The 72,089-nt window shown below is 37.9% G+C and overlaps 3 protein-coding genes across 3 annotated transcripts; 2 read left to right on the top strand and 1 right to left on the bottom strand.

Annotated features, from left to right (window-relative positions):
* The first annotated feature begins 12,327 nt into the window (after positions 1-12,327).
* On the top strand, positions 12,328-59,507 carry LOC107783273 (pentatricopeptide repeat-containing protein At3g26782, mitochondrial-like). The gene is made up of 4 exons (XM_075218483.1): positions 12,328-12,399; positions 12,726-13,111; positions 55,925-57,757; positions 57,881-59,507. Exons 1-4 carry the CDS (start codon positions 12,328-12,330, stop codon positions 59,019-59,021), a joined length of 3,432 nt encoding a protein of 1,143 aa, XP_075074584.1. The 3' UTR covers positions 59,022-59,507.
* Positions 59,508-62,487: 2,980 nt separating this feature from the next.
* Positions 62,488-62,898, bottom strand: LOC107783271 (uncharacterized). The gene is made up of 2 exons (XM_075218482.1): positions 62,863-62,898; positions 62,488-62,799 (listed from the first exon to the last, which is right to left on the bottom strand). The coding sequence occupies exons 1-2, from the start codon at positions 62,896-62,898 to the stop codon at positions 62,488-62,490; spliced, it is 348 nt and encodes a 115-aa protein (XP_075074583.1).
* Positions 62,899-63,441: 543 nt separating this feature from the next.
* Positions 63,442-68,234, top strand: LOC107783272 (putative Peroxidase 48). The gene is made up of 4 exons (XM_016604248.2): positions 63,442-63,918; positions 65,005-65,196; positions 67,316-67,481; positions 67,585-68,234. Exons 1-4 carry the CDS (start codon positions 63,670-63,672, stop codon positions 68,025-68,027), a joined length of 1,050 nt encoding a protein of 349 aa, XP_016459734.1. The 5' UTR covers positions 63,442-63,669; the 3' UTR covers positions 68,028-68,234.
* The last annotated feature ends 3,855 nt before the right edge of the window (positions 68,235-72,089 follow it).

Here is a 72,089-nt window from a genome sequence, read left to right as displayed (position 1 = left end):
GGGATACGTCTCATGTACTGGATTTTAGCACGGTGCAGTTAGATGGTGATTTGACTTATGATGTGGAGCCAATAGCTATTTTGGAGCGTCAGGTTCGAAAGTTGAGATCAAAGGATATACTTTCAGTGAAAGTGCAGTGGAGAGGTCGGCTCGTAGAGGAGGCAACATAGGAGACCAAGTGGGAGATGCGGAGCAGATATCCTCACCTTTTGAGGCTTCAGGTATGTCTCTTAACTCGTTCGAGGACGAACATTTGTTTAAGAGGGGGAGGATGTAACACCCGGCCGATCATTTCATGAGTTACCGCTCTTTTTACCCTATTTTTGCTTCTTATTGCTTTATTTATCGGTACTATATGTGATCGGGTTGGTTGTCTTGGGTTCAGAGAGGTTTTGAGAAGGTTTGAGACACTTAGTCTCTTTTGAGGAAGCTTAAGTTGGAAAAGTCAACTGGATGCTGACTTATGTATTAAAGGGCTCGGATGTGAGTTCCAATGGTTCGGATATCTTCGGGAGGTGATTTGGGACTTAGGAACGTGATCAGAATGTGTTTTGGAGGTCCGGAGTAGATTTAGGCTTGAATTGGCAAAATTGGAATTTTGGCGTTTTCCGATTGATAGGTGAAATTTTGATATATGGGTCGGAATGGAATTCCTGAAGTTGCAGTAGGTCCATTGTATCATTTGGGATGTGTGTGCAAAATTTCAGGTCATTCGGATGTGGTTTGATAGACTTTTTGATCGAAAGCGGAATTTAGAAGATTTTGGAATTCTTAGGCTTGAATCCAATGCGAATTTGGTGTTTTGATGTTGTTTTGAGTGTTCGAAAGGTTGGAACAAGTTTGAATGATGTTATGGGATATGTTGGCATGTTTTGTTGCGGTCCCGGGAGCCACGGGTGAGTTTTGGGTGGTTAAACGGACCATTTCAAGTTATTAGAAGTTGCAGAATAATCTGCTAAAGTGTTGCAGATAGCAGTGCTCCGCGTTCGCGAGTGGACCCTCATGTTCGCGAAGGGTTAGCAGATGAGGCTGAAGATTTGGCCTTCACATTCATGAGGGAGGTCCCATGTTCGCGAAAGGCTGGCCATTGAGCTACGCGTTCACGAGAAGGGGAGTCACGTTCGCGAAGGGTTGGAGTCAGGAAGCATCGCGTTCGCGAGAGGCCAAACGCGTTCGCGAAGAAGGAAAATGTGGTCAAACTTTTGCGAACGCGAGGCTTTGACCGCGTTCGCGAAGAAGGTTTTGAATGCCTGGGCAGAATGTTTAAATAACCATTGTCCGCAATTTTGGGGCTAACGTTTACCATTTGTGGGCGATTTTGAAGCTTTTTGAAAAGGATTGAAGAGGGATTTAAGGGGGAACACTTGGAGGTAAGATTTATGGACTTAATACTCGATCCTAATGTGAATTCTACCTAATTAATCACGGAATTTAAGCCTAATATTGAAAAACTAGGGCTTGTAATTGGAGACCTAAAATTAGGGATTTGAGGGATTTTGGTGATTTTGATATGAATGAACTCGGGGAGTGATAAGGAGTCTATTGATGTAATTTTTATCGGAATTCGAGATGTGGGCCCGAGGGTCGGGTTTGGCCAATTTCGAGATTTTATTGTAATTTGATTTCTTTCAAGTGGGCTTTGTTCCCTTAGCATATTTTGATGGTTTTGCACTGATTTTGGTTAGATTTGGAGCATTCGGAGGTTGATTCGAGAGGAAAAGGCATCACGGGCTAGAGATTTGGACCGGATAGAGGTGAGTAATGATTGTAAATGTTGTCCTGAGGGTATGAAACCCCGGATTACACATTGTTGTGCTATATTGAGGTACGCACACGCTAGATGATGAGCGTGGGGTCGTGCACCATTGGGGATTGTGACTTAGTCCATCCCAAATGATTGTTTTACTGCGTATTTGATTGAAAACTATTTGCTATCATCATATTTTGGGCTGAATGCCATATTTGGGCCTCGTGCCAACTATTTGGACCCTTAGGGGATATTTACTGATATTTCCTCACTGTTTTGACTTTATACTTGTACACAGTCATGCTATATTCTATTATTTTCATAACCCAGCCATGTTTACTCTGTTTTAACACATTAAATGATAATTTGGGTTGAGCATCATGTTTTACTGTTGCCCGAGTGGCTTATGAGATTCTGACTGAGTAAGGTCGAAGGCCTGTGTTGTGAGGATACACTTATTTATGATTAAGAGGCCGAGGGCCTGAGATTGTATGCCATGAGGTGGCTTATTGATATGGGGTGGAGAGCCTACTAATTATGCCACGAGATGGATTGATATTACGCTTCGGCCGTAAGGGTCCCCTCCTGGAGTCTGTACACCCCTAGTGAGCGCGAGTACCCATTGTGATATGAGATATAGCCCAAGGGGCTGGTGTTGTTCCATGATATTGCCCGAGGGACGGATTCTGTTGACATTGTGCCCGAGGGGCGGATTTTATGTGTTTATTTATTCTAGCTGCTTTTCACTTAATTGTTTAACTATTAAAAAGGTGTTTTAAAGAAGTTTCTCCTGAACTAAGGTGTCTTTATATGTTTTCAACGTTTCATTGCTTTTACTGGTATTATACTACTTCTTTATAGCATATTGATGTGCTTTTACGTGATTTCTTATCGCTCGGTCTTCAGTTATTATTATTACTCACTGAGTTGGAGAACTCACTTTACTCCCTGCACCCTGTGTGCAGATTCAAGCATTTCAGATCCCGCTAGCGAGTATTGATTCTTCTAGATTAGGCGGATTCGGAGATTCACTAGGTAGCTGCTCGGCATTCGCAGCCCAGTGCTTCTCCCTCTATCTTATTTTCTCTTGTTTTAGTTCTATAGTAGACTATGTAGACTCTTCCTGTTTTTAATCGGTTAGTTGATGCTCATGACTGGTAACACCCCGATGTCAGGCTATGTCTATTCCGCAAATTGTCTTATTCACCTTTACTTTGGGGTTATTATTATGTTAAAGACTTAATTTATATTATTTTAACTACTTAAAATGAATTGGGTGTGTGTCTGCTGGACTTGTCTTCATGAGAGGCATCATCACGACCGGGTCCGGGTTTAGGGTCATGACACTATAGAGGTAGATCCATCGGAGATCATAGGTTCTATTGAGGAGGATCCATCCGAGGATCCATATGAGTCATCCATTTGAGCTGTTTCGACCACTCCGGTAGCAGATGGGGTGACAAGATTTCCGACCTCACCAAGGCCCTTAGTTTCATTGTCACAACCTGTTGATCAGGGTATGAGGGGAGTAGTGCATGGATTGGCACAGCCGGTTTTCCCTCAGGCTCAAAACTATGTCAAGGTATTTGCGGACACCAACTCTTCTGAGGTTCCAGATAGTCCACAGTCTTGGGAGTCCATCAATTAAGGTTCGTCAATGTATGTTATGGGATGTGCAGAGGAAGAAGATAGTAGTCGGGCCAAGAGGAGGAATGTAACCGATAGGGACATAAAGATTCCGCTTCGAAGTGTGTTCGATCGAGGCTCTCATATAGGACAAGGCAAGGACCTTCTACTCTAGACTTCCTCCAGATATCAGGTTTTGGTTGGTGAGCTCCACTTCTTCTAGGAATATTACTGATTCACGATTCCGCATATGTTAGGTTGTTTTATAAGGACGTAGGGAGCTCTGTCCCGACTTGTATATATATACTGTGGTTATGTTTACTTAGAAGTTTTGCTGGCAATATCCTGTATATAGTTTTGGGTATGACATGTCTACGGCCTGATCGACCCCTATGTATATAAACCTTTTTCTAAATAAGTTATGCAAGTTATGATACAATTCGTTACTATATATATATATATATATATATATATATATATATATATATATATATATATATATATATATATATATATATGGATGTGGACAGGAGTAGCGGACCTAATCGAGTTAGTTATGGTAGAATCTGATGTTATAATAGGTATGGATTGGTTGGCCTTTTGTTATGCTAACATCAAGTGCAGATCAAAGATGGTTTGATTTCAGTTCCAGGAGAGCCTGTTTTAGAATGGAAAGGTAATATGGCATCGCCAAGAGGTAAATTTATTTCCTATCACAAGGCAAGGAAAATTATCATAAAGGACTATATTTATCACTTAGTTTGGGTTTGGGATGTGGAAGTAGAGTTACCAACCATTTAGTCCCTCCCTGTGGTTAATGAGTTTCCCGACATTTTTCCCGATGAACTTTAGGGTCTTCCGCCAGAGCGAGAAATTGAGTTGCTATTGACCTACTACCAGATACGCATCTAATATCCATTCCTACCTATAGATTGGCCCCCGCAGAGCTAAAAGAGTTGAAGGAACAACTAAAGGATTTGCTTGAAAAAGGCTTTATCAGACCTAGTATATCACCATAGGGAGCTTCTATGTTATTTGTGAGGAAGAAAGATGGTTCCTTACGGATGTGTATTGATTATAGACAACTGAATAAGGTGACGATCAAGAATAATTAACCGCTCCCGAGGATTGATGATTTATTTGATCAGTTGCAAGGTGCCAAGTGTTTTTCAAAGATAGACTTGAGGTCCGGGTACCATCAGGTAAGGGTTAAGGAGGAAGATATCCCAAAGACAACATTCAAGACCTGATACGGGCATTTTGAGTTTCGTGTCATGTTGTTCGGCTTGACCAATGCCCCAACAGTATTCATGGATTTGATGAACTGTGTGTTCAAGCCTTTTTTAGATCTGTTCGTAATTGTATTTATCGATGATATATATTGGTATATTCTCGTTCAGAGGCTGAGCATGCAGATCACTCTCGTACTGTGCTTAGAGTTTTACAAAAAGGGAAGTTGTATGCAAAAGTCTCTAAATGTGAATTCTGGTTGAACGCTGTAGCTTTCCTTGGGCATATCATTTTGGGTGAAGTCATCCAGGTGGATACACAAAAGATTGAGGCAATGAAGACTTGGCCTAGACCCACAACACTAACGGAGGTTCGTAGCTTCTCCGTTTGGCATGTTATTACACGAAACTTGTAACGGAATCTTCTTCTCTTTTAGCACCTTTGACCAAAGTGGTATGTGGTGTCTTGCTTGATGTTCCAGAATAACATAAGAAAATCTGTGGTGCATTCAAGTTGAAGAAAGGTTGTGAATAAGTACAAGTAGATATGTCTAGGTCGCAAGCTAAAGTATGGTAGAGCGACAAGGTTTTAGGAAGACAAGATGAAGGATAAGAAAAGATGAGTGAAAAGGTGACGAGAATGGATAAGTCCTTGGGGTTAAGCTCATAAGAGAGCTAATGGTTTCTATAAGTTATAGAAGGCTCAGTATAGCCTGAATGAACTCATATGAGTCTAAGACTAGTAGTGTTTAAAATAGATGAATGTTGCCCTAGTAGTGGAATAAGGGTGTAATTGTGATGGATAAAGGATGAAGTTCGGGCCTTCGAAGAGGGGAATTTCATGAATTGTAAAATATTAGAATACCCATGTAAGTTAACACAGAAGGGATCTAAGTTTCAATGGATCGATGCTTGCGAACGGAGTTTCCAGGCATTGAAGGACATATTAACTTCCGCACTGGTTCTATTGCTCCCAAAAGGGACCGATGGTTATGTTATCTATTGTGACGCTTCAGGGGTTAGATTGGGTTGTGTGCTGATGCAGCATGGTAAGGTTGTAGCTTATGCTACTAGAAAACTAAAAAAGCACGAGAAGAATTACCTGACCCACGATTTAGAGTTAGCCGTAGTGATTCATGTACTAAAGATGTGAAGGCACTACTTGTATGTCATTTATGTTGATATATATATGGATCATCAGAGCCTCCAATATATCTTCAAGCAAAAGGGATTGAATTTACGTCCAAGGAGATGGTTAGAGCTACTTAAAGACTATGACGTTGATTTTTTATACCATCCGGGGAAGGCGAACGTAGTAGCTGATGCCCTCAGTCATAGATCGATGGGTAGCCTGTCATAATTACAGCCAGAAAAGAGGGAAATAGCCCATAAGATTCATCAGCTAGCTAGTCTTGGAATTCGGTCACGGGACTCAAGTGATATTGGAATTACTATTCAGGATACGACAACATCCTCTTTAGTAACTGAAGTAAAGGAACGCCAGTATGAGGATCCTGTGCTAGTTCATTATAGGGATACCATCCCTTAGAAGGAGAAGACACGGATTGAAATTACAGAAGATGAAGCCCTCAGATATCGAGGACGATTATGTGTCCCTAATGTTGTAGGGCTGCGTCGGCAGGTTATGGGAGAAACTCACTGTTCTCGTTATTCTATCCATCCAAGAGCGACAAAGATGTATCATGATATCCGGGAAGTATATTGGTGGGGAAAAATGAAAAAGGATATAGCGTAGTTTGTTTCCCAGTGTCCTAACTGTCAGTAGGTTAAGATTGAGCACAAAAAAAAACCAATGGATTATTGCAGGCTATGGAGATTCTGACATGGAAATGGGAAGTAATCAATATGGACTTCATCGTAGGTTTACCTCGTACCCAGCATAAGTTCGATTCGATATGGGTAATTGTTGATAGGCTTACAAAGTCAGCCCATTTTCTACCCGTTAGGACTACATATTCCGCAGGTATTATGCAAGGCTTTATATTAAGGAGATAATACGATTGCGTGGTGTCCCTGTATCTATTAGCTCGAATAGAGGAGCTCAATTTATAGCTAACTTCTGGAAGACCTTCCAAAAAAAGGATAGGGGACTCAGGTAAGTCTTAGTACGGCATTCCATCCCAAGACAGACGAACATGCTGAGCATACTATTCAGACACTTGAGGATATGTTATGAGCTTGTGTGATAGACTTTAAGGGTAGCTGGGATGATCATCTATCGCTTATTGAGTTCGCATATAATAATAGCTACCATTTCAGTATTTAGATGGCCCCATACGAAGCTTTTTACGGACAGAAGTGTAGATCGCCTATATGGTGGTTCGATATTGGGAAAACTACGTTAGTAAGACCAGAATTGGTACAACAGGCAATCAATAAAATTAAGCATATACAGTAAAGGCCATTAGCAGCTCAAAGCCGTCAGAAGTCTTATGCGGATAATCGACGGCGAGACTTGGAATTTCAGGTTGACGACTGGGTATTCCTAAAGGTATCACCGATGAAAGGTGTCATGAGGTTTGGAAAGAAAAGAAAAATTAGTCCTCGGTACATTGGACCATATAGGATCATATGCAAGGTAGGCTAGGTAGCATATGAGTTAGACTTGCCTTCGGACTTGGAGTCTGTACATCCAGTCTTTCATGTGTCTATGCTCTATAAATGTATCGGAGATCCTTCCAAAATCATGTCAGTTGACGACAAGTCACAGAGCATCTATCATATGAAGAAACTCCCATTGCTATATTAGACAGAAAGATTCGGAGATTGAGAACTAAAGACGTAGCTTCAGTGAAAGTACTTTAGAGAAACAAAAATGTGGAAGAAATGACTTGGAAGCCCGATGAGGACATGAAGTCTAGATATCCCTACTTATTTCCTTCTCCGGAGAAGGGTCCGACTGAGACGTCACAACCTGAAGGTACGTGTATGGATTCTTGTGTTAGTTATTGCCATTGGTCGTTATTGATGATTGTGGTCCTATGTGGCATTGAATTATTGAGTTTATACATGAAACGTTGGTAGTAGTATTGTTACAAAGGCGACTCTGCTAAGGTTATATAGATCTCGGAGAATTAAAGTTTTGTCATCAGTTAATCGACGTAGACTCGAAGATGAGATTATCTTGAGATTAACGTATTTATGCTATTTATAACAAGCGATAAGTAAGTGTCATGAAAGATAAAGGGTGCACGAAGTAAAGAAAACGAGTTTCGTTGAAGGTGGCCGATTTGGGATAAAATACGGGTCGAGCGATAATACCTGATAATTATGAACTAGTACCATGCAAGGTACCATATGACCACGGTAGTAAGATGTATAAAGTATATTAAAAATAAATATAATTTTAAGTAATTTGAGATAATTTTTAATTATGCGGGTAATTGGTTAATTACCGGGTAACGGGACATTACCTAAATAAGTAGTAAATTATCAGATAAGACCAAATCTCCCCCAAAAACGTGGCAGTAACCTACTCTTGATACAAAATGACTAAGTAGTTATATGATATTAGGTGGCAATCTAACAAAATTCATTACATAAGTTGATTTAGAGTCATATATATCCATAACTACTTTTCTATCCATTGTAGACTTTTCATTTGATCAGCATCCAATTGATATATAATTGAGCAGGATAGTGATTATGCATAAAGAGATTGTTTTATAAGAATTAATAATACAACAAGGAGAAGAACGTATAGACGTAGGCTATAGTACTGTCAAGAGGATACAATAATCTGGAAATCATAACCTCAAATTGCACTTCTCAGTAGACATTTTTGTTGGCAACGAAAGATCAAAACGTTCCCAAACCCGACGCTAAGGCTCAATCCAACCAAGAATATTATACGGATTTTTTCCTACTCCAGGTATGTTAAGGTCATCCCTACTTTCTTTTGTTATGATCCAAATTATACAAAAGAAAAGAGCAAACACACAGTTTTCATTAACGACTCTATTCATAGAAATACTAGGGGTCTCTTTGTTCTTGATTCCTCATGTGACATATTATTATATCTTCTGTTAATGGGTCTCAAAATAATACGCAATTGACAAAGTTTATCCGAAAAGAATATTGAGATTTTTAACATATTTTTCATGCATTTTATTCATTTATGCATGTACATTGACTCATGACCAGACGACGTTATATACGCGTAATTATATGTATAAATTTATGTATATGGGATATGGGGAAAAGGTTACAGCGTTATATACGCATCACAACCTGATCAGTTGGTATATGTTGATGATGTTGCCCATAGTGGCCGAGACGATATGATGGGATGCCCTTAGAGGCTTGATGATATTATGTACACCTATACATATGAATGACACAACATTTATATGAACGTGCATGACATTATAAATGTTTCAGAATTTACGAAGTTATTCAGATTGACAGATGGATTTCTTTGTTCTATATTTCATCTATGTCTTTTATGTACTGATTTTCATGCCTTACATACTCAGTATATTTTTCGTACTGACGCCCTATTTCACAGGGCATGAGTTCATACCCACAGGTGCAGGTAGGCAAGTTGGCGGTCCCCCTTCTTAGGATCCTTGATCAGCGAGAGTTAGCGTGCTCCACTTGATCCAGAGCTGCTTTTGATTTTGGTACGAAATGCTTGTATACATACATGGGTATGATGTGGCTCAATCTCGTCTTTGTACATTTGTATTTCGATTAGAGGTCTACAGACAGTTATGTATAATTGGATAGTATGTGGCCTTGTCGGCTTTCAGTTATAGGTATATAGTTGTCTATAGCGGCCTTGCCGGCTCGCCCACTATATTCCGCATATATATGTACATATGCCTTTTGGGCAGGTTTCCTTCATGTATGTTATCCTCGTAATTCATCAAATGTTAATCAGGTTTATAGCTTAGACGCATGCTTAGGGGTTTTGATAGGTAGGACTCGGACACCTGCCGCGACCTATCGGTTTAGGTCGTGACATTTCCGAGTTGATCATTGTTGAGGGCCATTATTGTACCTACAATTTATTCACAAAAATCAGTAACACGGAAGGAAAAGAAGACAATTCATGCACAAAATCAAATATATAGCCAAATCTGCTTTAGCTCCCCGGCAACAACGCCAAAAATTGATCTCATCCTAGTTCACACCTCAATTCAAGGTTATGAAATGGTCGATTGCAATAGTAATACCCAACAAATATTCAGGGTCGAATTCCACATAGAGCTATACATGGATTTAGGAGTATAGATTGCAGTGTATGAGTATGAACTATCTCAATTTTCACTTCCACAAATTGGTCTTTATTCTATGACTATTCTAATCTAAGATTACAAAATTAAGAAATGAAACTAAGAAATTGTTTTTTTGTTATTTTTCAAATGATATAAAAGGCCTAGGGCTATGACCTTCACCTAGGTGTTTGCCTAACGGGTTGTAAACTTAAAAGCTTGTTTTATTGGTCGGGGTGTATTATAGCTATCAACACTTGCGTATCCACTCAATACCTCTCGGTCAGAGAGTGATTTTGCTCAATTTGGATTTTTTAAGTCCAAATAGGTATTGAACAAAGCGGATGATACAAAGCTCAAGTCGGCTTTTACTATCTCTAGGTTCAACCATTTAATTGGAACTATCAATCTCTTGATTTACCCAATTTCTTATTAGTCAAATTTCCTAGACTAAGTCTCTCTTTCTCAAGTAGAGACCAAGTCAAATAGGCACGAACTAATATTTGCAACCATTAATTCTGCAACTAAAATCAAGAACATGGCTAAATAATAAACACCCAACCATAAATAAGTAATAAATCAAACACCTATTAAGATTACACTCTAGGGTTGGGTCACAACCCTAGTAAAAATCTAGCTACTCATACTTAAGATAGAAGAAATAGAAGAGGGTAAAGAAAACCGTCTGTTGTAGTTGTTGATGTCAAAACTTGACCTAAAAAAGTGAACTCTTCTATTTATACAGGGCTAGAATTTTCGGACAAAAATACCCTTTCGGAGGTTCTGCGGCCGCAGAATTCCATGTGCGGTCCACACTTTGCTTCAGCCTGACAAGAGTGGAAACTTGCGGACACATAATTCTGAACTGCGGCTGCACTTCTCTCTTTCTGTTGTTCGCACATTTCTGAGTGCGGCCGCACATTACTCTTCTATGAACCGCAAAAATGTGATAGCGGTTGCATAGCTAATTTTCTGCGTCCACACAATAATTGTACGGTCCGCACTTCTGTTGAACTTAAGAGGAAGGTTCTCTGAACCTTTGCTCTTTCCCAGTTTCTGCGGCCACACATGTCATGTGCGGACCGCACTTTGCACTTGTCTCTGATAGAAATTTCTTCACACTCTACGGTCCGCACTTCTAAGCTTCTATGCCTATTTTTGTCCTTGATTTCAGATCACTCCTTCTTGAGTTGTTCATCTCGGGGGCTCATTTTCCAATATTCCTGCAATTAAGCATATTTCATCAGTTTTCGGAAAACAAAATTTAACACTTTTGGACTAAAACAAAGGATAAAAGGCACTAATAAGTAGTCAAAATCCCCACTTATCAGTAGGTACAGGAAGGTACGTGTCGCGGAAGGTAGGAACTGAGGTGTCTAAAAGGCCCTTTTTTGCATGTATCCATGTGCGACCCCGCGCCTAGGTGGCACTTCACGCATATGGTCGCACAAAAGGCTATGTTAAACGATGCAGAACGTGTGAGGCCATGCACCTAACCGCGTGTATTCAGCAGTACACTACCAAACATACGCGGTCGCGCACGACCCGACCCCACCACGCAAGTGGCCACACACAAGTAAGTTTTCTTTTTCCCTTTTAATTTCGGTCCCCCCTTTCAAAACCCTTATTTATAATTTTTCCCTTTTCCTTTCTCCTACACTAACGAACCTTAAATCACCCTCCCCCTTCTCTCATCTCTTCTCTGTAAGAAAAACAATACCACACCACCACCCTACTCTCCTCCCTTAGGTATGTGAGATGCTTTCTCTCTCTTTTTTAGTTTTTATTTTGTTTTATTTTGTGTGTTTGTAGCAGATTCTTATTTTTTCCTTTATTTTTATGCTCCTTTTCTTGTGGGGTGGAAGTCGAGTTTCACTAGAGAGACTGACCTTATAGTGGCCAGGTGTGACATTGGTACATGCTTAGTCTAATTAGGGCTAAAATTATTTTGTGGGAGGTTAGGACCTGTTGTGCATCCTAAGGGTGAAAATGCCAGAATGAGATTAAGTATGTAATTTTATGACCAAGTGTGTAGGTAAAGTCTGAGTAGCCTCTCTTGGTTTGCCAAGTGATTCATTAGCTAATAGTTGGTGGTTTGTTACAAGTACTATGGCACTATCCAAGAAAATAAAAACTGCAGGTACATCCATAAGTAGCCATGCAGGAACATCCCTGTCATGGGCTTTGGCATTTGCTTGCCCGTATGATCAGAACAATTTCGTCTTTAGAGAGGGGAATTAATATTGGGTCCCTCCAAAATGATTGCCCCAGAGTGTATGATGAATTGGTCCGGCGAGGCTTGGGGGTATTCTTTGAAGAACCCAACGAAGCAAATTTAATGGTCGTTTAGGAATTTTGTGCAAACTGCCTGGAACATGACAACCATGTTTGCACAGTCCAAAAAAAAGAGTGGACTTCTCTATAGAGGCCATCCGAAGGGCCTACCATTTGCCTGAATATGTGGAGGACCCTGATATAGGTGACTACTATGCCAACGTACTGCGGAGAACCACCCATGTGGAACCTGTTCTTTGCAACCATTTGTGTACCTGGAAAAAAGGTAGTCTAGATAAAGGAGGGGTGCAAATTTCACTCGGGTTTGCTTACCTTTGAAGGAAAGTGTTGGCTCTATATCATTAATATTCATCTACTGCCTTCTGGAAACACCACTAAGGTGAATGGTCCCCGGGCTGCTCTGATTTGGTGTTTTGTCAATGACCACGATTTTGATGTGGCTCATATCATGTAGGATGAGATGTTCATTCGTTGTCTTGTGTAGAGGTATGTGTTCTTCTTTCCCTCATTAGTCACTCGGTTATGCCGTGAGGCACGGGTACTGGAAAATAGGGCCACGGATGGAAGGTCAAGCGCGAACAAAAATTCCAGGTTGATAAAGTTGTAACTAGGAAGGACCTTGTTGGACCTGCTGAGGCGGATAGTGAGGAATCTGATGTGCCTGATGAGGACGATGAAGTGCACGGTGAGGATATTTCTGCTTCTCCACCACACGAGCAGAGTGTTGGGGAACCTTCAGGCGGTGGATGGGATACAAGAATGAGCATTTTAGAGCAAGAGATGGCAGGGATGCATACTTTCGTCGCTGATTTGGGAGCTCGAGTGGATGCCCTTGCTACACAGAATGCCAAATCAGAGAAGAAAATCATGGCATGGCTGCGTGCACTTGGTCGGGCTTGTCATCTGGACCCTGACACTGTCTCCGACACGGACTGCCTTGTTCAGGGGAGTTTCTCTTCACCTTTGCATTTTTCTTTGTGTGTCATGGGGAGATATCACCATTTAAAGTGTGGGGTAGGAGATATATTTGTTTGTTGCATGTATGATAGTGTATTAGTTTTAGTTTTACTTTTGTTAGTTTAGTTTCTTTTGTTCATGTTAGTACTTAGATAGAGAAAAAATAATTGGAAAGAAAAAACCACAAATTTTTCTTAAAATTTTTCGATTTTTCCCGACGATGGATATCATTCGACGGATTTTTTAGAGGGATGAAAGTCGAAAGAAAAAGATAAAAAAAATTCTTTTGTTAGGTACTGTATTAATTTTCCCTTGGTTTTTCTTTGTACTGTGGTTCTTTTCCAAGGGTTTTGATTAAATCGGGTGTAGTTAGTTTTTATTTTTATTAGGAGTAGGAACCTCGAGTTATTATTTGAATGGTAGGCAATATCTCTTGACTCTATTATGCCTTGAGAATAGGGAATGCTTTAGTTGTAACGCTTAGGCTCAGTCTTTGACTCTTTTATAAGTGTCTTAATTTATATGATCTTAATTTTGGTAACTGCTTTGACTAGAGTATCTTGATGAGTCCGATCTTGAGTGAGTTAGGTACCATGTGTGTGTGAGGTTTTGTGTTATTCTGTGCATTGCATTTGATGTCTAGAACTTACCCCGTGTGTTTGCAAAATGAAATAGTAGTTTTATTCAGTCTTGGAAGTGATAAGCGTTTCTTTGTTGAGCCAGTTATATGCTTTTACCCACCTAATTTTTATGTATCTTAGTTAACCCTTTTGAGCCTGTAATCCTTTTTTTGGCAACCACAGTACAAGCCTTACCCATTTTTGAATTGACCATCTATTTGAACCTTTTCACCTCTTTGAGCACTTGATAATAAATTTGTAAAAGTTGAAGTGCGGGGTGTTTGGTTTGGCTTTTGGGTGAAACTAATGAAATAAGGAGAAAGGTGCATGGTTTTGAAAAAGTGAGAGCCACTTGAATTGAAAAATATATATAGTTGTAATGTGTGCAAATATTCAATAATAAGTGGTAACTCTTGATGTAATTGTGCTTAAAGAAGTGGGGGTTAATGTATATTGATGTGAAGGTGGATAAATGGTTTGACATAAGTGTGGGGTTTTGAAAGGTAAATTGTATGTATTAAAGTGCTTAGTGAGGTGTAGTCACTCTTATATCTAAATGTATCCTATCGGTCTCGCAACTTACATTACAACCAATTAAAGTCCTACTTGATCCTTGACTAAATGAACTTAATTAGTAGAGTAGTACACTAAGGACAAGCCTATGGTTCATCTTTTGTGGCATATGAATGTTGTTTCTGAGAGTGAGTGAATTATTTGTATCTTGAGTTCCTAATTTTTCTTAATGTTTGTTTTGTGTGGAACTACTCTCTATTTTTATGTGATGGCACCGTATTCAATTAAGGAAAGGTAATGCTTGACCTCTGTGTTAGAGTAAGTGAGCGGGTTATAAATATTGTGTGGTGCTTTTGAGTTAATTCTTGAGGTTAAGATGTTACAATATTATGCTTAATCCGTTTTAAAGAGTCTTGGTGTGATGAGTCATGAGAATTGTTGAAAAAGGTCGTATTTTAGGTGAAGTGTAGTTTGATTGCTCGAGGACGAGCAATGGTTTAAGTGTGGGGTGTTGATGGTAGGCTATAATTGTGTATTTTTTTCATTAATTGCACTCTAATTCACTGCACTTTACTAATGTTTGAGCTTTAAATGGTATTATTTTGCACTGAGTGTGTGTTTATGCCTTGTAGGAGCTATTCCGAGTTATGATGAGATTTTGGAGCTTATTCGAGCTAGTTTGGAGCTTTGAAGTCTGAGTAAAAGCCCAAAGCTTAAGTTGGGATAATGTTCGGGGATCAACAGACAATAGTGCACTCAACGGGAGAAAAAAGAGTTGAGTAGGTAGGCTCACCTAGGTGCGCGACCTCGCACAAGACCCATCCAGTGTGCATGTAAAGTAGAACCTGCCAGATGCGCGTGGCCATATGCGCGGTCATAGGCCCAAGTGCGCGGCCGCACACGTCCAGTTCCAAAAACTTTTCCCAAGTACATTTTTGTAATTTCGGAGGCGACTTCTTTTGACCTATATGAAGCCTAGCTCGTCTAAAAACTGGGTATCTCGGATTTTTGAGGAACTTTTGGAGAGAAGAAGGAAGAAAAACAACAAAGACGAAAATACTTGATCTAATTCATACAAAACGAAAGTTTGTTGGATTTTCGAGAATTGTAATGTCTTCTTGTTCTTCTAATACTCTTGTGATGAATAATTTTTCCACTATGGAGTAATCCCTTTTAGTGTTATTGACGGATGTTGTGAATTGACTATTATTTTGGGTTTTACTCTTTGTTAATTTCCGAAATTCATTGAATGAGTTATTAATTGAATTGCAAGGCTAATTGTGATTTTACTTTAATCAAAAGAGGAGTGTTGCTGCAGTTTACATTGTGCCATATTGTTTGGGTTTATTTCTCATAGGTAATCTAAAGAGCTTAGAGAGTTATCAATTAACCCAGTTTAGAACAATAGTCGAGAGGCATTCTTCAAAAGATCATTCATTCACTGTATTTGTGCCTATGTTCATAGGACCTGTTATTAGGTTGATTAAGGAACTCTTATCCATTCAAAAGAAGAATTTGAAACTCTAAGGTAGTCTAATCATCTGTTGAAATCGAATGAGTCAATAGAAGTTAAGAGTGAACTTAACACAGAGTTACCCGGAATAATAGTTGATCACCTATCCTATCATAGCCCTTACTTCTCACCTTGATATTCAATTGTTGCAATTTAGTCATTAAATTGTCATTAGTTTCTTATGATCAATGATCTTAGTTTTATTAGTAGTCGATAATAATACAAATCAAAGGGTTTATCATCCTGGATAATGTTGAGCTGAAGATTTATTAGAACATTATTTAAACCATTCCCCATGGAGACGATTTAATACTATACTATCTTTGACTAGCAAGCCTAAATTTTATACATCGGTTTTGCACTCGTCAGCACCTCTAGTAGTGTACTGCTTCACTTGCGCGCTCAAGTGCGCGATGGAAGGGTCTCATGCGCGATCGCGCACCTGGGTGAGCCTCCTCCTCAACTCTTCTTTTCACTCGTTAAGTGAATTATTGTCCATTAGTCCTCGAATAATCCCAACTTAATCCTTGGGATTTTACTCAGACTTCGAAGCTCCAAAATAGCTCGAATTAGCTCCACAACCTCATCATAATTTGGAATCATTCCTACAAGGCATGAAACACACACTCAATAATAGTACCATTTAAAGCTCAAACACTAATAAAGTACAGCAAATTAGAGTTCAATTAATTGCCAAAATACGCAATTATAGCCTACCATCAAAGTCATAACATATTTCTCAAATATGTCTCTAGATACTGCTTTTTATAAGAGGATCAACTATCATTTTTTGGTAGGTTTGCATAGTAATGTTATTTCTTTACTTTCCATGATGTCTCTCACATCTATATACTCTCTGAAGATTAAATTAATTTCACTATAACATAGTGAATAATCTTAGTTCCCTTCACGTATCTAAAAATTCTCTTCACAGCTTTTTAATGATCTCTTCCAGGATTGGATTGATATCTGTAAACTAGACTTATGGCATAACAGATATCCGAAAGAGTACACATCATTGTGTACGCGAAGCTCCGGACATAACTTGCATACAGAAACCGAGATATGTCTTCCATTTTATTTTCAATCTTTAGACACATTTTATGATTTAAAGTTTCACCTCTCTCTATTGAAGTATCCACGGATTTGGAACTATTTATGTGAAAACGCTCCAAATTCTCTTTATATAAGTTTCTTAAGATAAATTCAATAACTTTTTGGAACAGTCTCTTTGGATTTTAACTCCAAGGATATAATCTGTCTCACCCACATCTTTTATGTCAAACGACTTTGAAAGCCATGACTTGATAGTTTTCAAATACTTCAATTATTTTTGGCCAGTAAAATATCGTCCACGTAAAGAGAAATATTTACAAACACCCCATTGGACTTCTCACACAAATACAACGGTCTTCACTGATCATGGTGAAATCATATGAGATCACCTCCTTGTAAAATCTCAAATATCATTGCCTTGAAGACTGCTTTAGGCCGTAAATAGATCTTTTCAATTTACATGCATTCTTTTCTTGTCCTTTAACGATGAAACCTGCAGGTTATTCCATTTATATTTTCTTGTTTAATTCTCCATTGAGAAAAGTTGTCTTCACGTCCAATTGGTGTAATTTCAATGCAAACATGCTATAATAGCTAAAAGTAAGCAAATCGAGGTAAACTTTACAACTGGTGAAAGGTTTCCTTATAATCTATCACAGCTTCTTTAGTAAAACCTTTTACCACTAATCATGCCTTGTACTTTCTATTGACCCATCTGTTTTGCATTTTACTTTGAGAGCTCATTTATTTCCAATATTTTTACACTAGGCGGAAGGTCAACTAGATCATAGACTTGGTCGGTTTTCATGGACTATAATTATTCTTTCATTACTTTCATCCACTCATCTTTTTCAGAACTCGATAAATCCTCAATCACAGAATTTGGCTCATCCATTTCAGTGGAAGATACCAAGAAAACCTAATGTTCAATCTCATAAGTACGTTTAGGTAAAAAAAATTTATTTTTTTGGTACTCTTTCATAGTTGAAATTCAAATTCGTCAGAAGATTTTTTTTGGAATAAGAACTCTCACTCCCACTCGGATCAAGAACAAGATCTTGATCAATCTGATTAACAATCCTGTCAGAAGACATTTGCTGACTATCTGAGTTTAATATTTCATAAAAAGACTCTTCATTTTATATCTCACCTTTCTTTGAAAAATTATTTTCCAAAAATATGACATCTCATGATTCAATCTTAGTAATACTTCCATTCTCTAATTCACCAATGCACAAATAACCGTACGAGTTTCCAAATATCTTATAAAGATACATTCTTGCCATTTGGACCTAATTTACCAAACTTGCCAAAAGAATCTTTTACATATGCAGCACAACCCCAAGGTTGTAAATCATTTAAATTTGGTAAATGACCAGTCCAAAGCTCATAAGGAGTGGAAGAAACTGATTTAGAAGGTACTTTGTTCAATATATAGGTTGTAATCAATAATGCATCTTCCCAAAAGGAGATAGGTAAATCTGCATGCGCCATCATGTACATTATCATGTCCCATATCGTTCTATTCCTCCTTTACACTACACCATTTTGTTGAGGTGTATAAGCAATATTTAACTATCTCGTGATGCCCTTTTCATTACACGATTCTTCAAATTATTTTGATAGATATTCGTGTCCTCTATCTGTAACGACTCGACCGGTCATTTTGATATTTTGCACTTCACTCGCTAGTTATCGGGCATGACTAGCCCCGTGTGATGTATTATGACTTATATAAATTATCGGTTTTGGTTTTTCGGGTAATCGGAATGAATTTGGAAGAACAGTTCTCAGTTTGAAGCTTAAAATTTGAAAGGTTTGACCAAGTTTTATCCGTTAGGTGATTTAGGACTTAGGAGCGTTATCGGAATGTATTTCGGAGGTCCGTGAAAGGTTTAGGCTTGAATCGCGAAATTAGAATTTTGGCGTTTTCCGGTTGATAGGTGAGATTTTGATATAGGGGTCGGAATGGAATTCCGGAAGTTGGAGTAGGTCTGTTGTGTCATTTGTTATGTGTGTACAAAATTTCAGGTCATTCGGATGAGGTTTGATAGATGTTTTGATCAAAAGCAAAATTTGGAAGTTTTTGGAATTCTTAGGCTTGAATTTGATGATGATTTGGTGTTTTGATGTTGTTTTGAGCATTCCGAAGGTTGGAACAAGTTTGAATGATGTTATGGGATATGTTGGCATGTTTGGTTGAGGTACCGAGGTCCTCGAATGAGTTTCGGGTGGTTAAACGGACCAATTGCATGTTTGAAAAATTAGAGATTTGGCTTCAGTTCTGTTGCAGACTTTTGTACTCTGCGATCGCGTAGTAAGGTTCGCGATCGCATAGGTCTATTAAGGGAAGCTAGGAAATTTTTCTTATGCGATCACCAATTTGGGTTTGCGATCGTGAAGGTCTGTGGATTTGGCTATCGCGACCGCGTGGCTAAGGTCGCGATCTCGAAGAAGGATTTGGAGCGGTCGTGAGGTGAAGGATTTTCTCTACGCGATCGCGTAGTGAGGGCCGCATTCGCGATGATTGATGAGTTTGTTGTTCGTGATCGCGTGTGTTGTTCCGCGATCGCGTAAGGTAAGTTGAGGGGCAGTCCATTTTTGTGCTTCGCGATCGCGAGGCAATTTCCGCGATCGCGATGAAGGAAATAACTAGGCAGAATGTTTAAGTTCAAAAATCGAGGGTTTAAGTCCAATATCACAAAAACAATTGGAGGGCTCGAGAGAAAGTGAAATTTGAGGAGATTTTCAATGGAGCAATTGGGGTAAGTATTCTTCATTCATATTTGGTTTAATTCAATAATTTTGTCTTAAATTTCATCATTTAATTTGAGAAATTAGAGTGAAAATTGGGGAAAAATGGAAGAAAAGTTTGAGAATTCTTTTGGGGATTTGAATGGTCAATTGATATCGTAGTTTGATGAATTTGAGATGGGTAGACTCGTGAGAGGATGAGTATTCTATTGATGTGATTTTTATCTGATTCCGAGACATGGGCCCGGGGGCCGGGTTTGAGCAATTTCGGGATTTTTGATGTAAATTAGATATTTTCGAGTTGGCTTTGTTCCCTTAACATATTTTAATGGTTATGTACTGATTTTGGTTAGATTTGGATCATCCGGAGGTTGATTCTAGAGGGCAAAGGTATCATGGGCTAGAGTTTGGATTGGATAGAAGTAAGTAATAATTGTAAATGTTGTCTTGAGGGTATGAAACCCCGGATTTCACATCGTTGTGCTACTTTGAGATGACGCACACACTAGATGGCGAGCGTGGGGTCATGCACCGTTGGGGATTGTGACTTAGTCCATCCTGAATGACTGTTTTACTGCTTATTTGATTGAAAACTGTTTGCTATCATCATATTTTGGGTTGAATGCCATATTTGGGCCTCGTGCCAACTGTTTTGGACCCTTAGGGGATTTTTACTGCTATTTCCTCACTGTTTTGATTTTTATATCTGTACTCAGTCATGCTATATTCTACTGTTTTCATAACTCAACCATGTTTACTCTGTTTTAATACTTTAAATGATATTTTGGGTTGAGCATCATTTTTACAGTACCGAGTGGCTTTTAGAGATTTCTGACTGAGTAAGGCCAAGAGCCTGTGTTGTGAGGATACTTTTGTGTCGGGCTAGATGTCACAACAGTGATACACTGATTTATGATTATGAGGTTGAGGGTCTGAGTTGTACGCCACAAGGTGACTTGATATGAGGTCGAGAGTCTATTGATTATGCCACGAGGTGGCTTGATATTGCGCTTAGGCTGTAAAGGGCCCCTCTCGGAGTCTGTACACCCCTAGTGAGTGCGGGTACCTTGAGTGAGTGATATATTTATTATGACACGAGATGGCTTGTTATTGTGTTTGGGCCGTAAGGGGCCCCTCCCGGAGTCTGTACACCCCCAGTGAGCACGGGTACCCAGTATGAGATGTGATATAGCCCGAGGGGTTGATGTTGTTCCATGTTATTGCCCGAGGGGCGGTGCTTGATTTATGTTATGCTCGAGGGGCTAATTATGAGTGATTGTGAGGTAGCCCGAGGGGCTGGTTCTATTGATATTATGCCCGAGAGACGGTTTATGGTACATGTTTTGTCCGAGGGGCTGTTTACGTTTCTATCATGTTTATCCATGGTTTCGTCACTCGTTTGAAAACTATTGAAAATTGTTTTAAAAATGGTTTTTACCGAAACTGAGCATGATTTACAGAGTAATTGATTTATGTACTGTGTTGGAAATATCCTGCTTTTGTTGTAGCGTTTTGACGTGGTTTAGGTGTTTTCTTACTGCTCAGCTTTCATTTACCTTTATTACTTACTGAGTTGGAGTACTCATATTACTCCCTGCACCTTGTGTGCAGATTCAGGTATTTTTTGAACCCAGTAGCGGGTGTCGACTGCTCAGAGGCAGAGTCATCTGAGTTTAGCAAGGTAGTTGACCGGCATTCGCAGCATAGCTTTTCTCCCTCTTGCTTTCATTAGACTGTATTTAGTACATTTTTAGCCTTTTTCATTGTATTCAGACCTTAGTAGATGCTCGTAACTTGTGACACCCCGATGTCGGGCTTGTATATCATTTCTGCACTGTTCATTTAGACATATATTATGAAATATTTGTTTAAATTAAAGGCTTAAACATGATTTTTATTAATAAATGGTTAATTTGGAGGTTGTGTCGGCTAGCCTAGTTTCACGATAGGCGCCATCACGACCGGGTCATGACAAGTTGGTATCAGAGCCTAGGTTACATAGGTCTCACGAGTCATGAGTAGGTTTAGTAGAGTCTCGGGGATTAGTACGGAGACGTCTGTACTTATCCTCGGGAGGCTGCAAAACCTTTAGGAAAAAACTTCACATTCTTGAATTCTTATCGTGCTTCCTTGATTCAGCTTGAAATGTAACTCTTTGAATTCCTTCCATGTGTCTGTATGCGCACATGAGCGCTCGGTATCAGTTGTGCATTGGCGGCTTGTGATTCCCTGATTGAGGGGTGAGATGTGATCTATGTGTGTTGATGTTGGGCCAGTCTGCAGGACTTGCGGCCGGATTTTTGCCTATAGCTTGAGCTCTGAGGTGTTGATCCTGTGAGCATGTGCTTTTGGATCTATATGTCCAATAGTGTCCCTATTAGTGGGAGTGATGAATGGATAGCTACGTGACAAGTGTGATGTGACTACGAGATGTGTTCATATGCATTGAATGAGACGAGAAAGGTCTGTCTGAGGACAGAAAGGACTATTTGGTGCTTGATTTTGATGTATCGCCCTGAGGTATGGGAGTGTGAAGAATCTTTTTATGTTTTCTAGTTGGGGGAGTGAAGTGGATTTCACGTTGTGATATGAGTTCAGACGTAGGAAGATTAAGTGACTGCGTAATGTCTATGACGGTGGAAGGGTATAAAGAGATGTTAGTTGAGGCGAAGCAGGTGGGTTATCTCCTACGAAGTGTTCTGAATGTTGTGTGATCCTTATGTGGTTTGTTGGAATGACTTTTTTACCAGTGAAATGTATGTGTTGTAATTTGAATTTGGGTCGCTTAAGAGAGCGGGCTCGACTGCTACGAGGGCGAATGCGAGATGCGCAGAAGATTTGAGGTATTAGATGGTCTGTGTTGCACGAGCTTATGAAAGATTGAGTTTAATTTTACTATGGTATTATGGTAGTGATAGAGTATACGCATTATGAGTTATTGTATGTTTTGATCTATGGCTTCGAGCCAAGTAGGGGAGTCTGTTATTGATTAGTTGATTGCACGGTTATGTATTATGATTGTTCCAATTTGAGGCGTACGGATGAATCAGTTATGGCTTACGAAGAATGAGACCGAGGATGGCTCGAGTAAAGGAAAATTTTGACAAAGGTTATATTATGCTTCATAGGTGTATGAGAATCACGGAATGTCTTGAGTGATTATTGGTAAAGGATGTGCGATGCATAGAGCAGAAAGTCGCTTGGTTATATTAAGGTGAGGTTACATTCTGCGATGTCAGAGTGCTATTGGAGCACAGGTCGTCTGGTCCGTTTGATCGGTCTAATTGCGGTTTGATAGAGTGTATGACTCGAGATCTAGAATGGTTCTAATATGTTCAAGATTTTACGTGTAATAATTGGAGATTTTCAGGTTGTATATTTGGCTAGAAACTGACGTTTGCATTGGAGGGTGTCAAGACTTGTGGTATTTTTATATCAATTATGGGATTCTATATATCAGTATCAGGAAGGTAATGGCTCGGATTCGCAGGAAGTCACTTTAGGGTAGGTGTTTGGAATGTGGTCTGTTTGGGAATATCTAAGAGAGTATCCAGCAGCTCATGAGCCTTAGACGGTATGGTTTTATACCTGGGTCTTAATGCTATATTCTGGGTCGGATCGGGCCTAAATGGGCCAAACGGGCCGGGCTTAACGGGCATGTCCTTAGCAGGCCTGGGCTCTGGCGGTCCCGGGCCTCACGGTCCCAGGCTTCGTGGGCTCAACGGGTGGAACCAGCCCGTGATGGGCCTAAGCAAAAATGGTCCTGGGCTAAACGGGTTGGGCTCGTGGGCTTAGCGGACCTAACGAGCTTTTTTATTTCCGGGCTTTTTTAAAAAAAAATTTGTTTAAGGCAATTTCTTGTAAACCATATCATGGCTATATAAATAATATATGTAATATATATGTAGAAATCTAATTATTAAAGTGCTTGACGAAAAAGTAAAATAACAAAACAATAGTAAAACTAAATTGTCATGCATAATAAATTAATAAGAAAGTACAACATGAAGCATAAATACGTCTAATAATTTTAAAATAACACAAATTGTTGAAATATCTTAAAGACGAATTTGCGGATAAATACCATCAACACAATACGTTATATGCCTCCTTAAAATGCATGTGGTACACCCTGAACGAAAATTTAAGACTCTTCCACAATTCTTGCATTTTAATATTTGGCCTTCTTCATTTTCTTCAAGCACTTCATAGTAGTGCGAAACAAATAAGCGCACTCTTTCCGAACGAGGCATGATGTAACTTGAAAATTAAGATTGAGACTTGAAGTCTTGAAAATTGGAGATTGAGAGATTGGGAGAAATTTAGATTGAGAAATGAGTATTGAGTATTGAAATGAAGAAGAGGGAGGGGGTATTTATAGTGTTAGAGAAGGTTAGTCTTGTAAATTGAAAAAAAAACGGCTATTTGTGCAATATGGTCGTTGGTGGTCATTGGGGGTGGGGCCCCCATTTTGAATTTTGAAAAATCATGTTTTGTAGTATGTAAGACTCTTAGTGAATTTAGATGGTATAAAGATACTTTTATGAGTAGGGTTATGGAACTACCCGAGAATAAATATGAGCATTGGAAAGCTAAGTTTATAGACGGTCTTCCTTCCTTATTTGCTGAAAGGGTAAGGAAAGTATTAAGGGGTAGTTACGGTAAAATTCAGTATGGTCATTATACCTATGGTAAACTTATAGGAGTATGTACACAAGAAGGATTAAACTTGTGTAATGAGCTAAAGCTTTCTAGACAGCTTAAGATTGATAAGCTTAAAGAGAAATCCCAATTAGGATCTATACATCTGGATGATATTCCAGAAGATAATCCATTATACGGTCATCTACAGGCATATTTGGCCGCCAAAAAGCAAAGTAATATATTTGCTTCAATCACCAGAGAAGAGGACAACGATGATATCAAGTCCTACGAAAAATTACCAAAGAAAGAAATAATATTTATCCTAGAAAACTCTGAGTTTCAGCGAAAAGATGAACCATGGAAGATATTACAGAGATACCTGATTAATGGGTTATATTACCCGGGTGAATCATATAAAACCCGCGCTTGTTATGAAACCATCCTCATCAGCACAGGGAGTGCAGAATTCCAGCACTTTTCCGGTTATAACACAAGTGAGAACGTTTATAACTTCTCAAAAATTATTATCAAGCAGATTATATCTGTTGAAGAATGGGGGATATCCACAATGAAAGAGAGGCAGATAAGCCTTAATAAATCACCCATGAATTTTACTTACTGGGATTATATCCAGGCATTCGATAGAGTATTATATTACAACAATGATAGACATAAACACACTTGGTTTATTAAAATATGTGCAAAGATATTTGCAGAACCTATCCCTAATTGGTTCCCGATTTAGTGGGCACTTCACGGCCCCACAACAAAGATTTTGCCTGAGCTATTTCTTAAGTTATACAAAGAATGGACAAAAATTTCTCCGTTCTTAACAGATTTATATCATACAAATCATATATGTTATTTAGAAAAGATTGATCAGATCTACTTCTTCATTGAATTCTTTATTCCGTGGATTCACAAATGGACCCCCGAATTGGGGTTTACTAAAGAACAGATTCCTTGCTTATACAGGGTCTTCTACAATAATTTTTGGGATAAGTTGATGAAGAATGATCCCAAGACAAAATTGTTATATGGCCAAGAATTATTGGATTCCATTTCAGCACAGATCCAATTATATTCGACTACTCCCCAGAAGACAATATTTGACGACAGCTCAGTCAGGCATACTGCTAGAAGAATCTCTGTTCAAGAAGGAGATAAGACACAATTAATAAATAAATATCTGGAATAAGTAAAAAGAAATCTACTTCAAACTATAAACCAGACTGAAAGGTCAGACACATCAATGCGCAGTGAAACAAGTAGCGATGATATCGCAGAAGAAGATTCCCAGCCAATACAACCGGAAGTAATATTATCCGACAAAAACATAGACAAGGTGGAAAATTTTCTCCAACAAATGAATGATTTAGACAGAAGAGGACTTTGACTAAAAGCCGCCAAAGACCCCACACAACAGTAGATACACTGTTCTCAACAGTAGAAACACTGTATAGGGACCCAGATGTGGGACCCAATTTACTATTTAAAGATTCTTTATGTTTCTTTTTTCTTTCTTTAAATAGAGGAACTCTTCATTTGAAGAGGCAGATTGTAAAAAACCCTCTCTCTCTCTCTTGTAAAGACTTTTAGCTTCTCAACTTCTTCATTTTGTAAATCAGTTGAAGTAAATAAAGTTTCGAAGTTCAGTTCACCATCTTCAGGGCCTTGCATCCCGGCCTTAAAGGTATTTGTTTATTTTAATTTTTATAAGTATTTAATTACTTTGGTTCTCTCCTCAACCGTGACTATGTCCAGCTAAGCGGATTCATATCTATGTTGAAAAACTAATTTCTCTTGCATATTAACCATGAAGAATCCAAACTCTTTCAAAATATAAAGGAATTTTAATATAGTTTCTTGGCTTGGTTCCAAGATTGTGGTACAGTCGACTCTGGTACTACTCTTATTGGCTTTGCCTTAGTGGCTACGTCTAGCCAGCTGTGATATTAAAGCCCGCTGAAGTTGTCCAAAGGGATATCCCTTTCACAATTAGAACTGCTAGACACATGGGCTCAATAAGAGTATGTATCGGACCTAGACAGGCCCCTTGCTTGGTTAAAAGGATAGATCCTTCCATACAGTCATTAAAACTATAATAAAATTTCCGTATATTTCGAATCTTTACTGGTCGTGCGGACTACTGCCAACCTTTAAAGGTACTGAAACAGCTAGATCTGGATGGCTGTGCGGATTACCGCCTGCCTACCCTGATCTTGGTGTAAATGGTATCAGAGCCTAGGAACTTTCATGGTAAATATGTAATAGATATGAAATATTCAACATAGATATGAAGCTTTTGGAATGGATCTGGGAGAAACAAGTACTAAAGGTACTAGACTTGAAGAGGTAGATATACCTCAAAACCTTGATTTGTTAAATAAATGGACGATTCCTAAAGTTTCTATAAAAACCATTTATGATTATGGTTGGTTTGATAAACTTTCTTCAAAACAATTGATAAAAACGACTGAACAGTCTTTGGCGTTAAATTCTTCTGAACAGACTATTCGTTTGTTAAACAAACACGATATTGACTTATACAAACATCATTATCATTACTTGCATATTGGTATGGTTCAAATTGCGTTTAAACCTTTAACCCTTAAAGGGTTACCAGAGACCTTTTTGGCAGCTCTTAGAGATGCTAGAAATCTCGAATTTCAGACAATCTCTGATGGGTTCGATTGAATCTACTGTGGCCTATGGTCCAGTATATTTTAATACTCAACCCAATCTGCAACTATCTCTTTCTGATGTTAATATTCTTGATGCCTTGACTTTAAATGTGAAAACGCATGGTTATAATTATGCGTCTGGTTCTGAACTTATATGTCTGTCTTATAGGATTTATTTTAAATTATTATCTACTTTGAATCCTAGATGTAAGTTATATGATACATCATATCAGACCATATTGGTAGAAACCAACTTTGCAAGGTCCAAGGTCACCACTAGGAGACCTATTAGGTGGGAAGAAATTAATTTTCCAACTACTTGGACTTTAAATTCGGTTATATCCCCAAGTCAGATTACTAACGACTTGTCAAATACTGAATTTTTGCATGTTACTCAAAATTCGGATGGTAGGATTTGTATTCAATTTGATGATAAGTCTACTATTTATAATAGACGTTCGTTTTCTAATCATAGACTTCTACCTGCTATTCAACATATTTCTCCTGTTGAACCAGTCTACGGTCCAGCTCGCAATCGTGCAGCCTCTTTACACACTATTACTAGAAAAGCTAGTAATAAGCCTGTCGAAAGGGTTGAAAGGGTTAAAGTTAACCCTCAAACAAATATTGTTCAGGACAATGATAATATTTCTGATAAGGATATTCCTTCTGTATCCGAGATGGATTTCGACCCCAATAGTACTTAATGATTCCACACCAAATTGATTTTAGCCCCGGTTCTCGGGCACGAAAATATATTCAAAAGGAATTTTTTAGTGATAAATGGAGCCAGTTTAAAACGTGGTTTTTCGATGCTTATAGCAAAGATGATTTGAATAGTATTTCTCAAGAATTTTATGAAACTTGTGTTTTGCATAATCAAATTATGTATTTTGTTCCTTGGTTTATAACAACTTATTTGCCTCTTTATATAAAGGTACTAGAAAGATCTTATAAAGATGGGAGTGGTAATATTACTAAAGCCATTTATCCTCCTCAGGCCCCCTTTATTTTACCTAATAATACTGGTATTACCTTCACTGCTTTTCAAAAATTTATTGATGATAACGTAGCAGCTATTAGTATCGCAGAAATTAATAAATTAATTTCTCAAAACAATTATTTGGTTTTATATGTAAAAATTTTAGGAGAACATATCGGTTCTCTTGATAAAAAACTTGATGATTTGACTGTTTTAATAAAAGAAATGACTATTAAGAGAGGACCAACTGATGTTGCCTCCACTTCAGGAAGTAAAACAGTTGATCAAGCTATTCTTACTCATGTTCAAAGACCGCCTGAGATTCAGGATTTTAAATTTAAATCTCTTGATGACTTGGCACAACTCCTTGATAAAAAGCTTTCTGGTTTGAATGTTAGACCAATTGATTTATCTAAAAATTTTGCTGATAGAATTGAGACCGTTTTTGATTATAAAACTGAGACATGGTCAGAGTTTAATAAACTCAAAGGTATAGTTAAACCCAATAGTAGGTATGCTGACAAACCAAGGATGCAAACTTACTATTATCCCCGTCCTACTCCTCAAGATGTGTTGATTGAGGAACGCGACTGGAATCAGACTAATACGTCTTATAGTGGTTCCGAAATTTATGAATGGAATCTTGATGGCTTAACTGATAGACAGGTAACTATTCTTGTACATAGAATGCTTATGTACTCAACTATCTGTAAAAGTGTTAAGAACACAGATAAAACTATTTGCAAAATGATTATTGCAGGCTTTACTGGCCAACTTCGTGGATGGTGGGATAATTATTTATCCGTTGAAGAAAAGGCTTTAGTTATTAATGCTACTGCCATAGACGAGGGTGTTGATAATATAGGTATGGCTCTAGTTAAGGGTAAAGAAGATGTAGTGTATACCCTTATCCTTACAATTTTAGAGCATTTCAATGGTAGATTTATCTCAAATCATGAGACCAACAGAACCTTACTTAATGGGCTTCGATGTAAGACCCTTAGTGAATTTAGATGGTATAAAGATACTTTTATGAGTAGGGTTATGGAACTACCTGAGAATAAATATGAGCATTGGAAAGCTAAGTGTATAGACGGACCTGATGAAGAATCTCCTTTATGAAATATCTTTGAGTTTATTAAACTCTTTTTTCCTGCTTGTATCACCAGAGAATTTGATGAGGATCCGTATGACGATCCTTGAGAATATGATCTACTAGGGGAAGATCTTCCCCTACCTCTGCCTCTGGTGGCCCATGAAGGGTCCATTCTGCATAAATTCTAAGTCAATTTATTCTGAGAAGATGTAATCCATAGCATATTAACCCTAACAATTTCAATATAAATATGAAAATGCATAATCATGAATAGAAAATGTAAAATCAATCTGGTTATCAATGATATCTTCAATTATCAAGTCAATTATGAGACTTTGAAGATCTTGATTTAATCTAACCACTTTAAGGATAGTAATTAACAATTCTTCCTCTAGAAAAGTTGTATAGAAATTCATAATTAATCAAGGTATTCTCGGGATAAGAAATCCGGAAGGGAATTATCAATTCTTTTTTTGTATTGAATTTCAAAATCAAAAGGCGCCAGTTGAGCTTGCCATCTAGCAAATATTAATTTAGACGCATCATGTTTGAAATCTTTGTCAAACATATATTTAATAGATTGAGCATCAGTCTTTATTAAAAACTTTTGATTATATAAATCGTCTTGAAATTTTAAAACACATTTAACAATAGTCAACATTTCATGAGCCACAGTAGCATATTTCTTCTGGGCTCTTCGGTCCATTTACCATAGTGAAATCTTATCAGGTATTCATTCTTATTGTTGGGATTCACTTGTTTTAAAATCCCACCGTAGCTAACGTTGGACGCATCAGTCTCAATAATTTTTTGTCATGTAGGATTAGCAAGAGTTAAGCAAGGTAAAGACTTAACATGCTGTTTAATACTTTTGACCAACGTAGTATGCTGGTCAGTCCAAGGCTTCTTATGATCCTTTTTCACACACACAACGTAGTATGTTATGCATATATATTACCTTATATATTTTTTTGTAGTATATATTGTATGTTATGTATATATATTATCTTATAAATTTCCTTGTAGTATATATTGTATGTTATGTATATATATTATAGCTTATAAATAATTGCAAGTTAAAGACAAAAAAATATTGTAAAAAGATATTCAAGGGCATGTCTTATAATTTTTATTACCAAAAATGGTATATCTTTCTTAGTCTTCCTCCCCCCAATGGAATGAGCACAACAAGGTACTAATACCACCATTAAAAGGGAAAAAAACTAAAAGAAGATATGCCAAAGTACAAGGTACACCATAATCTACATTGTATCTCTAACAAATTTTATAAATCCTTCAAGGTTCGGAGGAGGTTGCGTTGGTGGTGGTGGAAAAGAAGCTTGTTCATCACCACTTCCGGGCGAAGCAGCATCCTCCGCAAGTTCTGCCATCATTTCTTCATAAGCTTCATCTATCGCCGGTTGTGATTCCGCAATTCCAAAGTTTCTTCTTTCCGAGTGGATCCAATCTCTGAACAGTACAGATTTTTCCAAGCTCTCCCTCATTGACGCTCTATGATCACCTATTTGCAGTCTTGCTTGACTGAAAGCGCTCTCTGATGCAACAGTTGAAGTTTGAATAGATAAAATATCCCGAGTCATCCTTGCAAGAACCGGAAAATGTTTTTCCCTTGCCTTCCACCATTCCAAAAGATCAAAAGTGCCGTCTGAATTTTCCTTTTCAAGTCCCTGCGACCAATAAACTTGAAGCTCATTTAGATGTGAAGTTTCATCATAATTATCACCTTGAGAACCCCTGAACTCCGTCCAAGAATTAAGTGTTTTTAAGCCCGCAACTCTTTTAGACGATTGTGAACTAGAGGAAGTAGGGGTTGGAACATGTGGCCTAGCATGCTCTAAGGCAAGTTGATAATCATTATAAAATGTTTGAGCATTAATTTTAATTGAGGCTTTTGCATCTGCAAGTGTAGCAAATTCCTCATTTGAAAGATCTAAAGCCTTATAAATATTTGAGTACCAAAAATGAGGACCTCCTAATTTCATTGTAGGATTTAACATTGCAGCAACACCATAAATAGGAGGGATAGGGAAAAAATATTTTTTAAAATTTTCTTTCATTGCATTTATAGAAAGTTTATAAATTTTCCCACCCTCCGAAAATTCAACAAACAAATCACATAGTGCTGCAATATAAACTAAACAGTTTGAAATAGTAGGATAATATTGCCCAGAAAATGCATTTGTAGCAATTTGAAAATGTTCTAAAAAATCTATAAGAATTTTAACATTCGTCCAATCTTGAGTAGTAAGCATTTCATCATCATCCTCACCACCCACCCGAGCATTAAACGTTGCATTAATTGGGTTTCTATATTCATATGCAACTACTAAACTTTTGTACATATAACTCCATCTAGTCGGGCAAGCTTTAGGAACCTTTCTTTTTCTAAGGCCATGTTCATCACATTTTTTAAAATATTCTCTTAGTCTACTTCTACGGTTTGAATAAAAAAGCCAATTAAGAGCCATTCTAACCTTTTCAATTTCTAAATTTAAAATTCGCATACCATCACCGACAATTAAATGATAAATATGACAAATACATCTAACATGGAATATATTCCTAAATGCGGGATTTAGTGTTGTTGTAAGTATGCCTATAGCACTAGTGTTACTAGAAGCATTATCCATAGAAATTGCCATTATTTTATCTCTAAAGCAAAAATATCTACAAATATCTGCAACAGTGTTAGCTATAAACTTACCTGTGTGACATGAATTAATTATTCTATACGCAATAATGCGTTTTTGCATTGTCCACTCCTCATCTATCCAATGACTTGTAACAGTTAGATAATCACAATCATTACCACTTCTACCAATATCAGTAGTAATAGAAATCCGATTACTTATATGAGTAAATAAATACAGCAAATATTGTTCATATTCATGTTTATATTTATAAATATCGCTCTTAACTGTTGCGCGAGGCCAACCTTTATAAGTAGGATTAAAAACTCTTCTAATATAATGCACCCAATTAGGATTAGAGGGAAAAGAATAAGGTAAGCACATAACGGTAACCATCTTTGCTAATTCTTCACGATCACTATTTGGATCGTAATATAAAATACCTCCGATCACAGTGTTAATTCCTGGTTGAACTAGATTTGAACCTGTACTAGGGTTAACATCAGAATCTACATGTGTTCCCTCTAGCTGCGCTTTCATTTGTAAATATCTAGCTTTATCTCTAGGGTGTGTTTTTATGTGCCTAGTCAAACTACCCGTGCCGCTACGGTCTCCAGTATATTTATGCGCCAGTAATTTCCCACATGTTTTACACTTAGCCTTATTTTGTTCTCTTACTTGAGTAAAAAAATTCCAAACTAATGATGTTTCTAGGCGTTTAGAAGGTTGTCTATTAAAACTAGGGGTTTTTACAGGTGGGTCGGACGGTACATCAGTTGGGTTATTAACAGGACTAGTAGGTGTATCATCTAAATCCGGTTGGGTTTCATCTTCATCCTTATTTTCCTCATCATTTTCAAAGATAGTTTCATTAGGATAAAGAGCATTCATAGTTTCATCATCTAAATTTTGACCTGGTGCAACATTATGGCAAAATTGACTATCGGAAAATTGAAAACAGGGGTTATCACTATCAAGAATAATAGGAGCAGCAGGACGTCTACCAGGTCTGGGTCGGGGAGCCGGGGGAAGGGTAGTAGGTTGGCCACTACTTTCACCAATTTTAGCTTTACCCTTACCACCAAAAATATTTTTCAAAGAAAATGCCATATTAATTATAATTATACTAAATAAAACTAACAAAACTATAATATTAAAACTTAAGAGTTGGAACGCGTTTACCGAATTGCCGAACAACTTCTTGAAAATTGAAAATCGTTGAAGACTTGAATACTTCAATTCACCAACTTCACAATTTTTCACGAAATTTCAACAATAAAATAAGCAATTATAGTAGAGAGATTGATGAATTGGTGAGTAAAAATGAAAGAATGAGGGGGTATTTATAGTTGAGAATTGGGAAAAAGTATAATTATATAAAGTTTGGGGTTAAAATAAAGTTTGGGGGCCAAATGGCTATTTTTTAAACTTCCAAACGGTCAAAATTGCAGCCCAACGGCTATAATTTTAATTTTTGACCGTTGCTATTTTTTTTAAAAAAAAAAATTAAAAAGTAGTCGTTAGTCCCCGTAAGACCGGCCCAGGCCCGCCATCCGGTCCCGGGCTCATGGGCTTTTTTACCATACCCGGCCCGCCATGGGCTTTTTGCACCATTAAGTACCGGCCCACCAGGCCCGGCCCACCAGGCCCAGTCCCAGCCCGGCCCACCGTACAGCATTATTGGGTCTCGTGTGGTGAGTCGGGGTTGAGGAATTGTGGTGTTATAACAAGAAGAAGTATCAAGTTGAAGGTAAATAAGAGGAAACTTGGATAGATGGGATAGCTTGGTAGTAGGCCCATGGTAAGGATATGATTAGTTCTTTGGATGCTTACAGGGTAATAAGTTTCTACAGGTGTTTCGCATAAATTCTCTTGGGTTTTAGTGACCTTCATAGCTTGGTTGAGTTAGAAGGATTCAGTCCTGACGGTTTAGTTTTGTGCAGATGGAATTCGGAGAGTTCTTGATGGTTTCTACCACAGTTAGAGAGGTATATTTTCCTACTGGCGTAAGAAGCATGGGATGTATAGTGATTTTCTTTTAGATGGGATCAATAGAATGTTCTTAGCTAGTTGAGTATATAGTTGCTTGTGGCTCAGAAGGGATATGAAGTTCTCATGGTTATCCTAGGATGGTGTGGTTTATGCGGTATGTTGTGTAGGATTGAGATTTTCATGTGTAAGGTCATGGTCCAGTTTTGAAAGGAAGGTCATGAAATTCTTAGGCAGCACGGGCAGCTTCAGATGATTAGGGAAATTATCTTCAATTGATTAGGGAAATGATATTACTAATTAGTGTGGCTTGATGGGGGTATACATTTCAGAAAAAGGGCAAGTGTTTGAGTTGAGGATACTTTAGTAGTATTGTGGCACTCTCTTGTTGGATCAACTGCTAATATTCGAGTTTGCTTGGTGGCACGGGAGAATTCTCGGAGTATATCTCGTGGAAAGATTGGGTATTAGAGGTGTGGCATGTGTTTAGACGGCAGAATTGGGACCAGATATGGTGATTCATATGTTATATGGAGTTGGAGACTGGGAGTTCTCATAAATAGGTTATGTTGTGGTTGTGGGTCACGTGTATCGGTCTTGGGTGGCAACTATTGGGGGTTTGGAGACCCGAATTGATCTTTTGTTTCTTGGTAAGTTAGATTTTGATGTGATATTGGGTATAGATGGGTTGTCTCTGTGTCGTGTTATTCTGGACTATTGCGCTAAGGCAGCGGCGTTGGCTATGCCGGGGATGCCACGGATTAAGTGGCGAGGTTCGACGGATTATGTTCTCAGTAGGGTAGTTTCATTTTTTGAAGACCCAGCGGATGGCTGGGAAGGGTTGTCTTTCCTATTTGGCCTTCGTGATGGATGTCAGTGTAGGGACTCCTACCATTGATTCAGTTCCGGTGATGAGTGTTTTTCCAGATGTGTTTCCTGCTGCCAGGCATGTCGTCGGACGGGGTTGTTGATTTTGGTACTGATTTGGTGCCGAGCACCAAAGCATATGACACCGGCGGAGTTAAAGGAGTGGAAGGAACAGCTTCAGGAACTCCTTGATAAGGGGTTCATTGGTAGACCTATATGGATGTGTGTTCTGCATCGAGACGGCTTTGTTGACCTTGAGTTGCTATTGGTGAGGGATGTGTTGATTCGGTTGTTATTGAGCTATTAGTGTTCTGAGGTGATCTATGAGTTACTTTTCTGTGTTGTGAGGCGTTATGATTTGTTGGTTATTTCCTTCCCCGTGGTTATGATGATTTGCTTTGGTTCTAGACATCAAATTGCGCGTGGTGGTCGTTTTGAGCATAGTGACTTGAGGTGCTCATGTTGGACCAGTGTTCATATGGGGTCGTGCATTGGAGCGAAGCTATGTGGAGGTATGATCCTACGAGATAGATTCGTGTGTTCTGTTTCTACGACGTGTGATGGGTTCTCAGCATTGTGTTGTGGTGGTACTAGTGAGCTTGTGGTACAGCTCTTTCATTTGAGTCATTTTTCATGATTTGAGTACGTTTAGATTGTTGTTTATTGGTGTGCGGGTTGCACGAGTTGTGGCTTTAAATTGTATTAATGTGTCATGTCACCAGAGTAGCTGTGTTGGATTATATGAGATCGTTGGGATCTAGAGTACAAACGGATTTAGTTTTAGCATGTTGGAAGGATGATATTGATGTTCGACATAGAAATTGCTATGGCCCTTTCCAAGGAAGAAGTGGCTTCACGAATGGTTGATCTGAGGAATGGTTATGGCTTTCTACGTGTTTCATTTATCATGGGCAGTATATAAAAGTGTTGGAATGAGACTTTAATTGATAAGAGGTTATTATCGGTATCCGGTTGTTATGTGCAGCTATTGTGATTTGAAGTTATCGCTACAAGTGTTTGAGTTATGTGGTATGTCATGTAATGGCATTTGAGTCTGCAGGTATGGTTTGTTACAGCTTGTTCGGGCTTATTCTGAGTATAGATGTGAGATTCTGATCTTGTAGATGATTTCAGAAGTGGAAATGTGGTTCTAAGGTTTATGGGCTAGGGTGGATTGTAAAATTTCAGTTTCATTGTGTTATCGGACCTATATGAGATAGGGTGACCTGGGATCAACCCGGGTATGTGCATGGTAAAGTTACACAGCGATTTGATGGGTTTTGGAACAACTCTGGTCACGTTCGAGGACGAACGTATGATTAAGTAGGGGAGGATGTAATGACCCGACTGGTCATTTTGAGGTTTTGCACTTTGCTTGCCAGTTCTCGGGCATGACTAGCTCCGTGTGATGTATTATGACTTATATAAATCATCGGTTTTGGTTTTCAGGGTAATCAGAATGAATTTGGAAGAACAGTTCTCAGTTTGCAGCTTAAAATTTGAAAGGTTTGACCAAGTTTTGACTTGCTAGTATATGATCTTAGATTGGAATTTTTATGATTTGGTTAGCTCCGTTAGGTGATTTGGGACTTAGGAGCATGATTAGAATGTATTTCGGAGGTCCGTGGAAGGTTTAGGCTTGAATCGGCGAAATTGAAATTTTGGCGTTTTCCGATTGATAGGTGAGATTTTGATATAGGGGTCGGAATGGAATTTCGGAAGTTGGAGTAGGTCCGTTGGTTCATTTGTGTTGTGTGTGCAAAATTTTAGGTCATTCGGACGAGGTTTGATAGACTTTTTGATCGAAAGCGAAATTTTGAAGTTTTTGGAATTCTTAGGCTTGAATTCGATGATGATTTGGTGTTTTGATGTTGTTTTGAGCGTTCTGAAGGTTGGAACAAGTTTGAATGATGTTATGGGATAGGTTGGCATGTTTGGTTGGAGTTCCGAGGGTCTCAGATGAGTTTCGAATGGTTAAACGGATCAATTGCATGTTTGAAAAATTACAGATTTGGCTTCAGTTCTGTTGTAGACTTTTGTTCTCTGCGATCGCGTAGGTCTATTTAGGGTAGCTAGGAAATTTGTTTTATGCAATCGCCAATTTGGGTTTGCGATCGCGAAGGTCTGTGGATTTGGTTATCGCTACCGCTGGCTAAGGTCGCGATCGCGAAGAAGGATTTGGAGCGGTCGTGAGGTGAAGGATTTTCTCTACGCGATCACGTAGTGAGGGCCGCATTCGCGATGATTGATGAGTTTGTTGTTCGCGATCGCGCGTGTTGTTCCGCAATCGCGTAAGGTAAGTTGAGGGGCCATCCATTTTTGTGCTTCGCAATCGCGAGGCAAGTTCCGCGATCGCGATGAAGGAAATAACTGGGCAAAATGTTTAAGTTTAAAAATCGAGGGTTTAAGTCCAATATCACAAACACCATTAGAGAGCTTGGGAGAAGGTGAAATTTGAGGAGATTTTCAGTGGAGCAATTGAGGTAAGTATTCTTCATTCATATTTGGTTTAATTCCATGATTTAGTCTTGAATTTCATCATTTAATTTGAGAAATTAGAGTGAAAATTAGGAAAAAAATGGAAGAAAAGTTTGAGAATTTTTTTGGGGATTTGAATGGGCAATTGAGGTCGGATTTTGATGAATTTGAGATGGGTAGACCCGTGAGAGGATGAGGATTCTATTGATGTGATTTTTATCTGATTCCGAGAAGTGGGCTGGGGGCGGGTTTGAGCAATTTCAGGATTTTTAATGTAAATTGGATATTTTCGAGTGGGCTTTATTCCCTTAGCATATTTTAATAGTTATGTACTAATTTTGGTTAGATTTGGAGCATTCGGAGGTCGATTCGAGAGGGCAAAGGCATCGCAGGCTAGAGTTTGGACCGGATAGAGGTAAGTAATGATTGTAAATGTTGTCCTGAGGGTATGAAACCCCGGATTTCAGATCGTTGTGCTACTTTGAGGTAACGCACACGCTAGATGACGAGCGTGGGGTCGTGCACTGTTGGGGATTGTGACTTAGTCCGTCCCGAACGACTGTTTTACTGCTTGTTTGATTGAAAAATATTTGTTATCATCATGTTTTGGGCTGAATGCCATATTTGGGCCTCGTGCTAACTATTTTGGACCCTTAGAGGACTTTTAATGCTATTTTCTCACTGTTTTGATTTTTATATTTGTACTCAATCATGCTATATTCTACTATTTTCATAACTCAACCATGTTTACTCTGTTTTAATTCTTCAAATGATATTTTGGGCTGAGCAATATATTTTATTGTGTCGAGTGGCTTTTAGAGATTTCTGACTAAGTAAGGCTGAGGGCCTGTGTTGTGAGAATACTTTTGGGTCGGGTTGCATGTCGCAGAAGTGATAGAGTGATTTATGATTATGAGGCCGAGGTCTTGAGTTGTACGCCACAATGTGGCTTGATCTGAGGCCGAGAGCATATTGATTATGCCACGAGGTGACTTGATATTGCGCTTGGGCCGTAAGGGGCCATTTCCGATATCCGTACACCCCCAGTAAGCGCGGGTACTCTGAGTGAGTGATATATTGATTATGCCACGAGATGTCTTGTTATTGCGCTTGGACCGTAAGGGATTCCTCCCAGAGTCTATACACCCCCAGTGAGCGCGGGTACCCAGTATGAGATGTGATATAGCCCGAGGGGCTGATGTTGTTCCATGTTATTACCCGAGGGGCGGTTTTTTATTTATGTTATGCCCGAGGGGCTGATTACGAGTGATTGTGAGGTAGCCTGAGGGGCTGGTTCTGTTGATATTATGCCCGAGGGGCGATTTATGGTACATATTTTGCCCGAAGGGCTGTTTACGTTTATATCATGTTTATTCACTGTTTCATCACTCGTTTGAAAATAATTATAAATTGTTTTAAAAAGGGTTTTTACCGAAACTGAGCATGATTTACGAAGTAAATAATTTTTGTACTGTGTTGGAAATATCCTGCTTTTGTTGTAGCTCTTTGACGTGATTTACGTGTTTTCTTACTGCTCAACTTTCATTTACCTTTATTACTTACTGAGTTGGAGTACTCACATTACTCACTGCACCTTGTGTGCAGATTCAGGTATTTTTTGAACCCGGTAGTGGGTGTCGATTGCTTAGAGGCAGAGTCATCGGAGTTTAGCAAGGTAGCTGTCGGGCGTTCGCAGCACAACTTTTCTCCCTCTTGCTTTCATTAGACTGTATTTAGTACATTTTCAGACTTTTCCGTTGTATTCAGACCTTAGTAGATGCTCGTGACTTGTGACACCTCGATGTCGGGCTTGTATATTATTTTCGCACTGTTCATTTAGACTTATATTATGAAACATTTGTTTAAATTAAAGGCTTAAACATGATTCTTATTGATAAATGGTTAATTTGGGAGTTGTGTCAGTTGGCCTAGTTTCACGATAGGCGTCATCACGACTGGATCGGTTTTAGGGTTGTGACACTATCGGTTCTTAAGGTCTTAATTCTTTTATCTAATTGATTCTCAACTTCATTCAAATATCTCTTAAAGCATTGAAGTGCTTTAGATTTATGAGAAATCAAATAGACATAACTAAAGTGTGTGAAATCATCAATAAATGTAATGAAATATAAAGCATCAGGTCTTGCCCTCACATTCATTGGATCATAGCTATTAGAATGGATTAATTGCAATGGAAAATCAGTTGTCTTATCCTTTTCAAATGGTTTACGTGTAATTTTTCCGGCAAGATAATTTTTGCACATTAGCATTTTAATTTTAGCGAAAGAACCTAAATGTCCTTCTTAGCCAATCTATTCATTTGATCTTGCCCTATGTGACCTAACCTTGCATGCCATGTAATAACGTCAACATTATTGCTACTAGAATAACATGACATAATATAATGGTCAACATAGTAGTTATAAATAAAATAATTATTATTTAAGGCAAAGAAACTATCATGTGCGTCCAAAACTATAGAAAACATTCTTTAGAGTACTCTTCACAATATTACTGCTGAAATGAAATCTACACAAGAAGAACAAGTACCAACAATTATAGTACTTCATCTCACTTTTATATTTTTTCTTGTTATACCGTTTTTCCTCTTGGAATTTGGCAGGTTACTCTTTTTGGAGGACTCATCTTCTGTTCCCTTGCCCTTTCCTCCCCTTTTTGCTTAATTATTCATATGCTTGAAGATTGAAATTTTTTTACCATATGATTCTGTTACATAGGCACTGAGTATAGTTTTAGCAGTATCAACCCGCTCATCTTCAAGATCCATAAAGGCGGACAATATCAGTAAAGGTTTTGATGATATTGTTAGAGATTATATTAACCTTCAAAATTTTCCAACTATTGAAAAAATACAAGATCACTCTCTAAAATTGTTGCTCGTAAGAGATAATATGACCAACTTTTATTTAAGTTGAGCAATCATTTCTAGATTTGTCCTATATTGGGCAGTATTACCCTTCTTTGGGTGACTCATAACATGGTTTATACTTTTCAGAGCATCTCTCCCTTCCAGTACATACCACATCTTACGGCTCCATATACCATATTATTGCCGTTCAACTTATTACCTTAATTCATATAAGCAATTATATATTGTTAAGCCATAGTCTGTTTATAAGAGACAAACATGCAAGTATCACTCATCAATTATGCATGTGATATACACACTCAAGCAAATCAATTCCCATAATGACTTCGCATTCAGCGTAGAATGGAATGGTCACGTAGTTTCCAATTATCATTTTACGGTCCAAACGTTTAATAAAAAAGAATTACATTTCTTAGTGTGTATTATATTAATATTTGTAGTTAGAATCATACAGATTCTTCAAGTCTTATCCTCTTACAATAATTTGGTATACATACCAATGAGAAAAACATATAACAGAATAGACAAATAAACATATGTTCACAAAATAATTTACAAAATTACATGGCATACAAATATTTGTCAGTATTTACCAAAATATCGGCCAAAGTCTTAGCTAGTTTGTCTATAGGATAAGGTTGATAAAATCAAGGCTTAGGACATGTCTTTAGAAACCATAATTTCTTAATTTTAGCTTCAACGTCCTTTTTCTCCCACTCAGCTTCAAGCGCCTGAGTGTATACCTACAGGTTCTTATTTGGACCAAAATTATGAAAAACATTAGTCAATACATCGCCCAATGACTTGAGAGAGAATCTATCAATATATCTAAAGCTCTCTATGTATTGATTAATATATGATAAGAGAACAATTCTGCTAGTTTCAGCCCAAAAAGGTGAAGATGAATTGGTATAGTAGCAGATAGGTCCATCTTGAACTTTTTAAATTCCTCATATTTTCTTCTTTCTTCCCAACACCGAGCACTAACATTTCTAAAGATGTTTTGTATCAAACTTGGAACGTCATTCTTGACGACTTCAGAATCTATATCTGAATCGTTACTGAAATAGGTCCTTCGCCGATGCATTCTTCTATGTTGTCTCCTTTCTCGACTTTCAGTACCTCCCCTATTTGGCGTACTTCAAGCCCATTCCCTTCCAGTCATTTCTGAAATGGGAACAAGGAAACAGTTAGAATTGTCATAACCATTAAATATGACAACATATGTTATAATTATTTGTAGAAGAGAAAATAAGTTCAAGGATCACAATGTGATTTTTACAAGTATTTGACCCTTTTAGGACCACTCAATTATCAACAAAAGAAATGACTAAGACTGAGCTAAATTCTTTCACTATAAGAAATAATGTATAAAATTGAATACAATTAATAGAAGACACATTAGGAGTTATGATCTCTTTCTTGTAGTGCTCAACTACAAATATAATTTCATAGAGTATATCATATAGCTATGCGGCCGGATTAAAATACTAGAGTCATTTTGATAATGAATACCAGTGCATCGTCATAGCTTTAGACCATAGTTACGGCAAAACAAATTGCAGTCAACAATAAATTAATTACCATGGTCTATACAACTTTGCATATGGGAAAGAAACCACTTTGGTTCTCTTTGACCAGTTTTTCTTTTTAATCTTATATATATATTGAACGACCGAGAAATATGTTCAAGTTTGTTGTACTATAAATGTTTCTGTTCTTCAAAGTTTTGTATTTTGCAATGACATACTTCGGGTTCACATCTCAAGAAACAATAATCATATTTATATGTAAAAGCACTGCAACACCTATGGAACCCGTTCTTCTATTTTTATGAATCCATGTAAAAGTTTTTAAAAAAATATTAATTAATTTAGATATCCGTCCACAAATTCAGTCAACTACAGAAGTTAGATGACCATTGTAGTGAATAAAATGTGACGATGGGTCATTAAGAACAATCAGAGGCCTCAATCTCACTTATGTCACTAATGCCTTCGAGAAGATTAGTATGACAAAAAATATCAGCATCGTGATAAATTGGTGATACTACACCAACACCCGGTAGCAATTGCCATTGTTTTAGTATAAGAGAATTCTATGGGTTCATATCCTTTTTTTTTTCTTTTTAAGGGTGTGTTTGGTATAATGGAAAATGGTTTCCGTGGAAAATATTTTCTTGGAAAAAATGTAGTAATTTTATTCATTTTTCGGTGTTTGGTACGCAAATTAAGGAAAATGACTTCTCAAGAGTATTCATAAATAATTTAGATATAATAAACATAAAGTTATAAACTTTCAAACCAACAACCTTCCGGACCCACAAATTTCATAAACTTTCGAACCGCTAAAAAAAAATTTTGGTGGGGGAGGAGGGAGGGGGAGGGGCAGGAAAAAAAACAGAAAAAAATTTGTGCGGGTGGGGGGGTTGGGGTGGGGGGTCGGTGGTGCAGAAAAACGAAAAAACAGAAATTTGTAATTGCAAAAAAAAGGTAAAAAAAATATTTTTTTTTTGCGGGAGAGAGGTGGGGGTGGAGGTGGGTGGAGGGGTAGTAGGGTGGGTGGGAACGGAAAAACTGAAATTAAAAAAAAAACATTTTTTTGAGAGAGGGGAGGTTGAGAAGGAGTTTTGGAAAATGTTTTCCCTTCTCTTGATAAGGAAAATATTTTTCTCCAATTGGAGGAAAATGAGCTGATAAAGAAAATATTTTCCAAAACATTTAAGCCAACCAAACATGAAAAAATTGGAAAATATTTTCCGGAAAATATTTTTCTTCATACCAAACACACCCTAAATCTTTATATGTCACGGCCCTAAACCCGAACCCGGTCGTGATGGCGCCTCTCGTGAAGACAAGGTCAGTCGACACATTCCCAATTCATTTTTAAGCAGTTAAGATAATGCAAGTACGTCTTAAACATAATAAATATCCCAAATAGATAATGTGAAACAGTACAATTGCGGAAAAAAAAACCAATACAGCCCGACATCGGGGTGTCACTAGTCATGAGCATCTATCAATATACTACAAGTCTGAAGCGTCTACAAAGCTATTACAGAATCACTAACAAGAGAAAGGAAATGGGATAAAGGGGGAGAAGCACGGGGCTGTGGACGCCGAGCAGCTACCTCGTGAACTCCGAAATCTGCCGGGAGCTCTCAACCCTTGCAAGCAGGATCAGCAGCGTCTGAATCTGCACACAGGGTGCAGGGAGTAAAGTGAGTACTCCAACTCAGTGAGTAATAATCATAAATAAAGACTGAGAAATATAAAATCACGTAAGGTACATTACAGGCTATAATGAAGCAGTAAAAGCCAGTAAAAATAATGAATTAGTAAAGATATGTAAAGTCATTTTAGTTCAGTTTAAACTTCATGAAATGCCTTTTTAACAGTTAAGTAAGTAAATGACAGGCAACTAGGAAAGATAAACACATAAAGGATCGCCCCTCGAGCAATATCATAGAACAACACCAGCCCCTCGGGCTATATCTCACATCACAATGGGTACCCGCACTCACTGGGGGGTGCTGACTCCTGGAGGGGCCCCTTAAAGCCCAAGCGCAATATCCAGCCATCTCGTGGCATCATCACTAGGCTCTCGGCCTCATATCAACAAGCCACCTCGTGGCAAACAAATCTCAGGCCCTCGACCCCATAATCATAATCAAGTGTTTCCTCACAATATAGGCCCTCGGCCTTACTCAGTCAAAAACCTCACAAGCCACTCCGGCAATAGTAAAACATGATGCTCAGCCCAAAATATCATTTAAAACATCATTTAAGTGTTAAAGCAGAGTAAACATGGCTGAGTTATGAAAACAGTAGAATATAGCATGACTGAGTTCAAGTATAAAGTCAAAACAGTGAGGAAATATCAATAAAAATCCTCTAAAGGTTGAAATAGTTGGCACGAGGCCCAAATATGGCATTCAGCCCAAAACATGATAATAACAAACAGTTTTCAATCAAATACGCGGTAAAACAATCATTCGGGATGGACTAAGTCACAATTCCCAATAGTGCCCGGCCCCACGCTCGTCATCTAGCATGTGCATCACCTCAATATAGCACAACGATGTGCGATCTGAGATTTTATACCCTGAAGATAACATTTACAATCATTACTCACCTCAATCCGATCCAAACTCTAGCCCGCAACGCCTTTGCCCCTCGAATCGGCCTCCACTCGCTTCGAATCTATCCAAAAAACAGAATCACGACGTCAAAATATGCTAACGGAACGAAGTCCAAGTGAAAATAATCAGTGTATAGCATAAATTCCGAAATTACAAAAACCCGACCCCCGAGCCCACGTCTTAGAATTTGATAAAATTCATATCAATAGATTCCTTATCTCTCCACGAGTTCATACATATCAAAAGTATCAAAATCCGACCACAAATGGTCCCTCAAATCCTCAAGTTTAGGTCTCCAATACAAAACCCTAGTTTTCCCAATTTTTAACCCTTAAATTCCATTAATTACAACTCTAATCCGTAAAATAATACCATAGGGACGAGTTTTAGGTCCAAAATCCTTACCTCAATGAAGTTCCCTTGAAATCATTCTTCAAATCGCCCAAAAAGCTCCAAAAACCAACTTAAAAATGGTGGAATAGCTCAAAAGAATGAATTTATATGTTCTGGCCCAGACATTTCGCATCTACGACCCCCACTACCGCTTCTGTGATACCGCTTTTGCGATCTAAGACACCACTTCTGCGGTTTTCACTTATTCCCCAGCTTCCGCATCTGCGATACACCTTCCGCACCTACGCCATCGCAGGTGCAGCTCCAGCCTTCCTAGCCCCTTTCTGCTTCTGCGACTCCTAAATCGCTTCTGCGAGACCGCACCTGCAGTCCCCTAGCCGCAGGTGCGGTTGTGACAGCAAATTCCACACTTCAGCTGCCAAACCAAATTTCCAAACTCTCCGTCAACCATCTGAAATCACCTCGAGGCCCTCGGGACCTCAACTAAAAACACAAACATATCCCATAACCTTATTCAAACTCGTACTAAACTTCAAAACACCCCAAACAACATTGAATCAACCAAAACACATCGGATTCAAGCCTAAGTTTTCAAAATCTTCCGAATTATGCTTTTGATCAAAAGGTATACCAAACCACGTCCGAATGACCTGAACATTTGCATACATCCCAAATAACCCAATGGAACTACTTCAACTCCTGGAATTTCATTCCGACCCCTATATCAAAATCTCACCTACCAACCGAAAAACGCCCAAAAATCCAATTTCGCCAATTCAAGCCTAAATCTACTCTGGACCTCCAAAACACATTCCGATCGCGCTCCTAAGTCTCAAATCACCTCCTGAAGCTATCTGAACCATCGGAACTCACATCTGAGCCCTCTAACGCATAAGTCAACATCCGATTGGCTTTTCTAACTTAAGCTTCCTCAAAAGAGACTAAGTGTCTCAAACCTTACCAAATCTTTTTCCGAACCCGAGCCAACCAACCCGATCACACATAGAACCGATAAACAAAGCAATAAGAAGCAAAAATGGGGTAACTAGAGCGGTAACTCATGAGACGACTGGCCGGATCGTCACATTATAATAGTCTCGGAGTTCACATAAAATCTTAAAAAGTATGTCTTTGTTTAAGACTTAAACTCTAAGCAACAAAATTCTTGATTTTATTTCTAAAGCTACATAGAGCCACACCAACATTGTTCGTTTAAGCCAAAACTATTCAACAAACAACGACAGTCATTGATGGACTCGATCAAATTTACACACGGATTAAAGCAAACAACAACACCTTAATAAATTAATAAGATTCTCACAAACATCATAAACAACGGACACAAGAGTCCGATCACGATTCAATTATTAACAGTGAATACGCTTAATATTGTCAAGTAAATTTGATCAACTATTACTGTAACATTTATTCTACGCAGATTTTCTATCCAATTTTTTCAGTCACAGTCTAAGAATCAAATAAATCTTATGATCTGATACCAATAAAAAATAAATCGTGGAGCGAGAATAACGAATTGTGTACGTATTTGACGCAGTGGAGATCATTGAACTCACCACCAAAAAATTACTCCAAGTCGGACTTCGATTCACTAGGAAACGAAGTTTATTCTTCACGAGCTAAATGTCTCATCATCTTTTGTGTGTATTTAGAGATAATCCGAAGAGGGAGGAGTGATTTTTCTTTTCTGAACCTCTTTTTATTAACCGTAATTATGGTAACCTCCTTAAAATCTATATCTTATAAATAGGTATTGGACATGGTCAGCCCACATAAAGCGACCTACGATCCAATATTCAATAATTACACTTTTTGACATATAATTACATGCATTTAGTGATAATCCACATTCAAATATTAGTATTTGCATAAAAAATTACGGATTTCAAACTTGTGGCACTGCTTAACTCTTCTGTCTTGACTGCGCTGTACGAAGCCTCTCCTGAATTACCTTCACCTTCTCTAAATTATCATGCACTAAGTCTGTCCCCAGTAGCCTAGCCTCACCCGGCTCTAACCAACCAACTAGAGATCTACATCGCCTCCCATACAAAGCCTCATATGGAGCCATCTGAATACTCTACTGGTAGCTGTTGTTATAAGCAAACTCTGCAAGCGGTAGAAACTGATCCCATGACCCTCTGAAATCAATAACACAAGCACGTAACATGTCCTCCAATATCTGAATAGTGCGCTCGGACTGCCCGTCCGTCTGAGGGTGAAAAGTCGTGCTCAACTCAACCTGAGTACCCAACTTTTGCTGCACCGACCTCCAAAACTGCAAAGTGAACTGAGTGCCTCTATCTGAAATGGTGGAAACTGGGACATCATGCAAACAAACAATCTCCCGGATATAGATCTCTGCCAACCGCTCTGAAGAATAGGTAGTACACACAGGAATGAAGTGCGCGGACTTGGTCAGCCGATCCACAATCACCCAAATAGCATAGAACTTCCTCAAAGTCCATGGTGATCCGCTCCCACTTTCACTCTGGAATATCCATCCGCTGAAACAAGCCACCCAGTCTCTGATGCTCATATTTTACCTGCTGACAATTGAGACACCGAGCTACAAATTCCACAATATCCTTCTTCATTCTTTTCCACCAATAATGTTGTCTCAGATCTTGATACATCTTTGCGGCACCCGGATAAATGGAATACTGCGAGCTATGGGCCTCCTCCAGAATCAACTCCCGAAGCACATCTATATTAGGCACAAAAATCCGGCCATGCATCCTCAACACTCCATCATCACCAATAGTCACATCTCTGGTATCATCGTGCTGAACTCTGTCCTTAAGGAAAAGCAAATGAGGATCATCATATTGGCGCTCTCCAATGCGATCATATAAGGAAAACCGAGAAACCACACAAACCAATACCCGACTGGGCTCCGAAATACCTAATCTCACGAACCGATTGGCTAAGGCCTGAACATCCACTGCAAGAGGCCTCTCACTAACTGGAATATATGCCAAACTCCCCATACTCACCGTCTTTCGGCTCAAAGCATCGGCCACCACATTTGCCTTTTCCCAGATGGTAAAATATAGTAATATCATAATCCTTTAGCAACTCCAACCACCTCCGCTGCCTTAAATTAAGATCCTTCTGCTTGAACAAGTGCTGGAGGCCACGCTGATCAGTAAACACCTCACAAGACACACCATACAAGTAATGCCTCCAAATCTTCAACACGTGAACAATGACAGCCAACTCCAAATCATGAACGGGGTAGTTCTTCTCATGGGGCTTCAACTGACGAGAAGCATAAGCAATAACTCTACCCTCTTGCATCAATACACAACCAATACCAACTCTCGAAACATCATAATACACAGTATATGAACTTGAAGTTGATGGCAAAACTAACACTGGAGTTGTGGTCAAGGCTGTCTTAAGATTCTGAAAGCTCTCCTCACACTCATCCGACCATACAAATGAAGCACCCTTCTGAGTCAACTTGGTCAAGGGCGATGTGATAGATGAGAAACCCTGAACAAACCGGCGATAATAGCCTGCCAAACCAAGAAAGTTGCGAATCTCTGTGGTTGAGGACGGTCTGGGCCAACTCTAAACTGCTCTATCTTCTTCGGATAAACCTGAATACCCTTGCTGGACACCACGTGCCCCAATAAAGCCACTGAACTAAGCTTAAGACAGCTTTCAGGACCTGATATAGTCATTATGAGTTCTTGGTGATGTCTTTTGGGCTGACCAATGCCCCAGCAGCGTTCATGCATTTGATGAACATCGTGTTTTGGCCTGATCTCGGCTCATTCGTCATAGTCTTCATTGATGATATTCTGGTGTATTCGTGTAGTCAGGAGGAGCACGCGGAGCATTTGAGAGTTGTGTTGTAGAGATTGAGGGAGGAGAAACTTTATGAAAAATTCTCCAAGTGTGAGTTTTTACTTGTTCATAACTGCTATCGGCAAACTTGGACTCGTGCTCATTCTGCACATTTATTAGGGTGATTAAGCAAAAATTAAGACTCATTTGACTCGAAGGCAAAATTCACACACTTTTTCTTTTCCCTTTTTTTTTCAAAAAATAAAATCCGGTTTTGCAAACACAGCCTTTCAGCACCTCGAAGACGAAGATTTTAAGGCTGTGTTGGCTAATCGGTGAAAACCTTGAAAAATGACCACAGGCAGCTGTTTTTGCAAAAACAGCCTTCTGGCGCCCTTTTAGGGCCATTCGGCTATTTCTGACAAGAATGGAATCACCCTAACTATTTTCAAATAAAAAGTAAATTCTTTTGTTCTTTCGGATTATTTTTGCAAAAAGGAAGTTGGACCTGATGGGGGTTGCCTACGTATCTTACACCCTGTGAGAATCAAACTGGCGTAGTTCGGGCAAATAAAACGAACTATTTTCGAAAACAAAACTCCTTTCTCATTCATTTTTTTTTCAAAAATTCGGCAGAGTTTCAGCGCTATTTGGACACTGGTTTTTCTTTAAACAGGTGATTCACTCTCTTAACCCTCTACACTGCTATTTCTTTCCCAAATTCTCTCCTTTCATTCCAAAGTCGGTCAACATGCAAATCCGAAGCAAATAAATACGCAAGTAGCAAGTAAGATGCATCAGGATGGTCTTCTTATTTCGAGTGCACCTGTCCTAGACAGACCCAACCCCTGTGTTGAGTCTCCAAAGTCAAAATGCACATGATGCAAACAAATGTTCCTACTAGGGATCCGGCATGAGGTACTGTTATACTAGGTTTAAAAACCTAGGTTTATTTGTTCTAGACCTGGCTTACCCGAGCGGACAACTCGAGCCGAGGGGGGGGCGTACAAGTAACCAAAAGATCATCCGGCTTTGCAACTTGTCCGAACCTCGTTTTTTTGGTATTTGACACTAACAGAAATAAGTCACGACCAACGTGCACTCCTTAAGAGAGAGAAGAGAGGGATTTCATAGCAGTTTATATATACAGTTCAGATAATATTAAAGCGGTAAAAGCAATATTTAGCACATTAGGCCTGAACATGTAATAAAATCAGATAATAAACAAAGCCAGATATAACAATTATTATAAGCTCGAATTCTGAACCCTGAACCAAAAGTTCTGGGTTCTTTTCCCCAGCAGAGTCGCCAGAGCTGTCACACCTCCTTTTTACCTACACCCCCGGAAGAGGCATATAAGGGAGTTTTTCCAATTAAAGGACAATCGAAACGGGATTTATTATTAAAAGATTCAGAGTCGCCACCTGGGATAATTATAGTGTCCCAAGTCACTGGTTCAAATCCCAAGTCGAGGAAAAGGGTTGACTCTATATTACAGTCTGCGAACCAGAAATTTGGGTAAGGAATTCTGTTAACCCGGGAGAAGGTGTTAGGCATTCCCGAGTTCCGTGGTTCTAGCACGGTCGCTCAATTGTTATTATTGGCCTAATTATCTGATTTTAAACATGTTTAATCCTATGTGCAATTTTAACTTTTTAACCGCTTCTATTCATTTTTAAAGGAAGATTGCAATGTCATTTAAAATATGTTTCGAACCACGTCACATAAATGCACCCGCGGTCCATGATATATTTTATCTAATTTTGTTGAGACTTGGATTTGGGTCACATAAATGCGCACCCGAGTTTAGGAAGATAAATTATTAAGTAGCGCACCTAAAGCAACTACGTGTTTGCAACTTTGCAAGGGCCATGAAATTTACTAGACGACGCTCTTCAAGTTCTAGGGTAAATAAGATTAACTAAAGCGATGACCATGTAATTTGAGATTATTATCCGGCACGGTGCACCTCGTTTCTAATTTTAAAAGGGAGCTTAAACTAAAATTTGAAGGCCATGACTGTATTTTGCTTAATACGGCATCCCTCAAATAATTGAAGGGTTTTTCTTACTTGAACATTAAAAGGACTGAATTCCATTTTATATGGCACCCAAACTAATTAATAGGGAAATGTTCTAAAGCGAGACAAGGCCGATTATTTAGGAAAGAAGAACACGTTTTGGGTCATCAACCCCATTTTCCTGAAGCCTTTCATGCGGGGTCCAAGATGAGCCCCATTCTGGACTCAGAACGTACCATGGATTCGAGGAAGGATATTCCTTTGCTGGGCCCATTTTAAGCCCAGATTTCAGAGCCCAATCGTTGGTACAAGCTCATTCAAAAATGCAAAATTCAATCACAACTAATGAAACATGCCATTGAGCTAACATGATACTTCTGCATTTTTGTACAAATTGAATCCTAAATAAACTATCTGAGCATTCTGAAATTCGGATACCAGTTTTAACTAAAAACATGCTCGTATGCCAATCAAAGTAAATCAATGCAGGCTCTTAAAAAAAATCTCAACCATTTTTTTTCCTCACATGCGTTTTATACTAACTACTACTTGAGAAAAACCTTAACTTCGATAAAACTCTCCTCAATGCCATCAGAACCCCAAAAAAATCAACATATAAAGTACTTGGACTTCAAGATCACACTCAGATTCTCAACCACGCAGACTTGTTCTTTAGTAAGTGAGTACAGAAAGACGAAACAGAATCAGCAAATACCAGACAAGGGTCCAATTACAAATTTTCAAGGCAAGCCTCAAAGTTCACAGCATGGCCTTGTTTTAAACATGATATAACAGGAAGATTAGACCAACAAATCAGGTGGAATAAGGCAAATGAAGAAAGAAACAGCTAATAAGAAGGGAGGCCTTCATTTCAAGATCACATCCACCACCTTTACATGCCTAGAGTTAAAGATATGTACCTGGAATTCGAAAACAACACGGAGGATGAGGAGACAGCAGCAGAACAATAGCAAGAATAGTGGCCAACAACAGTTTTCAATCAGTTTCCAACCCAGAAAAGTGAAATACCAGCCCAGAAAACAGTTTCAATCCAAACACATGAGCAAACAGACCTTAACCTGACTTGATTTCAACTTATTTCAACTATCAGCTAACCAGAAATTGTTTCAGCCTTAAGGAAACTTTAGAAATCACCAATCACTCAATGGAACAGTGTTACTCCTTAGATTTCTTAGAATGTTCTCCTTTTTTTTTTCTAAGCTCTTAGGCTTGTCCCTTTTTAAAGACTAGGATCAACTCCCTTTCATTCACCTCTTTTTTTCTTTCCAGCCTGTCTATCCCTTACTATGTGTACCCCTTTTCTTTTTATCATCCCCCTATGTTATCTACTTTTCACCTCCTAAAAGCATTTAACTATTAAGAAAGTATTTCCTCCCATCACCCCCTCTGATTTTTCCACTCAAAGAAAAACCAAGACAGAAGTGTCAGTTACCCCATTACATCCCAATTTCATTATTTTATTCCCCTAGTTATGGGCAACATGGTTTTCTAAATTAAAAAGTGCCCTGACAGCCCATGCTGTCATGTTACCCTCAGTCCAACCTTTCAAATTAAAGCCCCCTTGAATCTCTACCTTAAGTTTCGATTGATTGTAACTCAATTCAAAACGAATATGAATTAAAAAACCTACTGATTCAGGTAGCAAAACTCAAAACTAACAATGAACCCCTGAAGCTGAGAATATACGGATCGGAAAATAAAACAACCAACGTCAAATAACTTGAAGAGAACAACTAACTACAAACATGAATTAGCTACAAGAAAACGGACTAATGGACGAAACTATTTAATCGATTCAACAGTTTATAACATATGCTATTCAACCAAGCAAACTGGACCAAGAAAAGGGTCCGAAAGAGGAGGAAGAAAATAATTGACAAAAGACGAATTACAACAAAAATTAATCAGAAGACAACAAACGAAAAAGAATAAATGGAAAGAAATACCTTGGAATTTCAGAACATTCGAATCCGTCCTACTCGAAGCTTCAACTTGATTTTGAAGCCGAAATGGACCTTAATCGAGTGTTCTCGACTGAGAACACACGACTAAGGTCGATTACGACCTTAGTTTTTTTACTGTGTATCGATCCCCTGGCTTGGTTCTTTTAGGGTTTGTCCAATCGATTTCAAATTCGAAGGAATCCAACTTGATTCGAAGGAAAATGGTGTTGGATTAGGGACGAAGGAGGTCTAGTGGTGGTATGGTCTTAATTTGGGACTGATTGGGTAGGTTTTGAGGTCTTGTCTTCGATCTAAGATTTGAAGCAGTCGACCATGATTCGAGGGTGATGGTTAGAGGGGTTAGGTTGGGGAGGTCGAGGGGAAGCTGGGGTGTGAATTTGGTGGTCATTGGAGTACCGGCCGTCGGGTTTTGGGCGGTGGGGCAGGCCGGCGGCGGCTAGGGTTTTTCGGTCTCTGAAGAGACGATTGGAATGGGGGGGGGGATTTGGGAATGGAGATGGGTTTAAGGGTATGAGGGTGTGACATATTAAATCAAATACTTAATCTGGACCGTTGGATGGATGGAAAACAACGGTCCCGATTGAGTCGCTTAACAAAACGGGGCCGTTTGGTTTAGGGCTGGGGACTGGGTCGGGTTGCACCGGGTACAGGGGTGTTTGAATTGGGCTGTAAGGATTTAGACCTTGGAGATTTAATTTAATTTCGACCCAATTCCTATTTCCTTTTCTTTTATTAATTATTTTCTTCCTAAATTGTCTAAAAAAAAAATTAAAACCAAAATCCCAACTCAAATTATAAAACCAAAATTGACTTAAAATACTAATCCACTTCAAATAATATTTATCACAAGTAATTATATACTAAAATAAAACAATCACACAATTTGACATTAAACACTTTAAAAATGTAAAGTATGTTATTTTTTGTGCATTTTTCATTTTTTTGTAAAAATAACATTTTACTAAATTAACCAAAAATGTAAAATCAAATCCTAAGTGCAGATGCTATATTTGGGTATTTTTAATTTAAAATTAAATATGCAAACAATCAAGAAAATTGCACAGTAATTCTTAGAATAACACATAATTAAAGAAAAGGCCTAATTTGAGAATTCTTTTGGAGTAATTCATGTGAGGCAAAAATCACGTGCTCACAATATCAAACAAACATCCCGGCAAGGGAACAATAATATCAAACAAACATCCCGGCAAGGGAACAATGGTGATAGTAACATATGAAGCGCAATAAACCACAACGGAGTCATAACAATTATAATACAAGATTCACAGGCATGCTTGATACCAACGTATAGATACCCGTCACCATGCCTATACGTCGTACTCCACAATTAACATGTAGCAATTAAGACACAACTCCTAATCCCTCAAGCTAAGGTTAGACCAAACACTTACCTCACTTTGCAGCCAATTCAAAATTTCAACAAGCCTTTGCCTCGTGAATTCGTGCCTAAAATTCTCAAATCTAGTCATAAACAATTTGATTCAATCAATAAAAATTATAGGAATCAATTCTATATGAAATTCTACATTTTTCTTTAAAAATCCGAAATTGCACTAAAAATTTACCCATGGGGCCCATGTCTCGGAACCTGACAAAAATTATGGAATATGAAACCTCATCCAACCACGAGTCCAACCATACCAATTTTACCAAAATCCGACATCAACTCGACCCTCAAATCTTCAAATTAAACCAAGAGGGTTTTCAAAATTTTCTCAACTAAAATCACCAATTAAATGCCAAAACTAGTAATAGATTTGGGTAATCTAACCAAAATTAAGTTAAGAACACTTACCCCGTTGTTTTCTCTGAAAATCTCCCGAAAATCGCCTCTCCCCGAGCTCCAATTTGGTAAAAATGGAAAATGGACGAAGTCCCATTTTCAGAAGTTACATTCTGTCCAGAAATTTTTCGGGTTACTGTTCACGCGTGATACTGTTCACAGATAATGTTCACAGATACTATACACTTCTACTATATACGGATACTGTTTACGGATACTGTATGCTGATACTGTATACGGATACTGTTCACGCATGTGCGGTCATTGTTCACACGTGCGAAAAATGTAGAAGCTGCCCAGAAAATTTCAGTAGCTAAATTCAAGTCCGAATTGATCCGTTAACCTTCTGAAATCCACCCCAGGTCCTTGGGACCTCAACAAAATATACCAACAAGTTCTAAAAACATCATACGAACTTAGTCGAAACCTCAAATCACATCAAATAATGCTAAAACCGTGAATCACACCCCAATTCAAGCCTAATGAAACTAAGAACGTCCAACTTCTATATTCGATGCAAAAACCTATCAAATCAAGTCTGATTGACTTCAAATTTTGCACACAAGTCATAAATGACATAACAAAGTTATGAAAATTTTCAGAACTGGATTCCGAGCCCGATATCAAAAAGTCAAATCTCTTGTCAAACTTAAGAAATCTTTAACCTTAGATTTTTAAGTTTCGTTAAATGGCGATAATTTGATCTAAGGACCTCCAAATTCGAGTTCGGGCATATGACCAAGTCCCAAATCATGATACGGAACTACCAGAATGGTCAAAACTTTTATCCGGGTTCGTTTGCCCAAAATATTGACCGAAGTCAACTCAGTTGAGTTTTAAAGCTCTAGTTCACGATTTAATCCATTTTTCACATAAGAACCTTCCGGAAAATTATACGGACTGCGCACGCAAGTTGAGGATTTATTGATAGCGCTTTTCAAGGTCTTAAAATACTGAGATAATTATTTAAATTAAAGATGACATTTTGGGTCATCACACTTATGAGAACAAGTGTAAAGCAGTGTGTGTTATGAGAATTAATACCAGGCAAACACTATTATCCTTAGCCCCACAGTGGGCGCCAAACTGTTTACCTTAAAAATTGGATAACAACTAAACTTATAATGTGGTTTTAAGGATACGTGTTTTCACCTAATACCAATTGATGAATATGAAGATTAATAATGAAAATTGATAATAAGATAAAGTAAATCAGTGCTTGAATGGAATTCAACCCTCGAGCTTGAATACCCTCGAACTGATTGGTGCAAGAACATTTAAAAATATAACAAGCTGATGAACAAGAATATGAGCTAAAGAGAAAGTGTTATATTGCTTTGATATGTGTGAATCCAAGTACCTTACAAATGATTGGAACTCCTCTTTATATAGTAGATGAATTCTGATTATGGTATAACTCTAATTACAGAAGGAAATCCCATGATTAGCTAATTAACTGTCCTTGATTTGATCCGTTCCGAGATCTCTGCCATGATCTTTGACCGGTAACAGATATCTCGCCTTTCTGTTATTATGCTACGATGTTTGTCTTATTCGGTCTCAATCACTACCGGTCTCGATCTTGACAGGTACCTCGAATCTTTGAACTCAGTACCTTGTCCTCGTGCCTCGATTAGATCTATTACGGATCGATCTTCGATCCTTCACACCGGTCTCGATAAATCAGTAAAATCGGGCTCACCCGATTTTAACCGTATACAATCATAAATTTTAAAAGTTTTTTTTTTTTTTAAAATTAACTCATCTAAATTGAAAGAGAGGGAGTAGTACTATAATATTTACACGTCTATCACATGTTTTATTTCTCATTAAAAACCTTAAATTGCTTTGCTTCAAATATGTTTTACACAGACAAAGGAAAAATCTGGCGGCATCAATCACTTTTGATTTTGAACTTTCATGTAGAGTACTATTTTGGCAACTGAAGTTGCAACCCAAAGTTTGAAATAATACTGCAGCTTTGTTTCTCCGGCTGATTTTATGAGTGCTATATTGCTCTATCATATTAGAACCAGACACACTTGCCTTCACAACAAGCTCTGCGCTTTCAACATTTACTTCAGCACAATCTCAGTCCAATGCAGACAACAGCAGCCCACAAACCGCCCCTTTCAATGCCTACAGCACCACCAAGAACCAGAAATCTCTGGGTTTCATCAAAAGGGCTTCTCCAAAATCACCCAACAAATTGTTGGAAGGGCAGTTCATGCAGTTTGTCTAAAGGAAGAACCCCATTTGAGCATTTTCCATTACAACACTTTGATCGGTATGTATTCGAAATTTGGGAACATTGAAGGTGCTCGTCACGTGTTCGATTTAATGCCCGAGAGAAATGGGGCGTCTTGGAATAATATGATATCTGGGTATGTTAGGATGGGTCTTTACTTGGATGCTGTAATTCTTTTTGTTGAAATGTGGGGTTTTGGAATTCAACCAAATGGGTATTTTATAGCTAGCTTGTTGACTGCATTCAGTAGATTGGAAAATATGGTTTTGGAAGGATTTCAAATTCATGGATTGGTTATGAAATATGGTTTGTTGAATGATGTTTTTGTGGGAACTTCTTTTCTCCATTTTTATGGTGTATATGGACTACCTTGTAGTGCTAAAACACTGTTTGAGGAAATGCCTGAAAGGAATGTTGTTACTTGGACTTCCTTGATGGTTGCATATTCAGATAATGGTTACCCAGAGGTGGTGATAGATCTGTACCGAAGAATGAGACATGAAGAGGTGTCTGGTAATGAAAACACATGTACTGCTGTTATTAGTTCTTGCATAGCTCTTGATGATGATTTTTTGGGTCATCAAATGCTAGGTCAGGTTGTAAAGTCTGGATTCCAAGACAATGTTTCTGTATCAAATTCTCTTATTTCGATGTTTGGTAGTTCTGGTTGCATTGAAGATACCTCTTATATCTTTGAGGCCATGATTGACCGTGACACTATATCATGGAATTCGATTATTTCAGCACTAGCGTATAACCAATTGTACGAGAAAGTGTTCAGCTCCTTTTCTGAAATGCGTCATGTTCATGATGATGTCAATTCAACTACACTTTCTGCATTGTTGTCTGTTTGTGGAACTATTGATTGTCTAAACTTAGGCAGAGGTGTTCATGGTTTGTCGTTGAAATCGGGATGGGATTCTAATATTTGTGTGTGTAATACTCTTCTCTCCATGTATTTGGAGGCTTCGAGGCCCAAAGATGCTGAAAGTTTGTTCTTTGCCATGGCAGCAAAGGATGTGATTTCGTGGAACTCCATGATGGCTGGTTATGTTTTAACAGGTAAGTACTTCAAAGCTTTGGAAGTGTTCGCTGAACTGCTTCACTTGCAAAGAACAGTTAACTATGTGACTTTCGCTAGTGCTTTGGCTGCGTGTTCAGATGGTCAATTGCTTGATGAAGGAAAAACTGTTCATGCTCTTGTAATTGTTCATGGGCTCCATAACAATTTAATAGTTGGCAATGCATTAGTCACCATGTATGGGAAGTGTAGTATGATGTGGGAGGCTAAAAAGGTATTTCAAAAAATGCCTGACAAGGAATTAGTCACTTGGAATGCATTAATTGGTGGCTATGCAGATAATAAGGACACACTTGAGGCAGTGAGAAATTTTAAGTCAATGAGAGAGGAAGAGAATTCTCCAAATTACATTACTTTGATTAATGTTCTTGGTTCTTGCTCAACTGAAACTGATCTGCTGAACTATGGCAAGCCGTTGCATGGACATATAATTCTGACTGGTTTTGAGACAAATGAATGCGTCAGGAACTCTCTCATCACTATGTATGCGGACTGCTGTTGAGCAGGTTTTCAAATGCTTTTGCCATGATGTCACCGATGACGGGCTCCTTCGGATGTTACGGCTTATAAAGAAAGTCAGGATTACTTGTTCAAGTGTTGTTTAAGAAAAAAACTGGAGTTTGACCAATTCAGCCTCTCTGCTGCACTTTCAGCCGCAGCAAACTTGGCATCCTTGGAAGAGGGTCAACAGATTCACTGTTTAGCTACTAAACTTGGGTTTGACTCAAATTCGTTTGTTGGAAATGCTACAATGGATATGTATGGGAAATGTGGTGAAATGAATGATGTTCTGAAAATATTCCCCGAACCAAATATGCGTGCAAGATTATCTTGGAATGTATTAATATCTGTTTTTGCCAGACATGGATTGTTCCAGAAAGCTAGAGATACTTTTCACGATATGGTAAAGCAAGGTTCAAAGCCAGACCATGTGACTTTTGTCTCTCTTCTATCAGCCTGTAGTCATGGTGGTCTAGTAGATGACGGTCTGAGATATTTTGCTTCTATGACTTCTGAATTTGGAGTCCTGGCTGGCATAGAGCACTGTGTTTGCGTAGTAGACCTTCTTGGAAGATCTGGAAGGTTCCCTGAAGCCATTGCTTTTATTAAAGAAATGCCAGTGCCACCAAACGACTTTGTTTGGAGAAGCTTGTTGGCAGCATGCAGGATGCATGGAAATACAGAACTAGGAAAGGTAGCAGCCGAAAATCTTCTAAAATCTAACCCATCGGATGACTCAGCTTATGTTCTTTATTCAAATATGTGTGCAACTTCGGGGAGATGGCAGGACGTTCAGAATGTGAGAGCTGAAATGGAATTGCATAAAGTGAAAAAGCAGCTTGCTTGCAGTTGGGTCAAGTTAAAGAACCAAATATGCACCTTTGGGATCGGAGACTTGTCTCACCCGAAGTCAGAGAAAATATACAGGAAGTTGACAGAACTGAGAAAAAAGATTCAGGAGGCCGGTTATATTGCTGATATAAGCTTTGCATTGCATGACACGGATGAAGAACAGAAAGAGCACAATTTATGGATGCATAGTGAAAGACTTGCACTAGCATACGGTTTGATTAGTACTCCTGAAGGTTCAACTCTTCGAATATTTAAGAACCTTAGAGTCTGTGGCGATTGCCATTCAGTTTTCAAGTTCGTAAGCAGCATTATTAGGAGGGAAATCATATTGAGGGATCCTTATCGGTTTCACCATTTTAGTGGTGGCCAATGTTCTTGTGGCGATTACTGGTGATAATGGTGTTGGTAATCTGTGATAAATTTTAAGGATTTGACTGGTATTGTTGACTGGGCACTCTACTTAGCTCTTGGAAGGGAGCACCAGCCCGATTGTGTCGAGCAGGAAATGAACTTTCATGGCAATTTCTGTATATTCCTTTTTATTCTTGCTAGAGACTGTCCCTGAAACTGTGAAAGAAATTTCCTCCTATATCTATAAGAACCTGTGAAGATGGTTTCTATGAGGAGAAATGATGGGATTTTGGAGAACCGCACAGAGAATCATTCTGCTATATGACAACTTTTAATACTTCAATCTATACAAAAGATTATGTCCGCCCAATGTTGACACCAAATGAATGAATATAAAATGTATACGTCTCTTTACAAACATTTTTGTTTAACCATGGTTAAGTAATATGTATTTTATTTTAATTTGTAACTTTTGAGGTTAAAATGTTTGATTTGGCGCAAATACAAGGTGCAAATTACTTTCTGGTGCTATAGTGTAAGTCAGCATCACATATCAAAATTCCACTTTTCTTTATCGTACCAAATTGTATGTTTGAATTAGGGTAGGGCTAGAAATCCAACACATTCCTAAATGACAAGTTGTGCCTTGTTAGTTGTTAGCAATGGCCTCTTAAAAAGAAGGGAAAAAGCTCCAATTAAGCTATAGAAATAGACCAGTATGATCTTCTGATTTTGGATTTCTCCTCTGCACACACAACATTGAATTCTAAATAGGAGTAGATTTTATCATCCACGATATGAGTCAAGTTTTTGTACCTAACTTTTTTTTGAATAATTTGAAGGGTAGCATATTTCATTATAAAATTTCGTGGGGTTTATTCAAAGTAAAATAAAAATTTGACATTTTAGCCATTGCATGAGCAAAATCTGTCCTAAACAGTCCCTGTTCAAAAGTTGAAGATTGTAAGACCACAGTATCACATAGGCTTTTGCTCAAAGCAAATTCGCTTCAAAGCTTTCGTGGCTGGACTCTATTCTCTTTAACTGCGGTTTTATGATTGCTCCATCTCTTTAAAAATATGGTCACGTGTATTTATCCTCCAAAAGTTATGTATTTTTGGAGGATCCGATACAGGTGCGGCAACTTTTTTTAGGGTCCGAGCAAGAGAGTTGTTGCTTGAACAGGGAACACAAAACGTCTCTCATTGAAGTCTTATAGTAGTGAATATCTAATGAAGATCCAAGCAATGAAATTTCCGCATAGACATGAACATCAGCTATTCAGCATAATGCTAAAGCTAGTGGATGAGAATATACACTGTCTTGAGAGGAAAAAAAAGCTCAAAAAATCAAGATCACAACGTTTTTACCATCCATAAAGATTACACCTCCAAGACATACAGAAAGTCTAGCTTATTCCACAAAAGCATAAAGCCAATAGATATCTACATAAGGATTGCTTCTGTTATTATAACAAAAGGATTGTTTCTTCTGTTATTATAACCAAAACTGATATATCAAGCATTCAAGCTTATTCCGGTAATTCGGTTACTGAATCTCACTCTGTCATCCTTACTTGCTTAGAATTGCTATTTAATTACAACAACAACAACAACAACAACAACAACAACAACCCAGTATAATCCCACGTATGGGGTCTGGAGAGGGTAGTGTGTACGCATACCTTACCCCTGCCCCGGAGGATAGAGAGGTTGTTTCCGAAAGACCCTCAGCACAAGGAGATGAAAAAGAGGCAATAGAACAATAACAACCATATATGTCAAGAAGACAATGCCAGCAACCTAAGAATCAGAAAAATAAATGGAAAAAGCAATATCAATAATCAAAATAATGGGAAGGTACTAGGCAATCGGAGCAGAAAACAATACAAACACAACAAGTACCACTAATAATCTAAAGCAATACACTACAAACTAGCCTAACACCCTCAACAGGGAAGAAAAATGCTCAACTACCTACTAATCTACGACCCTAATGCTCGCGCTCCAAGCCTGCCTATCTAAGATTATGTCCTCGGTGAGCTAGAGTTGCGCCATGTCTTGCCTGATCACCTCTCCCCAATATTTCTTAGGTCGCCCTCTATCTCTTCTCACACTTGACAAAGCCAACCGCTCGCACCTCCTAACCGGAGCGTCAAGGCTTCTCCTTTGCACGTGCCCGAACCATCTAAGCCTCGTCTCCCGCATTTTTTCATCTATGTGCGCCACCCTCACCTTAGCCAGAATATCTTCATTCCTAATCTTATCCAATCTAGTATGCCCGCACATTCACCTCAAACATCCTCATTTATGTTACATTCATCTTTTGGATATGAGAGTTCTTGACTGGCTAACATTTTGCCCCATACAACATAGCCGGTCTAACCACCGCTCTATACAACTTGCCTTTAAGTTCTAGTGGCACCTTTTTGCCATACAAGACGCCAGATGCTAACCTCCATTTCATCCATCCCGCCCCTATGTGGTGTGTGACATCCTTGTCAATCTCCCTGTTCCCCTGGATAATAGACCCAAGATACTTAAAACTCCCTTTCTTGGGGATGACTTGTGAATTAAGCTTCACGTCACTGTCCGTTTCCTCCGTTACGTCACTGAACTTGCACTCCAAGTATTCTGTCTTAGTCCCCCTCATCTTGAACTTGCCGACACTGCCTCGCGTCTCATCAATCAGGACTATATCATTAGCAAATAACATACAGCATGACACCTCTCCCTGAATATGGTGTGTTAGCGCATCCATCGCCAGGGCAAATAGTGGAAAGGACTCAGCACTGATCCTTGGTGCAACCCCATAACTACCGGAAAATACTCCGAGTCACCTCCCATTGTCCTAACCCGAGTCTTAGCTCCATCATACATGTCCTTAATCACTCTAATGTATGCTACCAGAACACCTTTAGCCTCCAAACACCTCCAAAGAACCTCTCTTGGGATCTTGTCGTACGTTTTCTCTATGTCAATAAACACCATGTGTAAATCCTTCTTCCTATCCCTGTACTGTTCCACTAACCTCCTGATGTGATGGATAGCTTCCATAGTTGAACGGCCAAGCATGAACCTGAATTGGTTCTCTGATGTAGACACTGACCTCCTCACCCCCGCTTCCACCACCCTCTCCCACATTTTCATAGCATGACTAAGCAACTTAATACCCCTATATTTGTTGCAACTCTAGATATCACCTTTGTTCTTGTACAACGGAATCATCGTACTCCATCTCCATTCCTCTGGCATCTTCTTCGTCCTAAAAATAACGTTAAACAATCCCGACAACCACTCTACGCCCTCTCTACCCACATACCTCCAAAACTCAACCGGAATTTCATCTGGCCCAGTCGCTCTGCCCCTGCTCTTCTTACACATAGCCCCCCACGACCCATCGACCTTAAATACAATACCCAAAATCACGGCGACTCTCGGAGTGCTCCAAATCGCCCAACACAATATCTCTGTCCCCTCCTCGTTAAGAAGTTTGTGAAAGTGAGTCTGTCATCTCTGCTTAATCTGAGCCTCATCCATTAAAATTTTGCCATCCTCGTCCTTGATGCACCTCACTTGATCCAAATCACGTGCCTTTCTCTCTCTCACCTTGGCCAGCCGAAATAACTTCTTGTCCCCGCCTTTATCCCCTAATTCTTCATACAAGCCACCAAACATTGCATTTTTGTCCTTTGTGACCGCTAGTTTCGCCTCTTTCCTAGCCTTCTTGTACCCTTCTCTGTTCGCTCTTCTCTCCTCCTCATCTGAGCTCTCCACTAACTTCAAGCATGCCGCTTTCTTGGCCTCCACTTTTCTTTGAACCTATTCATTATACCACCAGTCCCCTCTGTGCCCCCTAGAGTAGCCCTTTGAGACCCCTAACACCTTCTTCGTGGCCTCCCTAATACAGTTCGCCGTCATTGTCCACATGCTTCTCGCGTCCTCACTACTCTTTCAGGCCCCATATCCATCAACTTCCTCTCCAACACCTGCGCTTTATCTTTCGACAAAGCTCCCCACCTGATCCTCGGACGACTCCAAATAACCCACTTTTTCTTCTTTATTATGATGCCGGCGTCCATCATCAAGAGCCTATGTTGTGTCGCGAGGGACTCACTCGGGATAACTCTACAATCCTTGCATAGAGAATTGCAATTTAATTAGATTATAATAATTTCGTTGAATAAAAAATAATTCTCCATTTCTAAGTATTATATCTACTGTTCTTCATTCACGTTACATAACATCTCCTTACTATGGATTAATATAATTTACTCTAACAACTAACAAGGAGCCGATTCACCATAGTAGCTACGACATGGACATTGAACAATTAATTCTGTTAAGATTAATTAAATGTTAGAGTGTTATAAGTCAATTTTTTTTGGGTCCAAAAATTGTTTCATTTTTAAATACTCTATCACTTGGACAAATATCTCACAGACTAAAATATTTTTATTCTCCACCTAAAAAAAAAGGAGGAAGAAGAAGAAGAGGAGAAGCCTTTTATTATCCCCCGCCCCCTCGCTTGCTTACTACGTTAATGTGAAATACTGGCGCTAGCTAATATACTCTGTATATATGTAGAGGTACAATTAGAAGGCAAGTCAGGTGTAAGTCTTCACCACCGCTTGCCCCAAACTCTCGCTACTTTCTCTCTAAAGTCTTAGAGTTTTCCACTCAAAATTCAAAATGTTGAGCAAGAACAGGGTTTCCATGGCGGTTCTGCCATTCTTGGTTGCGTTCCTTTTGATGGCCCAGGGCACAATGCCAGAAAGTGGCGCTTTTACTGCCATGCCATTCAGATATAATTATTATGAGGAACAATGCGAAAGGGATGTGGAGGAAATGGTATGGTCTACGATGCACAGAATAGTGGCGATGCAACACAATGCACCAGCACAACTCTTGCGCCTGCTCTTCCATGATTGTTTCATTGGGGTACCGTACCCTACTCTCTCATTTTCTCCAAATTTGTTTTTGTTTTTCTTAATCTGTAATTTCTTTGTGTTCCACATTTTGTTACTTTGTTGCGATTTCCTGATTCTTGATGTATGTTTTTCTTTTTGTGCATTGTACATTAGAGTCAATTAATCAGGTGTTTTGTGGGTTCTAGCACTAGTTTACTTTTCCATCTTTTTGGGGGTTGGAAATTGAGATGGGGATGGGGAGGAATGCTGGTTTTTGCACTTCTTACTGTTATTCTTGGTTCTACCCTGTAAGTGATTGTGATCCCAGTACATCATACTCCTATTCTGTTTCGTGCCTTATCTCACTCTAATATTTTCTTTGCATGTAATGGTTGTGACTTCATTTTCATTTCCCCCGACATTTCTTTAATTAGCCTTGAAATTCATCATTTGTTGCATTATGGCCTTTTAATTCTTCATATGAACTTATGTGTTCTCGTGCCTTGGTGTTAAGTCTTTTCTAAGTCAAGGATCTTAACTGTTCCAACTGACTCAGTTACTATTGTCATTCCTATTTTCAGAAAGTGCTCTTAATGAGTTCTAGCATGTAGATGCTTAACATGTAGTTTTATCAGTACTTGTGCCCGCGTCCACAATTCATTGGATGTTAATGCTTGTATTTCTGCAATATATTTGTGGATGTTTTCTTTCGTTTCAATTTGCTTTTTGATCTTAATTTGTGTGCCATGCGCCTGTCATTCTTCGTATGTTCTCATGTATATTTGTGCCTCGTTTTGGTTGTTTGATTTGGATGGAGGTTTCAACCGTTAGATGCTCTTTGAGTTTCAAATGTGCACTCTTATTCTAACTATATATTTTGTCAGCATTAGCACTTTTCTCGCCTTGCTTACGGAGTTCAGTATTCCCTTTACTTTATAGGAGAAGTTAAAAATATTTAATGTCAATGAAGTTTTTATGCTTAAATCTCAATAGCCACTCTAAGACTCTGACAACTGCCAACATCACTTGTGAAAACATTCAAAATTCGATAATAATATCTTTATCTTTTCTTTGTAAGTTCTTACGTTTATGACAATTCTTGTTCTGTTCATTCTAGGGTTGTGATGCATCTGTTCTGCTTGCTAACAGTAATAAAAATGGGACTGTTGAACGCGAGGCGATCCCTAATAGGACACTTAAAGGGTTCAGTTTCATCGATATGATAAAGGATGAAATTGAGGAGGCATGCCCTGGGGTTGTCTCTTGTTCTGATATCCTTGTCCTTGCAACGAGAGATGGCATCGTTCTGGTATGAGTCTGGCCTTGTTCTTTGTTTCTTATGGAGTAGTAACTACCTGAAGTTTCTTTTAAAAAAGATTCTTGTTCTTATACTGATTTGTAAGTGTAATTTATTCACTGGCATGTATGCCAGTTTCCTCATATTAATTTCGTTAAATGATCTTGTTGTGCTTGTGCATATTCAGATGTTCCTAGTACATAACAGATACTTCTGATACCTTCATCATTTGTTAATAGTGCAATTTTAATAATATGTAATTATTTGAAAGTATTCATCACGGGAAGTTTCTTCTAGCTTTTGGAGCAAAATTGGCTATTATCAATGTCTTCATAAGCTCCATTGGACCTACCATTTATTGCCTGTCACCTTCCATACTCCCACCATCACTAAGAGAGAAAAATGTAGAAAATGCTCTTCTCGCTCAAACGAATCTCTTTCCTTTAAAACTGCCATGAAAACTACATCAATCATCTTATCTTAATTAGAATGTCTATATATTTTTTGTTTTCTTATGCATACCTACACTAGCCATTGGCTGGTTAATTCAATCCTTACCTTCATTCAGGAACTCGTTATGAACAAAAATTCCCAGAAGCTTATAGCAGTTTCGTAAAGCTATATAATTTTAATAAAATATTATAAGTGCAGCTACTTCTTCCTAAATGACCATTGAGAAATGTATGTTGCATGTAGTAAAAATTGAAGCTGCAGTTACAACCCCCATAAAGTAACTAAGATTGGAGATACAGCCAAAGCAACCCTCATATTTCATCCCAAGAAACTATTTCTTCTCCTTTGTGCCTTTGTTCTTTTTAATATAAGTCTTCTCAAGTTACAACTATACAAAAATATTTTTGTTTTGAACAAAATTTGCTTTAAAAGTACTTCTTTAATTTTTATTTTACTTTTTGTTATTCCAGAATATTGTCCAAATGACACTATTGACAATTATGTTGGCTTGTCTCCTCGTTAGTGATATTGTTTTTTTAGTAATTGTTCTCTCATTATTGATTTTTTTTCCTTCACCTTTTAGTCTATGGCTCTTTTTATTTTTCTGGGAAATATTGGTGCTGTGACTTTGAGGCTATGCTACTCTTAACTGTAGTTTTTACTGAATTTTCCACAAAATCTATTGATATGACTGAACAAAATAACTATAACCCATTCCACCACCTCTCAGGAAAGATAAAACGATCTCATACAAAATAGTGTATAGAAGTGACCACTTAGCTAGAGACGTACTTCCCATTTTTATTTCCACTTCAATGATTGCATAGTTTTGCCAGTTGCAATCTTGACAAGGCAAAGGCGCTGCTCAAGCTGATAAGGATGTAGGCCACTCGTCGAAGATGGTTATGGCGATTCAGATGATGCAGTGATAGTGTGGTGGGAAGGAGAGAAAGAAATTCTTAGAGGAGCCATTTCTGTTGGAAGAAAGTCTGCTAGAAATTCAGAAAGTTATTTTCACAAGTGTGTGAGCTGGTTGCAAAGAATTGATCAATTAGGAGCTTTTATAACTCTTAAGCTAGTTCATTTAGTACAACCTAAGCTTACAAGGTTTTGATACACCGAAACTGCATTGGCTCGAGGTGAGAGCTTGAGCATAATATGAGTTACATAAGTTCCCATACAGCAGTAGATACTCTTGGATATTTCAAGAATGATACGGTTGAACTATTAGTTTGATGTAAACATAATGAGAAGACAATGTCAACATCAAATGCTTAAGCACTTTAGATGAGAACTACTTTCATGCACCGAAAAACAGCTGACTTTTGGAGTCATCGGCCATAAATTTAGACATAGTGTATAAGTTTAAAATCTACACCAGGAAACCCAACACAGTTCGCCTCAAAACTGACAGTTATTTTGTACAAGTTGAACACCAGAAAGATGCATTCAAGCATAAAGTGCAGAAACCAAAGATTGCAAAATATAAACAAGGTCATCAAATATTTAAGACAAAAAGGCTCATCAAATTATCTTTCAAGATAGCAATTTGATTTTTGATGCTTTCAAGCTTGAGTTTGATAGAGACCTGAAATTAGGATCACTGATCTTCCATTTTTTTTTAAATTCGAACATTCTGCAATCTTTCCTTATTACGTGTTATTTTCCTACATCTTAGGCTGGTGGACCATATTATCCTGTGTTAACGGGCAGAAAGGATAGTAAGGAGTCATTCTTTGATGAGGCCATGGCTGAAATTCCACGACCAAATGGGAATATCAGCGAAACTCTTAGGCTATTTTCCCTTCGAGGATTTGATGAGAGGGAAACAGTGGCACTCCTTGGTAATCTTTCTGATCCCATTACATTAGTCTGCATACACTGCACCTTATTTTTTGGGATATACATTTATTGAAATTTTCTGTTCTTTTTTCCTTACACCTGAAGGGGGACATAACATTGGGAAGATTGGATGTGAATTCATTCGGCCAAGGCTCAGCAATTTCATGGGGACAGGTTTGCCTGATCCAACAATTCCTTCTGACTTCCTTGAAGAGTTAAAGCGGGATTGTCCAGAAAATAATAGCACCATCAACAATATGCTCAATGAACGTACAGCTAGGAGTCTGAGTGAGTCAGCTGTTGGAGCTTCATTTGATAATCACTACTACAAGACTTTAATGAGAGGAAGAGGGCTATTGTTTGCTGATCAACAGTTGATGGCTCATGAAAAGACTGCAGCAGCGGTGATTGATTATGCTTTGGATGACGGGACTATGTTCCGTACAGAGTTTGCTCATGCCATGGCCAAATTATCAGATTTTGGTGTTCTTACTGGATCCCAAGGAGAGGTCCGGCATAGCTGCTCCCTTCCGAACTCTAATCAATGAGAGCTCTTCAAAGTTATTCACTTTTCATTGTGCCAGTTATTGAAGAAAAAGTATGAAACTTAGATTCTTTAACTCGTAATGATGGCCCTTATTTCTACGGTAATTAGACCAAGAATTGATGTCGGTATTTGTTATGAACATCATAAACAAATTATTTTGCGAAATCTTAAACTTATGAACATCATGATCAAGGTTTGCGCTGTTTTAGCCAAGATTTGCACCATCCTAATATTTTTGAAAACAATTATTGAAGAAAGAACATAAAAACATACCTGTAATGGATCAATAGGCAATAATCATAGATTGAAATCAGATCTGAGTAGGATGGCAGATTCAAATATAGATGATCATCTGTCAAGAATCTGCCATGCCACTCAGATATAGCTTCAATGTATGAAAGTTTCTTCATCTCCCTCCCAGGACTTAATTATTCGAAGGCTAGGCCTAGCTTATATGGCTATATATAACAAAGGCACCGCCTACTTTTGTTGAGTTATGCGTAGCTCTTACGTTGAAATTTTTAAATATATTTTTCTTTCTCTAGGATTAGTTTTCCTTTCAAAAATACCTATTTAGTAGCAGCACAGCGTAACCCTAATGTGAATTTCGGAAACTTTTGATGTAGCCCTTCTAAATATCTGATATCGCACTCAAAACTTACCATATGTGAATCCTTAGGCGGTGCTGCTCCAACCATACTAATATATTTATATACTATATTAAAAGCACGAAGGCCCTTAGCGAAATATCGCCTTGTATACCCCTTAAAACTAGATTTTACATCGGACAACATTGTCATTTAAACTAGATTTTACATCGGACAACATTGTCATTTAATAATTTTCCTAATATTTAAGACTTTGAAATCAAATAAAATTTAGTTTATTAAATCTTTCCTTATTTGCATTATTTAGACCTTTAAAATCAATTAAAAAAATTTAAAACTAAAAAATACATAGAACGTGAAATTAAAAAAACTTACCTTATGTTAATTATTATGTGTGTTTAAACATGGAAACTTGAATTATTCTAATTTATTGCTTTCGACATAAGGTCCCAAATAGTTGTTTTGCAATTAATGTGTCAAATTGTAAAATATTCCGCCGACGTAAACAGAGATTCCGCCTGAGTTTACGATTTAATGAGATTTGAACTTATTTGCTATAATCATCTAGAGAAAAGGGAAGCCAAACACTTCTATAAAGTTATTATTCTACATTCTCCATCAACATTTTTTTAAAGAGTATTAATCAAAATCTATGTGGACGGCTGCAGAATAAAAGAGCGAAATTTAACAAATATCTAAAAAAAAAAAGTATTATTAGTTCTCTATTGATTTTCTAGCCATAAGCATAGAGTATACATTGATTATATACAATTATACACATATAATATATAAGTTATGCATATATTATACATTTATTGGCTATTTTTAGTTTAAGCAGTTGGGCGGTCGGCTATTTTGGTTAATTCTTCTACATTTTTAAAAAAAAAAATAGATCGAATGTTTTTTTTATTAATTTCAACTGATTCTATTCTATTTTGTCCGTTTTTAGTTCATTGGTGAAGATAGTAACTTTAAAATATGGCCTTGTATCTCTGTATATTGTAGTTCACTTATAAATAAAACACATCTTTTAAAGAGTTCGCTACAGGATTCATTATGATTCCAACTTTAACAAGATACACATAAATAGTTTATAGTTTAAAGTTTTATTCTTCTCTTGATGTTATGGATTTTGCAGTTATTACAATTTTGTTTTTCAGTATAATTAGTTTGGATCTTTTATGTGCTCTTCAGGAAACGCTTATATTTTGAGGTTTTTTTTATGAGCCAATGAGGTCAGATTTTACTATAAATCGTGAATTCTATAAAAACAAAAATTGTATGTTAAGATTAGATATTATTTTGTAGCTTTTTCTTATTTATTACAGATTCTTTGATCATGACAATGCAATCAAATTTGAAGGAATAATGTGTCCCAATAACTAAAACTTTTGATTTTTTTTATTTTTTTTTATACTTAAACAAATTTGTATTTTTAAAAAAAATTGACAGTAAAGAATTTATAATTTGTAAAGATAAAAATTTGTAATAATTGAAATGGGATAACATATAAAATTATTTAAGTTGCATTCCTAATATTTAGAATTTTAAAATTAACTAAAATTTTAGTTGGTACGTCTTTCCTTGTTGAAATTATGTAGGAATTCATAAATAAATCAACTAAGATTCTACCTAATATAAAATTCTTTTCTTATTACAAAAAACTTAAAAAAAATATATTTCATATTGAAGAAAGGATGTTACAAACCAAAAAAAAAAAAATACGACTAATAATATTAATTAGTCCGTTGAAAGATTAGTCCATGCCGACACCAACTTATAGCCTGTTTGGCCAAGGTTTTTTTGGCCAAAAGTATTTTTTTTTTTTTGACTAAAAGCAATTTTGCTAAAAAATTGAGGTGTTTGCCCAAGCTTTTGGAAGGAAAAAAAAGTGTTTTTGAGGAGAAGCAGAAGCAGAAAAAAATAGCTTCTCTCCAAAAGCACTTTTCTGAGAAGCACTTTTAAGAAAAATATACTTGAAAACAGTTTTCAAAAGCTTGGCCAAACACTAATTACTGCTCAAAAGTGTTTTTCAAATTAATTAGCCAAACACAAACTACTTCTCACCAAAAACACTTTTTTAAAAAGTACTTTTGAAAAAGCACTTCTCAAAATAAGCTGATTTTAGAAGCTTGACTATTAGTCTCATAAAAAATACTCGGTGATTACGGAATACTATAACATCCATTGTTGGAGATTAGTCCATGAAAATATAAATGTTTATACGAAATGATTTAAAGTAGAGTTATTCATAATTAAAAATTACAACTTAAATAGAACATAACATTTTATCGGATAAGAATATAAGATTCAAAACTTACAGTTTTATCTCCCTTTTCTAATCTATTCTAGAAAGTATTTTTTTGGAGTTTGTTTTCAGGTAATGGCTCCAAGAAAATATTTTTGTCATACCAATACATTTTACTGCGTATTTTTTTTTGTGTGTGTTGTTGAATTTGCACCGAACAAATACCTTGAATTTTGTAATATTTTGAGGAGGATTTACGGAACGAATGAGATGAAAGAATGCATGCACAAGGTGATGTACCAACGATAAATTATGATATAAACATGATGGATCGGCTTTGTTGCTTCTAATTCGAGGACTTTTGTCGTTTTAATATTCATCAATTTTAGAAATTTTTTTTTTTTTTAAACTTTACTTTATAACTTAAATCCATTTTAACATAGTACTATCTAACAATGTAATTTTAAGAAATTTATATTCATTAATATAGGGCAATGCGCGTACCCTAAAACTAGTATACTTATAGGGATAGATATTGAATGAATGGTAATGGACAACCCTTGAAAGTCAGAAATTTTGGAAAGGAGAGATGAAGAGGATTTTCATTTTCATTTCAGCCTTTGAATCAAACTCAACAATAAATATCGATCTCCTAAATACGCAGGCCTGTTTTGTTTAACGTTATTGTATTTGTTTGTTATATATATACTAGTCTCTCGACACGTGCGTTGCACGTGTATGCCGAGTTATGTAGTACACAAATTTTCAAAATAATATCAATATTATTAGAGCAAAATTTTGAATAAGTAATTGTATATGAATGAATAAAATATAAGCCGGTCGAACGATCAATGTGGATTATCGTATAGTTACTTGTTTGCCAAGGTCAAGATGATTGGATATTATGGGTGACTTATTTTTTTTATCAATTTTATTTTCATGAGATATAAATATATTTTCCTAGTATATGTTACTTTCATCCATTTTGGTTGCGCTATTATGATGATGATTCTTGTTGTCGACATTGATATCTCTTAAGAGTAATTAAAGTTTGCTATGTGAAAACACGATGTGGTAGAAACTGTCAGATATTGGAATTTGTTTGACGTATGTTTTTTTTATCGTCCTTGCAAAACATAAAAGTAGATGGAGATATATTCTGAGAAAATTGAGAGGATATCCTTCATTTTCACGGAGAAAATTAATA

Source organism: Nicotiana tabacum, chromosome 7 (genome assembly GCF_000715075.1).
Source record: "Nicotiana tabacum cultivar K326 chromosome 7, ASM71507v2, whole genome shotgun sequence".
Taxonomy (NCBI): Eukaryota; Viridiplantae; Streptophyta; class Magnoliopsida; order Solanales; family Solanaceae; genus Nicotiana; species Nicotiana tabacum.
This window is presented reverse-complemented; position numbering and strand designations above follow the sequence as displayed.

Coding starts and splice junctions, on each gene's coding strand:
- LOC107783271 (XM_075218482.1), bottom strand. CDS start 62,898: ATGACGGCGAACTGTATTAGGGAGGCCACGAAGAAG. Junction 62,800..62,862: donor TTAGGGAGGCCACGAAGAAG/GTGTTAGGGGTC, acceptor TATAATGAATAG/GTTCAAAGAAAAGTGGAGGC.
- LOC107783272 (XM_016604248.2), top strand. CDS start 63,670: ATGTTGAGCAAGAACAGGGTTTCCATGGCGGTTCTGCCATTCTTGGTT. Junction 65,197..67,315: donor CGAGAGATGGCATCGTTCTG/GTATGAGTCTGG, acceptor CCTACATCTTAG/GCTGGTGGACCATATTATCC. Junction 67,482..67,584: donor GGAAACAGTGGCACTCCTTG/GTAATCTTTCTG, acceptor TTACACCTGAAG/GGGGACATAACATTGGGAAG.
- LOC107783273 (XM_075218483.1), top strand. CDS start 12,328: ATGCCAACGTACTGCGGAGAACCACCCATGTGGAACCTGTTCTTTGCA. Junction 12,400..12,725: donor TTTGTGTACCTGGAAAAAAG/GTAGTCTAGATA, acceptor CAAAAATTCCAG/GTTGATAAAGTTGTAACTAG. Junction 13,112..55,924: donor TCACCTTTGCATTTTTCTTT/GTGTGTCATGGG, acceptor ATAATACTGCAG/CTTTGTTTCTCCGGCTGATT.